This window comes from Castanea sativa, chromosome 1 (assembly GCF_040712315.1).
Source record: "Castanea sativa cultivar Marrone di Chiusa Pesio chromosome 1, ASM4071231v1".
Taxonomy (NCBI): Eukaryota; Viridiplantae; Streptophyta; class Magnoliopsida; order Fagales; family Fagaceae; genus Castanea; species Castanea sativa.
The window spans coordinates 51,754,813-51,826,901 of NC_134013.1; the positions used below are offsets into that span (position 1 = coordinate 51,754,813).

The following is a 72,089-nucleotide window of genomic DNA, read 5'->3' on the forward strand; positions in this document are numbered from 1 at the left end:
AAAATAATAAAATAAAATAAAAAGACCTTAGTCCATGTAAACCAATTAAAACTACATACACACATATATACATAATATAATATTAGTGTTTTTTCAATACAAGGAAATGCAACAGAATATTCTGAGAATTATTATCATCATCGAAACAAAACATCATGAGTTTTAGGGTCTAATATTGGAAGTGTTGGCAAATTTGAGTCAAAACACTTTTTCCTCTTTTTTTTTTTTTTTTTTTTTCAAATGTAATTGAGATTTTAGTTTTTGAGAAGTGCTACATCCACAACATTTTCACAACAAATCATAGGTGGTTAGTTGTTATTGGTTCAAATTTGAACCAAATGCTAATATTACTTTTTTGTCCCAATAATAACAACCAGTAACAATTTGCCACTTAAGATTTGTTGTGAAAATGTTGTGAATATATTGTCGACATAGCATTTCTCTTAGTTTTTAGTGTCTAGTTAGTGTTGAAGAACTACATTGAAGAAACTAGGAAACTGCTCAAGATCATGGGAGTTCTTCTGCCTCAACTTCTAGCTCAACTCCTCAAGATCAATTGAGCTTTGATGAAGCTCAACTCTTGGCTAGACACCTCTCGACCAATTGAGCTGTAGGATTTCTAAGCTAATTTTTTTTTTTAGCCTATGATAACTTGACCCACTTAGGATCCATGCACTAGGGTTTCCAAGGGTATAAAAGCATAGTTTTAGAGTTGTCATCATATGGAGAAAACATACATACTAGGAGAATTTACAACCTTGTGCATCTTGGGTTTCAGTATTGAGCTACTTCCGATTCATTGTTGGAGCGTGTTTTCTCCAAAGACATCTACATAAACATCTTCTACAATTAAGAAAATTGATTGTGAAGTCAGTCACTAATTGGATGCATATTAAAGAAGTTCCATTGGAAGAGTAGTCCAAATGCATAGATTTCCTAAATGCAGAGAGAAAGCTAGATCCAACGATGGCAATGGCAACCAAGAATGGTCAAGATTGAGTTTAGATCAGTAGAACAAAGATCAATCTGTATCAAGAGATTCAATTGTGAAGGTGTTCGTTTGCTTACAAGACTCTAGGGAATTAATGATGGGCTTTGTTGCTAACGGATTTCTCCCGTTTTGGATTTCTTGTGATTTAGAATGTAATTGACCAAGTCCTGTAGGACTATTTGTATCGGTTTTTTCATAGACAAAGATGGCAATCATGGCGAGGTTTCCCATGGAATGATTTAACAATGATGGCACCGTACACCTTCTCATGTCCACTGCATGGTCTGTTATATAGAGGGTTTTTTTGGAACCCATTGATATCTCCCTTATGGAAGCAATCGAGCATTTCTAAAGAACTGCAATCAATGCTTTATAGCTTGTAGGGATAGGCACACTTTTGCTCTTTGCTTTGTCCTTAAGGGTGGCTATTGCATTGGCGTTAAACACAAATCTCCTTGGGTGGAATATGGAATTTTTCAATGGAAACATTTCTCTTAATGGATCTCAAAGATTCGATGAGTCTAATTCTCATGGAGGAAAGATTATAGAGGTCATGTAGTGGTTAAGTCAAGGCAAAACAATTGTTCATTAACCCCAAGTGTGATGGACTCCAAAGTGTTAAGGAACACGCTTATTGTGATTAGATCAACGAGGGTGTGAACAGTGCCAACTTGTTGACACTCCATTTTATAATCCGCATGTAACCTCACATAGCGGGTAAAAGATTAATTTCACTTTGGAAATTGGAATTTTAATTTTTGCCACTACATGCTTAATTTCATTTCATCAAAATGATCTTGATGTTGTAACAATCAAAGTGACTGATCATAAGCCTTAATCAGACCATCAGATTGAAAGTTATCATTAAATCAAGTTTTGATGGCCGAGAAATACTATCAGAAATTGAGTCTGACTATATGTGATTATGAACAATTAATTCCAATTGGTTATAATTATAATCATTTTAATTAATGACCTATCATAATTTGATTAGCTAGGACTGCATCTTATGGTAAGGTTGCATACACTTAATTAATTAGATAATCAAACATTAATTATTCAATAAGTAATTTGTGTAGTTATCTTTTTAATTGGTGTAAATTTTGAACTGATTAATTCTGAAATGGAAGTAATTGGAATCTATTAATGTTAATTGGAAGCTAAGTTGGGGCCTGTTAATGTTAATTATGCTGAAAATATTTTCCAACAAATGACCTCTACTAACCATTTTGTTGATATCTCTCATAATATTTTGAATTATAAGTGAAGTTAATTTTGCCAGAAATTAGACATTTGGGACTTCAATTTGAGTAAAATAATGAGGCAATTCCAATCAGAATTGAGAAAGATATGATTTTTCAAGTTTTAATGGCCGAGATATACTATCACAAATTGAGTCTGACTATATGTGATTATGAACAATTAATTCCAATTGGTTATAATTATAATCATTTTGAAATTAATGACCTGTCATAATTTGATTAGCTAGGACTGCATCTTATGGTAAGGTTGCATACACTTAATTAATTAGATAATCAAACATTAATTATTCAATAAGTAATTTGTGTAATTATCTTTTTAATTAGTGTAAATTTGGAACTGATTAATTCTGAAATAAAAGTAATTGGAGCCTATTAATGTTAATTGGAAACTAATTTGGGGCCTATTAATGTTAATTATGCTGAAAATATTTTCCAACAAATGACCTCTACTCACCGTTTTGTTGATATCTCTCATAATATTTTGAATTTATAAGTGAAGTTAATTTTGCCAGAAACTAGACATTTAGGGCTTCAATTTGAGCAAAAGAATGAGGCAATTCCGATTAGAATTGAGAAAAATATGATTTTTTGAAGTTAGCTCGGAAAATTGTTACAGGAGCTATGGGAAAAACTAAGGTTTTAGATATTTTGCTTGCTCATCACTCCCACTAACCTCCAAATTTAATACAATAGCTTTCTCTAAATACTGAAATAGGGTTTAGGTTCATGATTCTCTTTGATTCCTTTTCAACACTCATTAAATGCCCTTCCATTCATATTTTCTCCACCACTACTATATAAACCCACTTCTCCTCCATTCCAAGGACACGGAAACACCCACTCTTCTCCCTTCTTGAGCTCTAGTGAAGTAGAGTAGTCTTGTCATATTTTGGCCTTCTTGACACTCAAGATATTAATTGAGACTTGCTCTCCCTATCCTAGTTCTTCTTCTCTACTCCACTTTTAGGACCTCTACCAAGAGCCTCCTCCTCCACCGTGGGGACATCCCATTTTGTAACCCACATTTAACCTCAAATGGAAGGTAAAAGAGTAATTTCACCTTGGAAATAAAAATCTTAATTGTTATAACTAGATCCTTAATTTCATTTCATCAAAATGATATTGATGTTGTAACAATCAAATTGACTAGTTATAAGCCTTAATCGGACTATCAGATTGAAAGTTATCATCAAATCAAGGTTTAATAGCTGAGATGCACTATCACAAATTGAGCCTGACTATATGTTATTATGAACAATTGATTCTAATTGGTTATAATTATAATCAATTTGAAATTATTGACGTGTCATAATTTGATTGCCTAGGATTATATCTTATGGTAAGATTGCACACACTTAAACTAACTAGATAATAAAACATTAATTATTCAATGAGTAATTTTTGTAATTATATTTTTAGTTGGTGTAAATTTGGAATTGCTTAATTCTGAAATGGAAGTAACTGGATCCTATTAATGTTAATTGGAAACTAATTTGGGGCATATTAATGTTAATTATGCTTGTGGGGTGTCCGAAGACTAAGGAGGATTGAATATGGAGTATCATACATGACCCCACCCGTGAAAGCGTATCCGATCCGAGGACTTCATTGACCCGAGAAGGGATGGAGAGATGGTAGCGTTTTATGAGAACCCGATTGGAAGGGATAGAATCTGGGGAAAGGGTCAAAACGGTGGGAGGAAGCTTCTTGAAATGGTCAAAATGGTGGGAGGAAGCTTCTTGAAAGGGTATACCTTACCCCTCCACATTAAATGCTCTGCAACAATCTTATTAGCTACATCAATGAGGCAATGACCCTTGAACAGTAGTTTCACAGCTAGCAACCCCTTCTACCACCTTTAGTAGAGCCCTGATGGGACAAATATCTCAAGAAAAGCCCTGAGGCATACAAGTGGAGGGCTAGGATCCAAAGAAAGAGGATATATAAGGGAGAGAAAGCCTCCCAGTGAGGGAAAGTTTTTTTTTTTGGGGGGAAAGAAAGAGAAAAACAAGAAAATGAACAGTGCATTGCCTGGTAGAAACTTGTATTAATCATTTATAAGAACTCCACCTTGGAACTAACCAAGGAGAGCTTTATTCTCAATAACTACATGATTGGTTTTTCTTTGTTTGGGCTCCTCAACCTTAGTCCTGAACTTAACTCATAACTATACTAGAACTGTCTTCCCACCCTCTATGTAATAATCTTCTATTGTTTAGGTTTGGTTTGAAGTACAAGGCATTACTGCTCTAAGTGGGCTTGGGCCATCAAATTTTTAGTTCCTACAATGTTGAAACTATTTTCCAAAAAACAACATTTGCTTACCATTTCATTGATATCTCTCATAATATTTTGAATTTGTGAGTGAGATCAATTTTTCCAAAAACTAGACATCTGGGTGCTTCAATTTGAGCAAATGAATGAGACAATTCTGATCAAAATTGAAAAAGATATGATTTTTTAAAATTAACTCTGAAAACTGTTACAGGAGCTACGGGAAAAACCGAGGTTTTAGATATTTTGTTTGCTCATCACTCTTACCAACCTCCAAATTTAGTGCGCCAACTTTCTCTAAATACTGAAATAAGGTCTAGGTTCATGATTCTCTTTGATCCTTTGTCAACCCTCATTAAATTCTTTCCATTCATATTTGCTCCACCACTACTATATAAACCCCTTTTCCTCCATTCTAGAGACACATAAACATTATTGAGTTCGAAGTAAAGTAATCTTCTCATATCTTGGTATTCCTGAGACTCAAGGTATTGATTGAGACTCACTCTCCCTCTCTTAGTTCTTCTTCTTCTTTACTACATTTTTAGGACCTCCACCAAGGCCCTCCTTCTCCACCGTGTGGATCTTGCATGTAGGTATAATTTCTTTCCCTAATTTTTTTTTTATGTTGCAATGATGAGAATTTAAGATTAAAGCGCCACGTACTGCTGCTAGGTTTTGCTATCACTATTCAGAAACCAACAGAAATTTGCCAAGTGTCATTGAAATAGGGGCATAAAATGCATCAGCATGTGTAAGCAATGACATAAGCAGCCTTGCACGTATAAGCGATGACACAAGCAATCCAACACGTGTAAGTGATAACATAAGCTTACCAATCAGGCTGTGACATGTGTTACCAATCAAACTCCGCCACGTGTCGCTCACCCACCCCCAAACTCCTATAAATAGAAGTCTTCCGAAGGCATTTAAGAGGAGACCAAGACATCTTAGGAAGGACCAGGAAGAGATCTTGAGTTCAGAAATCCACAAGCTCTGCTAGAATCAAGCTCTACAGCTTCCAGGAACTTTAAGAACTTCAACTTCGAATACGAAGAACATTCGAAGAGAAATCATCCAAATCATCTTCCTAGATCTCAAAGGTCACTGGAATCAAGCTCAAAAGCCTCCAGAAACTCCAAGAGATCAAGCCATCTAGAGCACAAGTAGCATCAAAGAAGGTTCAGAAGTACAGAAGCTTTGCTGGAATCAAGCCCTGAAATCTCCATGAACTTCAAGAACTTCAACCTCGAATATGAAAAACATTTGAAGCAAAATCATCCAAATCATATTCCTAGATCTCAAAGTTCACTGGAATCAAGCTCAAAAGCCTCTAGAAACCTCAACAAACCACAAATTAGTGAAGCTTTACAGATTCAAGCCTCTAAAGCCCCGAAGAACTTCTATCACAAACCTTTGAAGACAAAGAACACGAAGAATGTGAAGAACACAGGATCTCTAACAAGCTCATAGTCAGAGATTCATCGTAATTCTGTTTCAAAGATCTTCAATCCATTCTTCAGCCAAATTGAAGTATATTTGGTGTTCAAATCAAAATCACATTACCACAATTCCAACCAAAAAATCTTTTAAGGAGATCGAATCAGAGGATCACTCTTTTATAATCATAGAGAATTGTACCACATATTCATCAATACAAATTCACATTTGTAAAACTATTTTACTTGTTTGACTTATTTCGAACCAAGAAATTTAGACGTCCACATCACCATTCACACACATTCATTAGAATTTATTTTAGGTAAACTACATATTTGTTTCCTAATTTTTAAGCTCCTGTGTCAATTTAATTCTTAACATTTCTAATGTGTCAATTTAATCTTTAACTTTTGAGTTATTGTGTCAAAACGGCCCATACCGTTAAAAAATGTTGACGCAGCTAATTGCAAATTAAAATATTATTTTTTAGAGCACATTGACTTCCATGTAAGTTGCCACCTAGTTTTAGAATGCGTTTGGATCCAACTTATTGTGGTTGCGTTTTGCTTTTTTTTTCTTTTTTTTTTTTTCTACTAGGGGGACAAAACGCGCAGTGCATGTACTGTGCGCGTACTATGTGCACACTGTTCATGTACTTTTTCAGCAATTTTTTTTATTAAAAATGGGTCCCGCAGTACTATTCACACATTTAAAAATTATTTTGCTACAGTATTTTCAGTTTTCAGCAATAAATTCTATCTCTTTGCTCATTAAAAATAAAAATAAAAACTCTCTGGGCTCCTTCAACATAGCTTGCCTCCACCACCAGCGGTGGCAGTCTTCAAACCCGAAGCTCTCTCTCTCTCTCTCTCTAAATTTGGTTCGAACGGCCATGGCCGAACCTCGATGTTTTGTGACAGCCACTGCTATTATCTCTGCTCACCACCACCATCACGACGGTGGTTTCCAAATCCAAACTCAAGCCTTCTTTCGCAACTTCCTTCTCTCTCATTCTAACTCGCCCTCTCTCATTCTAACTCGCTCTCTCTCATCAGTCTACCTCTAAGCCTCCAATTGTCTTCGATTTGGAACCTAAGGAGAAGCTAAAGTGGATGAAGCCCTTTGCATTTGTGGGTATTGTTCATTTGTGCACGCTGTGTAGGTAGGAATGACTTGATTTGGAATTTAAAATTGTTTTTCAAAATGGGTTTATGGGTTTGAATGTTTCAAATCCTTAGTTGATTTGTAAATGGGTATGGATGTGAGTGTGTGTTCTATGTGATTTGAAATTGTTTGTTTGGGAGTAAACGTCTGGGAATTTTTGTATTGGCATAGCTTTGCAGGTGATTTTACTATGATTTGGCTGTGAATTGCCCCAAGTACGGTGTGGGTGTGTTCTGAAACTTGATTGTATTTGATATTGTTTTAGTTAGTGTTTTTTTTCGTTTCTCTAAGTAGAATAGTCTGGTACTCAACAAAAAAGAAAAAAAAAGTTGAACAGCTCGGTTTTGAGCTTATATGGGATTTTCGCTAGAATGAATCTATGTATTTTGTTTTTCTAATTTAAGGAGGTAGAAAAAGGAGTTCTTAAGAGTGCTTTTTTCCAGGAAATACAAATGTTTTAAGGTTTAAGAGGGGAAGAGCTTTATGTTCAGAGTTATGATAGTTCACATGGTGGTTCGAACCAGATTTAGAGAGTTGAGTGAGGTCGAGAAAGAAATAAGAGAGAGCTTTATGTTCAAAGTGTTGGGGTTTATGTCCTAAAACCCAATTTATTGGCATGTATTTAATAATTAAATTGTTTCATTATATGAGACTATCTATAAATGAACTAAGACATTATCATAGTCCATGAGATGCATTGTATGTGATTTATGTGAAAAGTCACAGAAGATATAAATCACAAATTCTTTGTAAACTCAGAAGTTTAGTTCGTAGTCGGTGATGAAATTGGGCGTTTCATCTGCGAAGACTATAACATATCAACTAAGATGATTTGTCTTGATCATGGAAGTGGAGACTTCTAGTTGGTATGTTGATATGTTTTAAGAGTTAAGACATATTGAATTGGACCGCTGTGAGATTTATTATTCTCCTAACTACTGTCAAATGAATAATAAATCTCACGACTTCTATTTACATCAACTCTAAATCCTGAGAGAATAATGGACCTGATTATGAGATGTAGGTTGCTTTGATATATCAGGAGTGAGATCTATTAGTTACGGTCAAAACCTCAGTATGTTGGGCATCCGCATTTAGTGTTGATGGAACATATATTCTCAAGATGGAATTCATAGTCTCTTAATGGAGATACAAAATATTCTCTTGAGATAAGTTCAATGGATTTAGTTATTCAGAGTGTTGGGCCCAACCACTTTAGTAAGGAGTTATTAAAGTATATATTTATAAAATTGGATTTCATAAATATATGACGAATAACATAAATGATTAAACCGGGTACTTTAGGATTAAGATGTAGTAATCTTCAAAGTGGCAGTTTATATTCATGACTTTGGATTACTACGAATATTTTAATGAAGGGGTTGCATGCATAATAAAGTCTTGGGATATAATTTATTAATAAGGCCTAGAGTGCAATTATATTTATATAGTGATATTAAATATAATTAATGGTAACTTTGGGCTTGTCAAGAGTTGACGGAAAAGCCCAAGGCCCATTGGAGCTAGTGTCTTATTGGTCCCTTTTGGTCCCACTCCAAGCCACACACTAAAGCCCAATTGGAAAGGCCTAATAGGCCAGCCCAATTAGATAATCAGTTACTTATAAAGGGAAAAACATACAGAATTTTTATTAGTGAAAATAAGAAACGGTGTGTGAGAGAGTGTGAGACACACTTTCATTATCCCTTTGAAAACTGATTGAGAGACCACACATCTTGGGCGTAAAGTGGAATTGGAGTGAAGATTAAAAGTGTTCCCAAGTGCTTCTAATATTTGTTTTGAATTTCTCCACACCAAGGTACGCTATCTTGTTCTTAAATTCTGAAATTTACATAGTGCATGTTATCTATCATGAATGAAATAGATCCTTGTTTATTGCTTCCGCTATGTGTTTTGTATGAGATACAAAACCAGTTTTTTTTTGCCTTCAATTGGTATCAGAGCTAGGTTTTCATATCATGATTGTATAGCATGTGATTGAATTTTAGAATTTAAGAAAACCGTTATCTTTGTCTTTCAATTTTCTGCATCATTTGGATATAATGAAGAAAATCTTTGCAAGGATATAGTTTTTGAATAAAAAGAATAACTGTCAAGTGGGATGGTAATAGTCTTCTTGTCCCACGGATTGCATTGATTGTCTTTTACCATGTGATTCAATATGGTGGTACAATAGCACGGTAGTTATTGATTGGCAGTTATGCATTTGTCAAAAAACCTTGAATTGTCTTGCACCGTTTGGCTTGGAGTGATTGCTTGGAATTGGTGCATGGCTTTGCATGGCATAAATATCTTGCATGTGTTCTACGGATGGATTCTTGCTTTATATGGCTTGCATGGTTTGAATGTGGGTTGACTATTCAAAATCTTGAAATTGCACACCAAGTTTTCAACCGTGGGCCATAATATAATATATATATATATATATGTAAAGTACATATATAGGTATATTATATTATATATATATAATGTAATAAATATATATTACATATATTAATTTGTATATTATATTATATATAATATAATATGGATTTTTATATGTAATAAGGGTTTTTATTACGTTATATATATTTATATTTGTTAATGCTGGTTTAATGAAATTTATTCCTAATGAGATTAGGATTATATTTTTTCACGTGTCTAGCATTATTATGGTTCTTGATCTGTAAATCTTTGTTGATAAAATCAAAAAGTGTTTTTGATGGCAGAACAATGAAGATGTCAAAAACGGTTACCTGAAAATTATGAAAAAATCAGTTTTGCGAGTCTCGATCGATTGAGAATTCCTTTCGACCGATCAAAGGCACTGAATTTTGAATTTTCACTTATTTTTGACTAAGTGTTAAAACTTTAATAAAAGCAAAGCTATATGATTAATTTCATAGTCCTTAAAAGTTAAGGATATTTATTAATCATTATCTAACTAAAAGACCTACTGAGATCAAAGATGTTAGTTAAATAGAACTCTTAGTCCTAATTGTTTTATGATTAAAAGTCCTTAATTTATTTTAATTAGAGGGTTTTAATGAGATTAAAATTCTAATTAAAAAGTTATATAGTTTCTAATGAGATTAGAATCTTTTATTTAGTAAATTAAGGAGAGAGTTCTATATAACTAATTTTTGATTCATTAGTGTTTAAGGAATCCTAAATAGTTTAGGACTTCTATTTTAGTTAGTGATTCTAATGAGATTAGAGTCTTGAACAAGTGCAAGGTTATTAGCTGTGATGGAATCACAATTATTTAAGAAAAACCCAAATAACGAGTGGGAGTGCTTAAATAACCCTTTTGTTAAGTTTATTGTAATGTGAATAAATACCTTATCTTGACTTCGAGTCTTGCATTCCATGCGGAGGGTATTTACTTCACGGATTACAAGGTTAAACTTCTTTGTAATTAAGCGAATGTTCGTTACACTAAAGTGACGTGACTTAGTAACATCACATCGAATTTAAACAATTAAACACATTTGATGTGTAGGGTTAAATTTGTGATTAGATCACAATGTTTTTAGGACAATCCACTTGTTTTAAAATTTCTAGTGGGAGAGAGATACAAAGGTTGGATCTCACGGCCTCCATTGTTGGTTCATAGTAGTGTGAAATATATACTTTGTCTTTGCTTCGAGCTTAGCATTCCATGCGGAGAGTATTTATTTCATGGTACTACAAGATTGAATTTCTTGGTTTATAGTAGTTTGATCAAACACCTTGTCTTAGCCTCGAGCTTTGCATTCCATGCGGAGGGTGTTTTGTATCATGGCACTACATAATAAGCCTGTTTAAGGGGATGAAATGTGGCTACACATGATTTTAGGCAATGGTGTACACTAGACTAAGTTTGATAGTATCCTCTATGCTGAGTTTTTGCTATTATCACTTAGAGGCCAAAGAAATAGCGGCAAATTATTTTGTTTGGTAAGAGTTACCATGATAGCATTAATAATGAGAGTAATTCTTGCCTGATCGTAGTGGTTGGTATTCACTCTATGGCGAGGAATATTAATTGCGGGATTAGGTTGTCGTTGCACCTAGTATAGTATGTTTTTCGGGTTTTATACTATATGGTTATGGATGCAAAATATAATGTCCATGTAATTATGTTCATAGTCTCGAATTGAAGTTGCCATAAATTTTTGTTCTCTAACTATTTTTTTATTTTATTGAATCACATTAACTAAGATATAATTTTGGACATGGTGCTTAAGGAGCTGAAGTACATATATATGTTTCAATTCAGTATTATCATAATTTCCTATGCATGATGCATTGATGGAAGATGGCTTATGATATGATCATAATCTCCATTGAAATGCTAATATGTTACATTGGCTTTTATCTCAAATGTGCTACAGCATGAGATGCAAGAGTTAGTACTAGACTTAGACTTTGTATTAAGTCTAAATGAGATGTTTGGTATGAAATATCGTGCTACTAGACGATATTTAATATAAATCATATTGAGTGCCAATAAAAGCTTAAGTAGTTTCAATTCTATATCATTTTATGAAAATATTTTCATTTTAAAATGAATTGGAATTCTTGGATGTAGAGATTAAATGTTAATCTCATATGGATATGATCCATAAGTCCATGTTAGAATCATTTGACCAATTCAGATTGTTTTGAAAATAAATTTCTTTTATATTATCTAAATTGATGAGTGAGTTCTACACAACGGAAGACATCCTAAAAGCTAAGGCTAGGATCAATATGATTTAATTCAAATTCTTAGCCTAGACCGAAAGGAAAAGGTGGTAAGAACAGGAATTAAAATACCAAACAGTTGGGCAAGCTATTTGCCCTAGTAGTTGCTAAAAGGAAATTAGACTCAAAAGTATGACCAAAAGGAAAGTGTTTCCATTTTGGTAAAGCTAAGTTTTGTCCGTGATTGTTTTCTAGATAGAGATTTACATGTTTTACTTTTTAAAGAGAAAGTTTTCATCCTTTGGTATTGTATGTTTTTGGCACTTATGTCTAGATCTTATTAATCTAAATGATATTCAAGATTGGTGAAAGATGGACTTTTAGAACCATTATTTGTTAAATTTTCAATCTATGAATTCTATTTAGAGGATAATATGATCTAGGATTCCTTTATTGTAAAGGAATATAATATTAATGACTTCTTTAAGTCGGTGCATACATAAAGGAGGAATAAGACTCTTTTAGAAATAGTAAAGTACATGATAAGTATTTCCATTTCCTTATTTCTTTTGGAGATATACTCTATGTATTACTATACATTTTCTAAAATTGATTTCAAAAGTTTGTTCCTAAGACATTTGTCAAATTGTGGATTAGGTAAAAACCTAGTATATGATACTTCTACTTTTGGGGATGTCCAGCACTTGTGCTAGAAAGGAAGTCTAACAAAATGAAATCAAAAGGTAGAAAAATGTGTGTTTATGTTGGGTATCCAAAAGGAATTTCAAAAGATTGTTTTGGTAGTCATAAAGAAGATAAGATGTTTGTAAAGTACAAATACAAAGTTCTTGATGATGACTATGTGAATAATCTTAAAGCTATACATAGAATCGTTCTAGAAGAAAAATGTCAGAATTTGTTGTAAGACAACTATGAAATACATTTAGAAATGAGATGGTTGTATTAGATACATAACAAGGAATTATTCTAGATATATAGCTAATACACCAATACAATATCGTAGTGGGAGGATTATCAATTATCAAATAAATTCATACTTTTGGAATAAACTTTTGAAGTCATTCCACAAGGATATGAATTTGATCCTCGGTCCTACGTTGAGGCAATAGATGATATAAATATGGATTACTGGATCAAGGTTATGTAAATAGAATTAGATTCTATTTAAAGTCTAGAACTTGTAGAGGAGCCTAATGGCATTAAGCCTATTGTTCTCAAATAGGTCTACAAGAAAAATTGAGATTGATAGATTTGAAGGTGCAAACCTTCAAAGTCAAGACTAATGGTGAAAATATTTATTCAGAACGAAATGGTTCAATTATGAAAAGATTTTTTCACCAATAGTCAAATTTGACTTTATCTAGATTCTCTTATCCATTATATTTCATTTGGATGAAATATGGCAATGGATATCAAGAAAGCTTCTTTTAGTAGCAATTTTGAGGAAGACATCTATATGATGTAACTAGACTTGAACATAGCAAAGAAACGGTAGTATTTAGATTGCAAGTTCCTTAAATTCCATTTAAGGATTAAAGCAAGCATCTAAATCATAAAATATTATCTTTGATCAAGAAATCAAATTGTTTGATTTTGATCAAATATTAAAAGGCCTTATGTGTGTATAGCTATATAGAATAATAAATTTCTTAATGTATGTTGATGACATTCTAATCATTTAGAATGATGTTGATTTATTGTCATCAATGTGTTTTTGGTTGTCTAGTCCTGTTTGATATAAAGTACTTGGGAAAGACTGGTCACATCCTAAGAATTAAACTTCGTTATAATTCAGAAATTAGGATGTTGGGTCTATCTCAAACTGCTTAAATAGATTAGATTCTAACCAAGTATAGCATATAATACTTCAAGAAAGGATTCTTTCCTTTTAAGTTTGATATTCCTTTATATAGGATTGTGGTCCTAAGACATATAAAAGGAAGAGCATATTAAGACGGTCCCTTATATCAAATAGATAGGAAGTCTTTATACTATGCTACATGCTAGGCTAAATATCTATTTTACGGTGAGCATAGTAAGCAAATATCAATTGAATCAAAGATCATTTAATTTAGTGGGAGTAAAGCATATACTCAAATATCTTATGGGAATAAGGTGTTATATGCTTGTCCATAGAAGTGAAGTTTTGATCATTACTGGATGTGCAAATACTGATTTGTAGTTTGATTGTGATTAATGAAGTTGGACTTCAAAACATGTGTTCATCCTTGGTAGTGAAGATACACATTATGAAGTTGAACTTCAAGATATGTGTTCACTCTAGGTGGTGAAGATACACATTAAGTGTAAATGATATCTTCTCATTAGAGAGATATGAGTACATGAGAAATAGTAGTAGTAGAAAAGATAATTTATGCAATAAATTTGGCTGTAACTTGTTTCCAAGCCTTGCCTTAGAGTGATTATGAATTACTCTAAAGGGAAATAAGTGTCAGATATATGATAAATTGTCTTTGAGGGCAAGTGGGAGATTGTTGGGGTTTATGCCCTAAAACCCAATTTATTGGCATGTATTTAATAATTAAATTGTTTAATTATATGAGACTATCTATAAATGAACTAAGACATTATCATAGTCCATGAGATGCATTGTATGTGATTTATGTGAAAAGTCACAGAAGATATAAATCACAAGTTCTTTGTAAACTCGAAGTTTAGTTTGTAGCCTCGGTGATGAAATTGGGCGTTTCATCTCAAAACTATAACATATCAACTAAGATGATTTGTCTTGATCATGGAAGTGGAGACTTCTAGTTGGTATGTTGATATGTTTTAAGAGTTAAGACATATTGAATTGGACCGCTGTGAGATTTATTATTCTCCTAACGACTGTCAAATGAATAATAAATCTCACGACTTCTATTTACATCAACTCTAAATCCTGAGAGAATAATGGACCTGATCATGAGATGTAGGTTGCTTTGATATATCAGGAGTGAGATCTATTAGTTACGGTCAAAACCTCAGTATGTTGGGCATCCGCATTTAGTGTTGATGAAACATATATTCTCAAGATGGAATTCATAGTCTCTTAATGGAGATACAAAATATTCTCTTGAGATAAGTTTAATGGATTTAGTTATTCAGAGTGTTGGGCCCAACCACTTTAGTAAGGAGTTATTAAAGTATATATTTATGAAATTGGATTTCATAAATATATGACGAATAACATAAAGGATTAAACTGGGTACTCAAGGATTAAGATGTAGTAATCTTTAAAGTGGCAGTCTATATTCATGACTTTGGATTACTACGAACATTTTAATTAAGGGGTTGCATGCAAAATAAAGTCTTGGGATATAATTTATTAATAAGGCCTAGAGTGCAATTATATTTATATAGTGGTATTAAATATAATTAATGGTAACTTTGGGCTTGTCAAGAGTTGACGAAAAAGCCTAAGGCCCATTGGAGCTAGTGTCTTATTGGTCCCTTTTGGTCCCACTCCAAGCCACACACTAAAGCCCAATTGGAAAGGCCTAATAGGCCAGCCCAATTAGATAATCAGTTACTTATAAAGGGAAAAACATACAGAATTTTTATTAGTGAAAATAAGAAACGGTGTGTGAGAGAGTGTGAGACACACTTTCATTCTCCATTTGAAAACTGATTGAGAGACCACACATCTTGGGCGTAAAGTGGAATTGGAGTGAAGATTAAAAGTGCTCCCAAGTGCTTCTAATATTTGTTTTGAATTTCTCCACACTAAGGTACGCTATCTTGTTCTTAAATTCTGAAATTTACATAGTGCATGTTATCTATCATGAATGAAATAGATCCTTGTTTGTTACTTCCGCTATGTGTTTTGTATGAGATACAAAACCAGTTTTTTTTTTCCTTCACAAAGACCACCGCCGATGGTGGCAATGGCAAGCAACGTTGAAGGTGCTTACAGAGTTTCAGTCATGCATATCGAGCCAAGAGAGAGAGAGACAACACAAAGAGAGTAAAAGTGAATTACAAAATGTTAATTTTTTTAATTACCATGTGCCAGTTTGTGTGGAAGTCCAGTGCAATAAAAAATAGTAGGGTAAATTACTAAATTAGTCCCTAGTTTTTATGTCATATTTCAATTTAGTTCCTAACTTTTCAATTGTGTCAATTTAGTCCCTAACATTTTCAATGTCGTGTCAATTTAGTCATCACCGTTATCCCTTGGATGGAAAAAGCTGATGTGTCAAATGAAATAATACAAAATTATTTTTCATGCCACATCAACTACCAATTAACCACCACATTAAATTATTAAAAAAAAACCCAAATTAAATTTACACATGTGAGAATGTGAGATCATTATCATCTCACTCAAATCACTAAAATCTGTACACTTTTGAGATCAATATCATCTCACCAAATCTCAATGAGTTTTTTATATGCTCCAGTGGGGTTGCTTAGTGCTTATGATATCTCAAGATGTAGGATGGGCTTTTTTTTGCTTCAGGAAAAGAGCGATGGTGGCGCCAGGTGCCTAAACGGTTTTTTTTTGGATTTGAAGTCAAGGCGAGATCCACTTTCTATTGCAAAACTTTTGATATATAGTGAATTAGTGACCTTAGGAAAATTATTCATGATAATAGAGCTTTTGTTTTGGATTCAGAGTCTCTTTTATATTCCAATCCAGATGCCCGCACAACTTTGATATATACGGTAAATTAATTTCACTAACTGGAATGACAAGCAGGTTTAAGAAATGAAAGCCAAGCATATCTGCAGATTTTAAAGCATTGGTGAGATGGTATTGATCTCACTTGTGTGAAGCAGATCTTGATTTGGTTTTTTTTTTTTAAATAAATAATTTGATGTGGTAGTACGGTTGACGGCTGATATGGCATGAAAAATAATTTTGTATTATTTCATTTGACACAAAGTTTTTCCATCCAAGGGATAACAGCGAGGACTAAATTGACACGGCATTGAAAAGGTGAAGGACCAAATTGACATAATTGAAAGGTTAGGGACCAAATTGAAATATATTATAAAGGATAGGAACTAACATTGTTATTTACCCAAAATAATATTTTAATGTTAGTATTTTCCATCCATCACTTAATGGTAGGGACTATTTTGGCACAATGTCAAAAAGTTCAGGACTAAATTGATAAATTTAAAAGGTTAGGAACCAAATTGATATATAACCTAAAAGTTAGAAACCAAATATATAGTTTACCCATTTATTTTTCAATCGAAATACCATGATTAATAAATTGAATTAGAGTTTATCACATGCACACATATTAAATTCAAACATGTAAATTGATTGATAATATATTGATGATATGATATAAATGTTAGCCACCATAGTCTAAAAGACTGGTTTCACTAGGCAAGGTGGGTGCCTAACACATTCTCATCTTGTAACGTAGCCTCTGAGCTTAGATCAAGGGTTAGTAGATCAAGTACTTATCCATATAATTTTCAATCTGAAGATTGTAACTAGGAAACAAAGTCATGTATTTTATTTTAGATTATATCTATGACCAAAACTGTATAATTTCCTATGATCAATGCACATTCATTTGCAAATCAATAAGATAAGGAATTTTTCAATTTTAGTTTTCTTATTTATTCCAAGACTTAAGTGGTGAGTCCATTGTAAAATCCTTAATCTAAAGGAAAAAGGATAATTAATTGAACTTCCATTTTGAGAGGCAATTACACAACTCCACTTCCATTCACGTGGGTTTGGCGCAATTCCAAAACAGGCCGAGGGCGCAGTCTCTCACACAACTCGAAAGGCAATTCCATTGCAGTTGAAAATTCTAACCTAAATAGATAGAAAAACCGCTGAAGCATTGTCTTTGCAATGCAACCAAGGTTTGAAAGGAAGTATCTGGTTTTGTAAATCTATTTTGGATGGGCTAAGAAACTCAAACATATCATAATTTTCGTGGGCTCCTGAATATTATGCTACCTTGTTGTTACAATTGATTGTAAACTGACCCTTTTCCTTTCTTGCCCAAGGGTAAAAGTTTGTAATTAAGATTTTAGGAGTGATTTCTTTGACGGAGTTGAGATTTATTTGCTCTCAAATAGAATTCTACTCTAACCTAATCTTAAGTGTATATGTATGTGAAACTCATTCTTGGAAATTTGAACATTGGCCCTTGCCTCCCACCCTACAAGCACTTATATTTGCTTATATTTGTGGAGTGACTATCAATTATAAGTGCTTGTAGGGTGACAATTGGAGCATATTTATTGCCTACTTGGGTAAACAACTACCAATCAAAGAGACTGAATTTGTGGGCTTTTAGGTGAGATTGTGTTGGTAAAGATGGCTTGATGTTTTCTTTTGAAACGATACGAATTTCCATGTTTATTTTTGTGGAACAAGCAAGACATGTATTGTTTTCTTATGGCTTTATATTTCTAATTCCTAAAGATAACTAGATTTTATAGGAATTTGAATGTAGTCATATTTGTGGAAGAAGGGACGGAGCCAAAAAAAAAACTTCTTGCAAGGGGCAACCTTTTAGGACCGGGATGAAATTGCATAAAACCCAATTTACCCATGCCTGTATACGTAGTTATGTATGTATTTGCTATTTGCTTTAAAATGTGTGTAATTTTTTCATACTTTGCGAGAGAGAACTAAACTAAAATTGGAGAAAAAAAAATCATAATCTAATTCCCTTTCTTAGATTTTTTTAATATCATAAGTTTTATGTAGATACAATCCTTCATATAAAATTGAATAAGTCATATTATATAGTACTTGAAATATTTAAAAATTTTAGATAAAAAATTGAATTTAAATCAAGTATTTATATGGTATATATAATGTATTTTACTATTTTTAACTTGTTATGATACCTTTTTTGTTTTTTTTAAAATCTTATTTCAAAAAAATAATTTTATTTACCACTCACAATACTAACAAATTTGTGGAATACACTATATAATTAACATATAAAAAAAAATTACTTGACCCACAAGTAACAAAGCAATACACCAAATGAAGAATTATTCGGGAAAAATATCATTATAATCAATCTCTAAACAAACCTTTGATTTTGTTTTTGACTAATATCTTATGTGACTTTGTACTCTTTCCAATCCCAAGAATCAACAAAATACTATAAGATAAGAAAAAAAAAACAATAAATAGAAGAAAACAATATTTGAATACTCAAGAAAATTATATATAAAAAAAAAACTAATCATATTAACATATCTCAAAGTGCTTTGTTGGAACTAAGGTGACAAAACCTAAAACTCTTTAGACAATCATTCATTAGTATATATATACAAATATTTTTATTATTTGATAGTTACAATGAAGATGAGGGATTTGAATCTTAAATGTCTCCAATAAAAACATCATGAGGTGTTAACCAGTTGAGTTGTAAGGTTCTTGGTTCTATTTATCTTATTAATGACATTATAAAATTGAATAAACTTATTTTACAATAAATAAATATAATTTTAAGAACCCCAAGATAAAATTGCCTAACTTTTCATAGTCACAAACATAATTAAAATCTCAAGTTCTTATACTTGAAAATTTAAATTATATATAAAACATATTCTTATGGTTCTTCTAGTGAATGGTATCTTTTTTATTCTTTTATTAGGATAGAATAGTATCATATTAGTGTAATAGTTTGTATTTTTTTTAATAGAGTTTCAATTTATGGCGTTCGCTTTTGATTATTATGCTTATTGTCATGAGAATAAGACACCAATTGGTTTTTTAGTGTAGGTGGAAGTTGAACAGTAGATCTCTTATTTAACCATTAGAGATTTAACCAATTGAGTGAACTAAAACCAAAAAAAAAAAAAAGAAGAAGTCAGCACTCTTGTTGAGAATAAAAAGAATTTGGTAATTTGGTAAGATTTTCAGAATAGAGATTAAAATCAAAAGGATGTGGTGTGAAACCTAAGTTTTACCTATTTAATCTCAACGTGCTACATCATCATATTACATATTAAAGAATAGACACAACCACACTCAATAAATTTTAATACCCATTTGAAAATCTAACTTAAATTGTGAGTTTATTAAGATGTAATTGTGTGCGGTAGGATTTATTGAGTTTTAAGTAAAAAGCTAAGTGAAAGTGATTATTTCATTGAATTTGGACTCGACAGAATATTATTTCATTATATTATATTATGAAAGTGATTGAAAATATCTAAATCGAAATAAATCTTATATATCAATCTGTGGGTACCATTTTTGGATTGGCACTTAACTTATGGAGTTTTATGCTACCCTCCTCAGAGTCCCACATCGAAAGTAACTCCCCCCACTTGCTGCCTTATAAGCCTGAGCTGAAGGGAGTAGTATACCATCAGTTTAATAACCAAGTGCTTCTTGATCTTCATTGTTGATGAAGTGAAGAACTTTGTAGCCAACATTCTTCTTCCTCAAAGTTGGTGAGTGAGTCATGTACTGGGAGTCGTGCATCATTGGTTAGTCACGTACTGGGATCCGTGCATCAAAGGGTGGCGTTCATATGTTGAAGAGTTCAGAGGATCTAAAGCGGTAGAAGGTTTCTACTGTAAGTTCATCTATGGGGATTGTAGAGTCTAGGGACAAAGGTTTTGTATAAGATCTGAAACTTCTCTTTTCTATAGTGAATTGCTTTTTGGGAAGGTTTCCCCCCAGGTTTTTTTTATTGTGAAACTAGTTTGTTTCATCGGTTTTCCTAGGTCATCATATCTTGTCTTATTTACTTTTCTGTTGTATATGATTTTGACATGATATTGATGTTTGTTTGTTTTAATAAGGTTTATTCATAATAAATCTAATTAACAACTTGAGTTTAAAAACTTGTTAAATCTATCAACCGGGGTCTAAATTTCCCAACAAGTGGTATCAGAGTGGGTACAATTTGATTGGATTAATTTCTTGACTATGATCCTTGACCCTCGTTGTCATGGATCGTGGGACAATCTCTTTTGATTCATCTTTTATTTGATGGCACTAATTATGCGTACTAGAAAGTTTGTATGAAAGTTTTTTTTGCAGGCTCTAGGTGAACAAGTATGGCAAGCTGTTGAAGTTGGCTAGATTAAGCTAAAGGAAGCACTGGTGGATTGGGATGAAGCAACAATCATAGCGGTAAATTTCAATAATAGGGCCTTGAATGCTTTGTTTTGTGGGGTGACCAATGAGAGATTCAAGAAAATATCATCCACGGAAGTTGCCAAGGAAGCATGGACCATTCTTGAGACCACTTATGAAGGTACCAAGGCAGTAAAGACTGTGAAACTCCAAAGACTCACTAGTAGTTTTGAAGAAATAAGGATGAAGGAGGATGAGACCTTTGATGAGTTCTATGCTAAACTCAAGGATATTGTGAATTCTGTCTTCAACCTTATAGAATCTATAATAGAATCCAAAATTGTTAGAAAATCTTTAGGTCCTTACCTAAATGATTCCATGCCAAAATCTTTGTCATTGAAGAAGTGAAGGATATTGATCAAATTCCTTTGACTGAGCTTGTAGGGAACCTTCAAACCTATGAGATGGGATTAGGTTTAACGGGAACAGGCGGAAAGAGTAGAAACTTAGCTCTTGAAGGTATAGAGGAAGAGAGCGATGACTCTAAAGATGAAGATGAGGAAGATGATTTAACCTTCATAACTTATAAGATTATCAAACTTCTTCAATTTAAGAAAAAGGATAAAGACAAACATCCTAGAAAATCCAAATCCTCTAGGATTGGTAAGAGTTTGAAACCCCTTATCCAGTGCCATGAGTGCAAAGGTTTTGGTCATATGAGGATAAAGTGCCCAAATTATCTTATAAGTGAAAAGACCAAGAATTCAAAAGATAAAGGGTTGGTTGCTACCTAGAGTGATACTGAGGATGACACTTCTGTTGAGTATATGGATGAATGTGGTCACTTTATAGCTTTTGCTGCCACAACCGATAAGGTGATTGTTAAGAGTACTAATGACAGTGAGGATTCTTCTGTTGATGAAGTACCCAAGAAGATGACCCTTTAAGAAGCCTATGATAAGTTATGCACAGAATTTATAAAATATGAAAAGACTTCTCATTATTTTAGAAAATAGCTTAATGAGATAAAAACTGAAAAAGCTGAATTGTTAGTCAAATTAGATGAGACTACAAAGTTAGTTGAGACTCTTATTATGGAGAACACCTCATTAGAAGAGAATGTCAAGAATCTCGAGGTTGAGCTTAGTTAAGCTAGAACTTAAATAAAAGGATGTCTAATGCAAAGCTTGATGAGATATTGAGTGCTCAAAAGCCTAGTTCTGATATAATTGGCTTGTATACATAGTTATGTAGGACTCTCTTTGCTTGATTTCTTATCTTCTTTGGAATCATGCTTTCATGCATTTGCATCTTTCTCTCATGCTTTGATGTTGTTTATCTGTTTTTATTTGGTTGTTTAGTTTTTATTTTGTTTTGTTTTCAAAATAAAAAAGAAAATTAGAAAAATACAAAAATAGTGTGTGTTTGTGTGTACTTGTGTACCTTGAATGGCCATTGAAATAAAGTTATCTAAACTTTGTATCTCTTGTAATTTAGATGAGCATCACTATGCACAACTAAGCAAGTGAGCTTTGTAGCTCTTATTTGTGATGAGTAAGATTAAGTTCTCTTGTACTTAATACTCGTATCACTCTTTTTGACGGGAAGGACTAAAAAGTCTTAAGAGAAAGACATAAATAACCATCTCACCACTGTTGCCTGCCAATCATGAAATGACATCTATGTGCTTCAGCTCGTGTTTGTGATGAGTAAGATTAAGTAATCTTTTATATTTAACACTCATATTGCTCTTTTTGACGGGAATGACTAAAAAGTCCTAAAAGAAAGACATAAATAACCATCTCACCACTGTTGCCCGCCAATCATGAAATGATATCTGTATGCTTCGGCATAGCAAAAGTGCAATGTCAAAAGTTTAACATAATTAGGTATTTCTTTTCTCTCTCTTATATGCTCATGCATGATATGCTTAAAAGAAAATATGCAAAGAAAAATGAAAGCAAAAAGAAATAAATATGCTTAAAAATATGATTGCAAGTGTGTATTCTAGGAGGTGTGAGAGTTATAGAATGTATCTCAAAGGTGATAGTCTCCATCAAGCAGTTATAATTGTGTGTGAGTTAAATTGATTTGCTCAGATGTTAAATCGTCATAACATGTAGACGCTCATGCAATCTTGCAATGTTTTTTGCACACAACACGTAATATTCTTTGCTACTTTTGATACATGTGCGGGTACAATGTGATTTGGGCATCACAAGGTTTACATGTGTAAATGTATGTTCACTAAACTGTCGTGACTTGTTTTTAAAATATAAAATTAGTTAGACTTGTTTAGTGTGTGTGTGTGTGTGTGTGTGTGTGTGTGTGTGTTTGGATCTATATGTTTAACATTTTTTTTAAGAGATGATTTTAAGAGCTTAAAATGTTGTTTGGATATTTGGTTGTGTAGCATGCTTGATTGCATTCATATATATGTTTTTCTCTTCTTGAAAAACTGTTTTTAAGCAATTTCGATAGATGCTGGACACCTCTCGACAGCTAGGCTATCTATCGAGCTCTTCAACTTCTTTTTATCGCAATCTCGATAGCTTCTCGACAATTCTTGATCCATCGAGAAACTTTCTATCTGGCTGATAGATCCTCGATAGCTTCTCGATCCATCGAGGTTGGCTCAATAGCATCTCGATAGCTTTCTATCCATCAAGATCCTTTTGCATGCATTGTTTTTCACATGTTTTGCATCTTTCTTTTATCTTGTCATCCATAGCATATTGTTTCATTACATTCATGCATTTTTATGGATTCCTTTTGCCCCCTTGATTATCCTTGATCATTTTTATGTTTTTCGGGTGAAACTTTCTAGCTTCTTGTACCCTTTGTCAATCATGACAAAAAAAGGAGAAGTTGTTGAGAAATTGTGGTTTCTTTTTAAAGATTTTACAAGTTAGGGGGAGAAATACATGCATTTGTAAGGGGGAGATGTGTTTTATCTTGTTAAGGGGAGTGCTTACTTCCTTCTTCTTGTACACCAATCTTGTGACCATGTTTACAAACATTGTGCTTATCTTTGATATATATATATATATATATATATACGATGTATGTTCTTCTCACCTACCTCTACATGTATTGTTTCTTTTTTTCTATCTTTATACACATGTTTCTTATTATTTGTATGCAATCTCCCCCTTTATTTCTGTTTCACGCTAAGATGCCTTGATGAGTCTTCCTTGCCATGAACTCTTTTCTTGCAAAGTTTTTTAAGAGTTTGTGTTAGGACAGATTTTATTGTATTCAACAAGTGAGTATGAGCTAAGTGATTTATGACTTCTCTCATATGTTCATTTGTTTGTTGTGGTTTTGTCAAGGATTGCCAAAGGAGAAGATTGTTAGGACATATGTGTCATGTTAGGAACATATGTCATCATGTATTGGTTAATCTTTTGACAAAACGCACTTTACATATAATTGGGTAGATTTAGAATGTGTTTAATGTTTCAAGGAACAAGGTTTCAAGTTCAAGTGTTAAATCATGCAAGTCTATCCAAGAAACAAGTGATGAAGTGCTGGATTTTAGATCTCAACAGCTAGTATCTATTGAGATTTAAAAAGCTGTTCTAGCCCAAAACTCGACAGCTGTTTGACAGATAGGGTATCTATCGAGAATTACGAAAATCAGTTTTTCAGATCTGATTTTTGGCCCATGCTTATGTATTTGTATAGGGTTTCTTTTCTCACAACCCTAGACATATATAAGGCTTATTTTAAAGGCCGCCACATAAGAAAAATACAAGGAGAACACATTTTTGTAAAGGTAACCGATGCCTTATTCTCTCAAAAAGAAGCTACTGCGTATTTTCGCCTTAGGGTTTTGTAATCAAGTGCTTCTTGATCTTCATTGTTGATGAAGTGAAGAACTTTGCAACCAACATTCTTCTTTCTCAAAGTTGGTGAGTCACGTACTGAGATCCATGCATCAAAGAGTGGCGTTCATATGTTGAAGAGTTCAGAGGTTCTGAAGTGGTAGAAGGTTCTACTGTAAGTTCATCTATATGGATTGTTGAGCTAAGGACAAATGTTTTGTATTATATCTGAAACTTCTCTTTACTATAGTAAATTGCTTTTTGGGAAGGTTTCCCCCCAGGTTTTTTACTGCGAAACTAGTTTGTTTCATCGATTTTCCTAGGTCATCATATCTTATCTTATTTACTTTTCCGCTGCATATGATTTTGACATGATATTGATGTTTATTTGTTTTAACAAGGTTTATTCATAATAAACCTAATTAACAACTTAGGTTTAAAAACTTGTTAAATCTTTCAACCAGGGTCTAAATTTCCCAACAAAAATATTATAAGATAAGAAAAACAACAATAAATAGAAGAAACAGTATTTGAGTACTCAAGAAATATGTGTGTGTGTGTTAACCGAGCATGTTAAAAAACATATTTTGAAGTGTATTTTTGGAACTGAGTTGAGAAAACCTAAAATTCTTTAGACAATAGTTGGGCTTGTAATAACTTAGATTTTGTAATTTAAGTATTGTAATTGTAGGCTTTGTATTCTTGTTAGCTGTTACTATTATAAATAAAGTATCCTTAATTTCACAAAAAAATTATGTTAAGTTAGATTGTACCGAACCCATTCCTCTTTGTGCAAAATGAATTTTTTTGCCTCGAGTAGTGTTTAATTACTTCAAGCAACATAAACTTGGTTCGAACTCAAACAATACATCCTCAAGCTGTGTCACATATCTGGAACTGGTTGATTGTATTGGACATTCCAAGCTTATCTTCCTCTGGAAGAGTTTTCAGACTTGATAGATAGTATGCTCTTGTCCATACTGGATCCTACGCTTCTCTCCAAAGGATAGCCGATAGAAGGCTATTCTTTTTTGTTTTTGCATGAATGCATCTCTGGGTTTTCTTCACATGATGGCAACAATGGTTGTCAAATTATCAAAGGTGGTTGACGGTAGTGGCGGAGCTATGTACAAGGGTGGGGGCCATGGCCCCTAAATTTTTAAATTTCTCTTTATATATATATATATATATATATATATATATATATATATATATTTATAATTATTTTATTGTTTTCAAAATTTAGCCTACAAAAATAAATGTTGGTTCCCCAAATATTTGAATCATTTGAATTAATTTAATGATACTCTTAAAAAAAGTAATTGGTCTAATAGTTATAGAGAAATACTTTATTACTTGCAATTTTATTTTTTATTGTAAAATATGCTCCTATATCTGTTAAATATTTAATAAAGTTTGGCACTAAACATGTTTGGATTTATCTTTTCAAACCCGTTATGTGGCTATTAACAAGTTATTGACTCCTTAAAAAAATCTTGACACTAAAACTACACATGAAATGTTTCTTTAGTTGTCACATATGGATTAGAGCAAAATAACATCAAATATGTTTGGAGTCTAACTTATTCCTCCTAGTTTTGGATCATTCATGTTATGCTTTTTAAAATTTCATTTGTTCAACTGTAATATTTTTTAACTGCTTTATTTTAAAATTTAATAATTTGTATTGAAAATGAAACTTTTTAAGAATTTCACTATGAAAATGGTAAAAATGAATTTTATTTTATGAAAGATTGTCATTAAACATAATTTTGATTGAAAATCCTAAACTTTTTTTTTTTTTTTTTTTTGGGTGTGTATATATATAACTTATCAAATAAAAAACTGTCTATATAATAAAAAGGTGTATGTGTATATATATATGTGTGTGTGTGTGTGAAAGTTGTCTTGATAAATATATTAGTGCTGCAACTTAGCTCTATACAATAATTCCTGAATCCACCTCTAGCTGGGTGAAAATAAGCCATGAGTATGAGTTTGAACCATGGAAAAGAAACCGATTCAAGCCATAATAAATCATGATTGTATATGTGCAATTATTTAATAAAAATGATTTCTCACGTTAGTAAAATTGTCACCTCAAAATAAAACTAATGAAAGAAGAAAGAGGGAAACAATGGATTTTAATGCGACTTTGTTTTTTAAATACTATCATAGATTTGGCTATGAAATGCCACGTATAAACTCAAAATGGTGGTGTAAATTCAAAAAACATTTGGGGCGAAAATGGGCTTTTGCCCATTTCGTGCAAAAAAAATTAGCGTGTTGCCCCCTTTCCAAACTAATTAGGAAAATGCCACTCTTTTGAAACTTGATTTTCTCAAAATCAAGTTTTAAAAAAAAAAATTTATATATATATATATATATATATATATATATTCTGGAGCCTGATAGTAGCATTTTTAAGGAGCTTATAGTGACATTTTAAGGACTTATGGTGGCGTTTTGGAACTCGAGCTCCATGAACTTGAGTTCCATGCAAGTTTTTATTTATTTATATTTATTATTATTTTTTTTACCTATAACTCGAGTTCATTGAGCTCGAGTTTCAAAACGCCACTATAGGCTCTTTAAAACGTTATTATAGGCTTCTTAAGATGATACTACAGGGCTTAACTTGATTTTGAGAAATCGAGTTTCAAAAGAGGAGCATTTTCCTAATTAATTTGAAAAAGGGGTAACACGCTAATTTTTTTTGCACAAAATGGGCAAAAACCCATTTTTGCCAAACTTTTGGAGCATTCATCAGGAAAGAAAAACTGTGTGGAGCCATGTATAAGCTAAGGTTCTATGCAAAAGTTTATATGTAGAAGTTGGTCCATATTCTCATCTCAACAGCTATAGTCATTCCAATAGACCACAATAAATAACAAGAGGAGAGTGTAGAAAAATTATAATCTCGAACGAATTCAGTACAGGAACCGTTTGTCCTTAGCTTTACATTGGAAACATAGAGATAGACTTTACACTGTCATAAACGCCACCTCTAGTCCTTTTATTTCATAAATCTCCACACATCCAATTAATTTGGACAATAATAATAAGGAAAAACACTGGATCAATAATAATAAGAAAAACTATAAAAAGACTATTATACTAGGGGCAGTGTTTGTTTTACACAGTAGTATGTTTTATACGGATTTAGATCTCTAGATTTCTTAGGGTACTCCATTAAATGGACTTCCTTAAATTTTAACCATTCTTTAATAATTCAATGGTTTAGATTTTGCCATACACGTCAGTATTCTATCAACAATAAACATTATTATATTATTTTAAGAGTATTATTAATAGAATGCTAACATGACAAAATCTAGACTCTTAAATCATAAAATAATAATTAGAATTTAAAGAAATTTATTGGTAGAATACTCTAGAAAATCTAGAAAATTCGAAATCCGTTTTATACACAAGAACATTGTAAAACAAGTTTTTTTTTGGCCTTATATAAGTATTCCTATTCTGCATTAAGAACCTCCCAAAGGTCCACATCAAGGGATAAGTCACCCCAATATTTCAGGACATCCTCATCTAGAGTGTCCCCCACAACTTTTGCCTCTAGCACTATTTCCTCCGCCGAAAAGGTTTCTTTGGGCACTTGATTCAACGTGCCACATTGCGTACATGTGGCTCTCTCATCAAGTTCCCCGCAATTTGTCAAGCTTTCCCACCAGTTAATCCTACTCTCCGATTGCATTGATGTTTGAGATATGTCTCTGATATCTTCCTTTTTCTGAAAGCTTCCTACAATTGCAGGTTTCCCACTTAACCAAGTTAAGTTTTTGGCTAAGGTCCTAGGTTGTGGCTTTATTACGTTCACTTTCACCATATCAAGCGATAAGTCACCCCAATAATTCAGGACATCCTCATCTAGAGTGTCCCCCACAACTTTTGCCTCTAGTACTATTTCCTCCACCGAAAAGGTTTCTTTGGGCACTTCATTCAACGTGCCACATTGCGTACATGTGGCTCTCTCATCAAGTACCCCACAATTTGACAAGCTTTCCCACCAGTTAATCCTACTCTCCGATTGCATTGATGTTTGAGATATTTCTCTGATATCTTCCTTTTTTTGAAAGCTTCCTAAAATTGCAGGTTTCCCGTTTAAGCAAATTAAGTTTTTGGATAAGGTCCTAGGTTGTGGCTTTATTACGTTCACTTTCACCATATCTCGGGGCTTTTCTTTCAGCTTAGTAATGTGTGAACTTCCCTTTTTGAGGAGGTGTGTATTCCAATAGTTTTTCACATCATTAGCTGTTCTTCCGGGAAGTCTACCTGCAATAAGTGACCATCTAAAAAAAAAAAAAGAGTTAAAAAAAAAGGATCAAATAATTATTGATTAACTTGTAATCTGTTTATAAAGAAGACCATGTTATCATGTATAAACAATAAGGAAAACAATAAGTGACAAATGACTTTAGGTTTTTAGCGAGGGAGGAACTGTATTTAAACACTTCCCTAGAATCTTGCCATGTCATATTTTCATTAAATAGTACAATAGATTATTCTCTATACTATTTTATTTTTGAGTAATGTTACAAGTACAAATTATTTTACAACATTTATAAAAAATGTTGATATGACCAATCTTTTATTAGTTTTCATCTTAGCCCACCTTTTATATAACTTTTTCATTTACCAATAATTTCTCACCATATTAGCAGTTTGTAAAACTTTTTATAAAATAATTTATATTTCTAGCATTATTCTTTATTTTTTTAAGAATCATATTCTTCAATTAGTGTGAGCACACAGAGGAGATGAGAAACAAGAGCAAATGTCTCTTAATAATCCCATTTTTCTATATGAACCATTTAACTGGAATATATAGCTCCAAAAAAAAAAAAAACCATCAAAATGAGTCTTGATTTTTTATTTTTTTATTTTATGCCTATTGACATCCAGTGGCAGATTTCCCAAGATCTACATCAACCAAACAATATGCATGAGTCTTTCCAAGTGCACTAAACTCCTTTTTCATTGCTCGTGGTTATGATTAATTGGAGAAGGTAATCTGTTAGGTTCTAAGACTTTAGGAACTAAATGTATTAGAACTTCATTTTGCATATGTTGACAAAGCATGATTAAAATAATGAGTCTAGCTTTAGGCTTTCTCAAAGCGTGTTTAAGTGTAAGTTTGAATCTAGTGTTTTGCAGTACTTTATAGTGTAAATCTGTAAGACTCGATCAATCGAAAATTAGGCTCGATCGATTGAGAATTGTGGATCAGCAAATTCTGTAGAAAGTTCAAACGTAGCCCAAGCCCATATGACGTGTAGGGTTAAGCGTTTCACTTCAAGTATAAAAGGAAAAACCCTAGCCATGTTTTAGAAGTCTTTGAATAGCTTTATGTTTTCTCTAGTGTGAGATTTGAGAGGTGTTTTCCTTAAAACACAAGAAAAGCTTTATCAAGATCAAAATTTCCAATCAAGATTTGGTGTTGATTCAGTTGCTGCACAAAGATCCTTCAAAGTACAAAAGCTTTGAGTGGAGTTTCAAAGTCACAAGTAGGAGAACTTGTGTTTGGTGCAGATTCAAGGAAAGAAGTAGTCCTAGGACTCGGAGCTGTCACGTGGTTATGGTAGTAAGTTTTCTACATGAGGTAAAATTAGGATATTAGTGGTCTAAGTCCTATTGTACAAACTTCAATTCTTTCATAGTGGATCTGTTTTTACCTTGAAGATAGTTAAGTTAAATCCTCCCTAGGTTTTTTACCAGTTTGGTTTTATTGGGATATCAGATCTTTATGTTCTTTACTTTCTGCATTATATTTGTTTTATTCACAATTGTTTAACCTAGACTTGAATAACAAACTTGTTAATCAACTTGGCTTAATATTAGGTTAAACACATTGTGTTAAGGGGTCTAAAACTTAACAAGTGGTATCAGAGCAGGTTAGCTCTTGTGTTAGATGTTAGGTTCTAAGACTTTTAGAACTAATGTATTAGAACTTCAATTTGTATATGTTAGCAAACCATGATCAAAACATTTAGTCTAGGTTTAGACTTACTCAAAGGTTGGTTTTATGTAAGGTTTGAATCAAGTAATTGTAGGAATTTAATGGTCAAATTTTGCAAGGCTCGATCAATTGAATCTCGCAGAACAAGAGAATTCTGCAATATTATCAAACCAACCTAAGCCCATATGATGTGTAGGGTCAAGTGTTTTACTTCAAGTATAGAAGGAAAAACCCTAGCTATGTTTTAGAGGTCTTTGATGAGTTGTGTATTGAATCTTTTGTGAGATCTAGAGGTGTTTACCTTCACACACACACTTTGAACTATCAAGATCGAGATTCACATCAAGAACTTGATGGTTGTTTCAGTTGCTGCATAAAGAACTTTAAAAAATATCTTAAACCTTTGTGGGGAGTCTCAAAGTCACAATTTGGTGAACTTATGGTTGTTGCAGATCAAGAAAAGAAGTAGTCAGTCGACTTGGAGCTGTCATGTGGTCGTGGTAGTAAGTTTTCTATACGAGGTAACAATAGGATATTAGTGGTCTAAGTCTTATTATACAAACTTCAATTCTTTCATAGTGGATCTATTTTTACCTTGAAAATAGCTAGGTTAAATCCTCCCCAGGTTTTTTATCAATTAGGTTTTCCTAGGTCATCAGATTTTTGTGTTATTTACTTTCCGCTTTATTTTTGTTCTACACATATTTGTTTAACCTAGACTTAATTAACAAACTTGTTAATCAACTTGGCTTAATATTAGGTTAAACATATTGTGTTAAGGGGTCTAAAACTTAATAAGTAGTGTCAGAGCAGGTTAGCTTTTGTGTTAGATCTCTTGATCTACGAGTTGATCATTGACCCCTGTTGTCATGAAACATAATCACTCTCTGGTGATCCCTTCACACTTTGATGGAAATAATTTTGCCTATTGGAAGGTTAGAATGAAAGCCTTCTTGAAATCTATAGATGAGAGAGTGTGGAACTCTGTTGAATATGGATGGGAGAAACCGACTACTCTTGTTAGCAAGTGGTCTACATCCTAAAAAGAAGTAGCTACTTTCAATAGCAAAGCCATGAATGCTATTTTTAATGCTATTTCTATGGAAGAGTTTAAGAGAATCTCAAACGTTGAGATTGCTCATACTGCTTGGAAAACTCTCCAAACTGTGCATGAAGGTGCAAATGTAGTTAAAATTAACAAGTTGTAGCAGTTAACAACTAGATTTGAAAGCATTAGGATGTCTGAAGATGAAAGTTTTACTCTCCTCACTAGTAGGAGCTCTCTCTCTCTTTTTGCTACGAGGTTCTCCCTCCTTTAGGTTTCCAAAGGGTCTGTGTTTTCTTTTTTTCCTTTTCTTCACTTTGGCATCATGGCAGATGAGGTTACGAATATATTGAAGAATATTCGACTGACTACAAAGGAAGAAGAGATTATTGATATTCTACATGAAGGGCGAAGGGAAGGATTGGAGAGTTGTGCGCTTAGCCTGATAGGGAAGTTCCTTACCTGCCGCTCCTTTAATAAGAAGGCAGCACTGAGTACTCTGAGAAAGGCGTGGGGATTAGAGGATGGTGTTCAGATTGTCAAAATGGGATCGAATTTATTTCAATTCAAGTTCAATACTGATTTTGAGATGAATCGTGTGCTGAAGGGTGGGCCGTGGTCCTTTGACAACCAAGTGTTAATGCTGCTTCAATGGCAAGTGGGGATGACGGCAGGGAATGTAAAGTTTGATTCGGTCTCTTTCTGGGTGCAGATATGGGGGGCACCTTTTGATTTAGTATCGCCTATGATCGCTGAAGCAGTGGGAAGCTAACTGGGTATGGTGGTTGAAGTTGAGAAAAAACAAAGATCTGAAAGTCTGAGTTACTTCATGAGGGTTAAAGTTGCCCTCCCTATCACAAAGCCAATCTGGAAGGGTGCATTCTTGGCTGGTTCTGATGGCCAACGTCATTGGGTTAGTTTTAAACATGAGAGACTTCCATTATTCTGCCATCATCGCGGCTTAATGGGACATGACTTAAAACACTGTGCGTCGTATTTTGCACAAACGAAGAATGGGGTGGAGGTGGTTTGCCAATATGGGGACTAGATGAAGGCCATGGGTAGTAGGAATCGTTCTTCTTTTCATCGAGGGAATAACAGGGAGGAGTATTCAAAGGAAGACAGGGAGGGAGAGGTGTGGTTTGGTCAGTTTGGTATGAAGGCAGTGTCGAGGGACGGCAAAGCTTCAGCCACCAACCTTAAGGAACAAGATGGGTTACGTGTGGAAGGAAACAATAGAAATTCAGGCACAGTTTTGGAAGGGGATTGCGCTGAATCTGAAATCAAAGGGATTGAGGGTACAGATAAGGAAGGTATGGGTGGTGGCATATCTGTTTCAAAGGCTTCTATTCCAATTTTAAATGTGGAAGCAAGTGTGGATGTGGAGGATCCCATATACGTGCTAGGAGCAGATTTAGGTGATGGGCCTCACAGCCCAAAAACAACACCTAGGTGGACAAGATTATCACGAATGGAGTTTAGGCCTGTGGAGTTAATTAAGGAAGGGGCCAGATCTGTGTTGGGCAAGAGGACGAAAGGAACGGAGAAGTGTAGCCTGGATTCAGATGAACAAAACGTAATATTGAAGAGGGGGAAAACCAGTATTGCTCTTGATCAAAATGAAATGGTGGGGGTGCCTGTGCATCCTCGCTGAGCACAATGAGGCTCCTAAGTTGGAACTGCCAAATGCTTAGGAACTCTTGGACAGTTTGAAGCCTTCATAAGCTAGTGAGGGATCAAGTTCCCATAGTCTGTTTCTTAATGGAGACACAGCTGGATAAAGATAGTTTTGACAAACATGGTAGAGAGTTACCTTTTCCGAATTAATTCATTGTGAAGAAGCCTTATTCTGGGGGTGGTATAGCTTTACTTTGGAAAGCTGATGTTCAATTGGATGTTATTAACTTCATGGAGAACCATATCTTGGCAAAGGTAGTGGAAGAAGACAGGTTTGTTTTGGTTTTTAATGGGTTTCTATGGATGGCCAGAAGCAAGTGAAAAGAAGAAGTCTTGGGCGCTTTTATCACACATATCCTCCTTTGTGAATGGACCATGGTGTTGTATCAAGGATTTTAATGCAATTCTCCATTCGTCTGAGAAGCAAAGCTCACACCCTCCTTCGTATAAACAAATGGAGGAATTCCAGGCTGCTTTGGAGTCGTGTAAGTTAGTTGAGTTGGGATTTAGGGGTTACAAGTTTACATGGGACAACAAACACCCGAGTGCAGCAAATACTAGAGAGAAGTTAAACCGTGCAGTTGCCAACCAAGAGTGGAAAGAAAAATTCTTTGCAAGTACTCTCACACACAGGTTCAGCCATGCATCAAACCATGCACCATTACTGCTTCAGACCAAGTCAGATCGGGATTTTAGAGGTAGAGGTACTCGTGGTTTCAGGTTTGAAGAATATTGGCTGTTATGGGAAGATTGCGAAGGTGTGGTCATGGATTCTTAGGCTGTGCCGAATGGAGATCCAACTGGTTTACAAAATACAATAGATAAAATTAGAAGGTGTGGGGCTAATTTGTTGGCATGTGGCTCATCCAAAACAACACCCAATACAGAAGAAGAAATTAAGTGCCTATCTAGCATGGTTGAGAGACTTAATGCAAGTGAACTTACAGAGGATAGCAGAAAGGAAATCCTGGCAGCAAGCAAACAATTGGATGATCTTCTTCTCAAACAGGAAATTTTTGGGCACAACGTTCACAGGTATCTTAGTTAAGGCATGGTGATAGGAACACCAAGTTTTTTCATTCTACAGCTTCTCAAAGGTGTAAAAGGAATTTCATCCAAGGTCTTAAAGACCAAGATAGGCATTGGGTGGAGGCCATTGGGGAGGTGGCTACTAATTATTTTGAGAATATTTTTCGCTCAGGTACATGTGACCGGATGGAAGAATGCCTAGACACAGTCCCCCCAAAGAATGACTTCAGATTTGATAGAAGTGTTATCCAAGCCATACAGTGTGGAGGAAGTTAAAATAGCTTTGTTCCAAATGGGACCAACAAAGGCTCCTAGACTCGACGGTATGAACCCTTTGTTTTATTAGAAGTTTTGGCATATTGTGGGTGGGGATGTTAGTACTGCTGTGTTGGATTTTTTGAATTTTGGTAACATGATCCCTAAAATTAACTATACTCACATTGTTCTCATACCAAAAGTTAAGTTTCTTGAGAAGATGTCAGACTTTAGACCTATTAGCTTATGTAATGTTATTTATAAAACAATATCTAAGGTGTTGGCTAATAGGCTGAAGTTAATTTTACCTCAGTTGATTTCTCCCACACAAAGTGCTTTTGTGCCAGGGCGCCTTATTACAGAGAATGTATTGATAGCTTATGAAACTTTACATGCCATGCACTGGAGAAAAAATGGGAAAAAAGGAGCTTTAGCTTTGAAGCTTGATATCAGTAAAGCGCATGACCAGGTAGAATGACCCTTCTTGAGAGGCATGATGGTTAGACTGGGTTTTCCTGAAGCATGAATCAATAAGGTGATGAGTTGTGTTACTACTCCTTCATTTTCTGTTCGGATTAATGGTAAAGCATATGGCAATATTACTCCTTTTAGGGGATTCCGTCAAGGGGACCCTTTATCACTTTATCTCTTTCTCTTGTGTGCAGAAGGTTTCACTTCCTTGCTTTCCAAAGATGAAATTGATGGGAGGCTTCATAGTGTCAAAATTTGTAGAAGGGCGCCTAGTATCTCAAATCTGCTTTTTGCAAATGACTCTTTAATTTTCTGCCAAGAAAATCAGGAGGAAGTGCAGGTGATTTCTGATACTTTACAGTTATATGCAGAAGCTTCTGGACAATGCATCAATTTTGATAAGTCGTCAATCTATTTTTGTAGCAACACATCAGATGGGCAAAGGTAGTGGATCAAACAAACTCTGGGGGTGAGAGAGGTGGATAGATTTGACTCTTATCTGGGTTTGCCGACTTTGGTTGGTAGAGCTAAGTACCATAATTTTTCTTTTCTTAAGGAAAGGGTTTGATTACAAGGATGGAAGGGGAGACTATTGTCTAGAGCGGGAAAAGAAGTGCTTATTAAAGCAGTGGCCCAATCAATCCCAACGTATACTATGGCAGTTTTGTTGCTACCAGTGAAGCTTTGTAATGAGCTTGATGCCTTGTGTGCAAAATTTTGGTGGGAACAGAATGGTGAGGAAAGGAAAATTCATTGAAAGAGTTGGAGTTTTCTAACACAGCCTAAGAAGGATGGTGGTATAGGATTCCGAGATATTAGAAGTTTTATTTGGCCATGTTGGCGAAGCAAGGATCGCGAATGCTACAAGATCAAAGTTCACTTCTATCCCGGTGTTTCAAGTCTAAGTACTACCCATGGCGTAGTTTCTTAGAGGCGTCTGATTGCCCAAATAGCTCCTATGTTTGGAAGAGTATGCTGGCAGCCCAGGGGATTTTGAAGAAGGGCTGTTATTGGAGGGTGGGAACAAGGTCTTCTATTCAGGTTTTGGAGGACAAGTGGATACCGAATCATCCAACAAATAAGGTACTTTTTAAACCTAAACTTAATGAGTGGGAATGGAGGGTATCGAACTTAATTGATTGGAGGATGAACCAATGGGAAAGAGAACGGATTAATATGGTTTTTCATCAGGTTGATGCTGAGGCAATTATAAAATTCCCCTGAGTAAGAGGCAAGTTCAAGAGAAAATGGTGTGGCTTCACTATCGCAATGGAAGATAGACTGTGAAATCAGGATACCATGTTGCTAAAACGTTGGAAAGAAAGTCCATTGGACGGGTGCAGTGTTCTAAGCAGAGGGTAGACCATCGGGTGTGGAAGAAACTTTAGAACCTCCATGTCCCTAGTAAAATTAAAGTATTTGGTTGGAGGGCATACCTTGATATTTTGCCATCGAAGTTGAATTTATTTCATCTGCAAATTCTAGGGGAGGACAAATGTGGCTTGTGTTAATGTTTCCCTGAAAGTGTGATTCATGCACTTTGGGAATGCACTGCAGTATAAGATTTCTGGCATGGGTCCATTGCTCGTATCCAAAAATGTGGGGGTGTAAGGGATGATTTTATGAAGCTTTTTCAATGTATGGCGACTAAACTATTTGAAGAGGAGCTTGAACTTTTCTTAGTACAATGCTGGCATATTTGGCACCAACGGAATTTGCTACTTCATGGGGGGAATACAGGAACCTAGGCAACTAAATAAGAGGGCAATGGATTACGTGCAGGAGTATAGAGAGGCTCAAGTGTCCTTGGCAGCAACTATGGCCTCAACTGGGATTTTGCAGAATTGGGAGCCTCCGTTAGGTTTACTCTATAAGCTGAATTTCGACGCGGCAATTTTTGCAAGCAAGAAGGCATTAGGTGTGAGGGTGGTGACCCATAATGCAATAGGGGAGGTGATGGAAACATTATCAGCGAAGGGGGATGCAGTGGAAGGTAGTGAGGAAGTGGAAGTTCTAGCTTTGCGAAAAGCTTTGGAGTTCGCTGTTGATGCTGGTTTTTCAGACCTCATTATGGAGGGTGATAATGTGACAGTCATGCAGACGGTTTCCTCCTCAAGTCCAAATTTGTCTAGGCTGGGCGTGATCTATGAGGACATTCACTGCTTGGTCTCTTGTCTTCGATACGCGTCCTCTAATTGTGTTCGTCGTAGTGCTAATTCTGCAACACATTCTTTGGCATGTTATGCTAGTCTGCTAGTAGATGAAGTTGTGTGGTTGGAAGAGTCGCCACCACCAGCCCGGGAGGCTTTGTGCTTGGATTCTAGTTTTATTAATTGAATGAAGTTTGGCTAGTTTTCCTTTAAACAAAAAAAAAAGATGAAAGTTTTGATGAATTCTATGCTAAACTTAATGATATGGTTAATTCTACATTTAATTTGGGTGGAATTTATGATCAACCTAAGATTGTTAGGAAGATTCTTAAATCCTTAACTGAGGACTTTAGACCCAAGGTAACTGCCATTAGTGAAAGCAAGGATGTGGACTCTATCCCTGTTGATGAACTTGTAGGATCTCTTTAGTCCTATGAGTTGGACCTACCCAAAACCAACAAATCCAAATCAATGGCTCTTAAGTCAGTTGATGATGTTGATGATATTGGATTTGATGATGAACTCTCTTTTACAGAGATTGCATACCGTGTCAAGAACTTTAGAAATTTTCTTAGGAATAACAATAGAAGGGCAAGAGGTAAAAATAATGTTGAACCTAAGAAGTTTAAGAAAACCGAACCAACTAAATTCAATAATTCTGAAAAATTAAAAGAAAAAGTTGGTCAATCTTCTGGTAATTCACTAGGTCAACAATGTTTTGGTTGTCAAGGGTATGGTCATATGAAATTTGAATGTCCAACATTCTTGAAATCATATGGTAAAGTTATAGCTGGAACCCTTAGTGATGATGAAGTTTCTAATCACGAGACTGGAAGTGATGAAGATGGAAACTGCTTGAAAGCAATCTGCTTGAAGAGAACCCTTCTGATGGAGAACTTTCTGACAGTGCTGACTTACAAGAAGCTTATAAAAAGTTGTGCAAGGTTGCTGCAAAAGGATGCGATGAGTGTTGATTTAGGGCTAAAGAAGATAGCCACTCTGGAAAAAGAAAAGAAAACTTGTTGCTAAATTTGCTTGATGCTAATGAATTGAATAATAAGGTGAAGACTAAAAATTGTATGTTGCTTGATAAGATTAAGAATCTTGAACTAGAATTATCTGTTGCTAGAGAACAAACAAATAGGTCTACTAGTTCTAAACTTGATCACATGCTGAGTATTCAAAAGTCTCCCTTAGATAAATCAGGCTTAGGTTTTGTTGATAGCATCTCTATGTATGAAACTCATTACACAAATTTTGTTCCTTCTTCTGAACCATTTAAATTAGAAACTGTTAAGTCAAAAGAAGAAGTTTCTGCTCCTAGGAAGATTTGGGTAGATCTTAAAGAGTCTAAACCTAAGAATCCTAATTTACCTAAGGGTAAGAAGCATGATAGACCTTTGTGGGTTTGTCATTTTTGTGGAAAAGCTTGGCATACTCGCCCAAACTGTTTCAAGTTGCAAGCTGTTAAGCAAGCAAATAAGCAAAAAAGTACTTGTGCCTCAAGCACAAGATCCTATGGTACTTATTGGTGAATTGGTAAAGGGTTTAAACCTTTATTCCAATGCTTGAGTTGCTCATCATTCTAATCAGAATAATAACTCCAAAGCCAAAGTTACATCTAAAAAGTTTTGGATGCAAAAGGCTCAATCTAATTGAGTCTTTTTGACATGGTCCTTGTGCTTCTTTTCAAAATCCTTTGTGACCACTTTCTTGATTCTTGTTTTCTTTTGTTCCTAGGATTTACATTACATTACATTCATGCATTTCATATTAGGTTGTTTTTGTTTTTGTTTTTTTAAATAAAAAATAAAAGGAGGAAAGTGGAAGAATGTGTTTTGTACTACATATCATGGATATGTACTTGAGGTTGGCCATTTTAGCTTTGCATAACATGCCTATGTACCTAGGTTAGCTTGGATGAGCTTATTTTTCTGCACTTTGCTAGTATTAGCTATGTAGTGCATGTTGTGTGTGAGTTGTTTAAAGTTTTTGATTACATGATCTTGATTTTAAAGTCACATGTCTTTGATTGTAAGGACTAAAAAATCCTAAGAGAAAGACATAAATAACCATTTCACCACTGTTTACTAGCCAATCATGAGCACCTTAATACATCTAAAAAGTGTTTATGCTCGAGAAAGTGTAGCACTTGCACATAAAAAATCATAAGGTGTTGCCTTTAAAAGAAAAGAAAAAGTTGAAAAAAAAATACGCTTAAAAGAAAAATAAAACAAAATATGATAAGGCAAAAAAAAAAATGCATGGTTGCAAGCTTGTTTTCCAAGAGATGTGAGAGTTATATGATGTAACTCTTTAGGTGATAATCACTTTCAAATTTATATGATGAATAATGTAAAAATTGTGATTGATTATTATTTACGTATCACCTTACATGTATCTCATGCTATTACTAGTTGCACACACTTCACAAGTTATTCTTTCCTAAACTTAGTACATGAAATTGTGTGTGAATTTGCTTTGACCATCCAAGATTATATATTCTATGTGTTTGATACAAAATATGTTCAATAGTTGAAAATTGGGGGTAAAAAGGATTGAAAACCTTGTTTTTGAAGTTCTGGGTTGAAAACAAATGTTTTTGAAAAACTTTTAATCTCATATTCATGCATTTCATTCATGAAATCAATTGGTTTGAGCGTTTTCTACATAAAACTTTTGTTGTTTATCAAAATTTCAGTTTATCAAAATTTTAGTTTTTCCAGAATTTTGATCAATCGAATGTATTTCTCGATCGATCTAAAATCCCTTGAGTTTTTAAGCTTGGTTTTGCCTGGTTCGGTTGCTCCTCGATTGGTGCTCGATCAGTCGAAACTTTTTTTTGATTGATCGAATACTAATTTCGACCAATCGAAAATTTTAAAGTTTTTAAAGCTTACCTTCTGTCTAGCTTGATTGGTACACGATCGGTGCTCGACCGATCGAGTTTTGAAAGAAAAGAACAAAAAGGTTTTTTCCCTCACGTGTTCATCTCTATTCAAAAAGTTTTTCTACCTTTTTCTCCTTTCTCTTTCTCAATCGATCCAATCCAAGCACCCTTGTAGTTTTCTTCCTCAAATTTTTCAATGGTTTTTGTCCTCAAGCATTGGTAAGACCTAAATACCCTCTCCTTTTCATTTTAATTACATTTTACATGCATTTTTTATGCATTTTCTCATTATTTTCGAACAAAGAGATTTTTGGGTTGTTTTTATTCTTTTTTGATCAATGGGTCTTTGTTCCTGGTTCATATACATATGATTCTCATGCATTAATTTGATCAATTTTGTGTTTTGAGAAAATTTTGAAATTCTAAGGCTTGAAACTTTGAGAAATTGGGGTTTTTGTTCAATTGGGCTAAAATTGATGAAATTGACTTGTGAAATTGATGAATTATATCATTATATGATGTTTCCTAACTAGTGTAGTGATTAATTGATCAATTTGTTATGGTTTTGAAATATGGTTTTATTAGGTTTTAAGTACTTAGGAACTAATGTATTAGAACTCTAATGTGTATTATTGGCAAACCATGATCAAAACAGGTGTTTAGTCTTGTTTTAGACTTGCTCAAAGTATGTTATTCATGTAAAGTTGGAATCGAGTTAACTGTAGAAGTTATTGTGTAAATCTGCCTGGCTCAATCGATCGAGAATTAGACTCGACCAATCGAAAGTCGTGCAGATTGTTTTTTCTGTAGAATTTCCAACTCAGCCCTAAGCCCATATGACGTGTAGGTTTTATGTTTTGCCATAGGTATAAAAAGCAAACCCTAGTCACGTTTTTGAGGTTGCTCATATTGCTGTTTGTGTGAATCTCTTGTGAGATCTAAGAGGTGCTTGCCTTCACACAAGCTTAGGATTATCAAGAAGGAGATTGATTCAAGAGCTTGATGATCATTCAGTTGCTGCCATAAGAGCTTAAAGATACACAAGCGGGAGTGCTTGTACTTTCTAGAGAATCCAAGAAAGAAGGAGTTTATGATCTCGGAGCATGCACGTGGTCGTGTCAATAAGTTTTCTACTGATAGGTAGCAATAGGATGTTAGTAGTTTAAGTCGCTATTGTACAAACTTCGATTCTTTTATAGTGGATTCAGTTTTACCTTGAAAATAGCTAGGTTCAATCCTCCCTAGGTTTCTTACCGGTTTGGTTTTCTTGGATCATCATATCATTGTGTTCTTTATATTTTCACTACTTTACATGATATGATTGTTTTGTGTTAACCTAGATCTGCTTAATTTACCTAAGTTAATAACTTGGCTAAATAACTAGGTCAATCCTATTGTGTTTTAAGGGGTCTAAAAACTGTACAAGTGGTATCAGAGCGGATAGCTCTTGTGTGAACATCTTTTGATCTCTGAGCTGATACTTGACCCCAGTTATCATGGAACACGGACACTCTCTTGTTATTCCTCCTCACTTTGATGGGAATAATTATGCTTATTGAAAAGTCAGGATGAAAGCATTCCTAAAATCCGTTGATGAGAGAGTCTGGAACTCCGTTGAATACGGATGGGAGAAGCCCACTACTCCTGTGAGTGAGTGGCAAACTTCTCAGAAAGAAGCAGCCGCCTTCAATAGCAAAGCTATGAATGCTATCTTTAATGCTGTTTCTATGGAGGAATTTAAGAGAATCTCTAATGTTGAGATTGCTCACACTGCTTAGAATATCCTCCAGATTATGCATGAAAGCACAAAGGCAATTAAGATCAATAAGTTACAACAATTAACAACTAGATTTGAAAGCATTAGGATGTCTGATGAAGAATCTTTTGATGAATTCTATGCTAAACTTAATGACATTGTTAATTCTGCATACAACTTGGGTGAAATCTATGATCAACCTAAAATTGTTAGGAAAATTCTTAGATCTTTAACTGAAAATTTTACACCCAAAGTGATTGCCATCACTGAAAGCAAGGATGTGGACTCCATCCCTATTGATAAACTTGTAGGATCTCTTTAGTCCTATGAGTTGGACCTACCCAAAACTAGCAAATCCAAATCAATGGTGCTTAAGTCTATTGATGACGTTGATGTTGGTGGATTTGATGATGATCTCTCTACTACAGAGATTGCTTACCTTGCCAAGAACTTTAGGAATTTTCTTAGAAATAGCAACAAAATGGCAAGAGATAAAAACACTGATGAACCTAGAAACTTTAGGAAGAATGATCCCACTAAGGTTAACAAAATTGACAAACCTAGAGAAAAAGTAGGCCAATCTTCTAATAATTCTATAGGTCCTCGATGTTTTGGATGTCAAGGGTATGGTCACATGAAATCTGAATGTCTAACATTCTTGAGGTCTAAGGGTAAGGCTATGGCTATAACCTTTAGTGATGATGAAGTTTCTGATGATGAGTATGGTTGTGACGAGGATGAAAACTTCATTGCTTTCACTGCTACTGCTGTAGTCAATGAAAGTGTGACTGTTGAAGAGAACCCTTCTGATGGGGAACTCTTTAAGGATGCAGATCTTCAAGAAGCCTACAATAAACTTTGCAAAGTTGCTGCAAAGGATACCATGAGTGTTGAATTAGGCTTAAAGAAAATTGCATCTCTTGAACTTCATAAGAAAAATTTGCTTGTGAATTTGTTTGATGCTATTAAACTTTTGAATAATGTCAAGACTGAGAACATGCTTTTGCTTGATAAAGTTAAATCTTTGAAACATGAACAATCTGTTGCTGGAGAACAAACTAATAGGTACTAGTTCCAAACTTGATCAGATGTTGAGTGTTCAAAAGTCTCCTTCCGACAAAACTAGTTTAGGTTTTGTAGAAAGTATCAATGTGTCTACACCAAATTCCACAATTTTTGTTCCTTCATCTTCTTCTGAACCCCTTGTGAGTGAGGTTGTCAAACCCATAGAAGTTTCACCTCCCAAGAAGATTAGGGTTGATCTGAAAGAGTCTAAACCTAAGAAGTCTACCCTTTCTAAGAACAAGTCACATGATAAGCCTGCATGGGTTTGTCATTTTTGTGGAAAGTCTAGGCACATTCGTCCAAACTGTTACAAGTTACAAGCTGCTAAGAGAGCAAACAAACCAAAAGTACATGTGCCTCAAGCACAAGATTCTATGGTACTCATTGGTGAATTGGTAAAAGCTCTAAACCTTTATTCCAATGCTGGAGTTGGAAATCATTCCCATTTGAATAAGAACTCAAATGCTCGAGGTGCATATAAAAAGTTTTGGATGCAAAAGGCTCAATCTAATTGAGTCTTTCTGACATGGTCCTTGTCCTTCGTTGCTCTACTCATTGTGACCATATTTTTTTCTTCGTCTCTAAGATTTGCATTGCATTACATTCATGCATTTCATTCTAGGTTTTTTTTTTTTAAAGGGGAAGAAAATTGTGTTTTGCATATATTTTCTTGGTTTGGAAAATAAGGTTGGTCAATTTATTTTCACACAACATGTCTATTTACCTTGTTTAGCTTGGATGAGCTTATTTCTTGCACTTTACTAATTAAAATTTTGTAGTGCATGTTGTGTGGGAAGATGTTTGTAGTTTTTGATTACTTTGTCTTGATCTTGAAGTCACATGTCTTTGACTGTCGGACTTGAACCTTTTGAGAAATGCATAAATAACCATCTCACCACTGTTCACTAGCCAATCATGAACACCTTAGTGCATATCGTAAGATTTTGTGCTCGAGAAAGTGTAGAACATGCACAACAAGAACATAAGGTGTAGTCTCGGTTTATATGCTTAAAATTGGTGTGTACATTATTGGATTTAATGCTAAATCAAATAAATAAAATTGGTCTGTACATTATCCCGACTTTTTTAATAAGTTTATGAACAATTAAAATTTGTGTGTACAATATGAGGCAAAATCAAGAAACTTACATGCTTGCAAGCTTATGATCTAGGAGATGTGGGAGTTATATGATGTAACTCTTTAGGTGATAGTCTCTTTCAAATTCTTTGTGATGAATTTTGTAGACTTTGTGGTTGATTTCTATTCACATATCACCTTACATGTATCTCAAGCTTTTTGCTAGTTGCACACACTACACAAGTTATTTTTTGCTAAACTTTGTACATGTTTATTTTGTGTGTTTTTGGTCTAACCAACCAAGTTTGAAAATGCCTTGAGTTTTATGCAAAATAGATTTGATGCTTGAGAATTCAAGGAGAATGTTTGAAAATCTTAATTTTGGGAAATCTGAGTTCAAAACATGTGTTTTTGAAAAGCATTTCATCTCATACTCATGCATTTTATTCATAAAATTCAATGCTTTGAAGAGTTTCTGCATCAAATTGCTCTTTTTTTTCAAAAACTGATTTTTCCAGAATTTCAACCGGTCGAACCTATTTTTTGATCGATCGAAATTGCGATTAAAAATTTTGGTCAGCCTCTGTCTATTTCGATCGGTGCTCGATTGGTGTTGGATCAATCAAAGCATTTTCAACCAATCAAATATGTTTTTCGATCGATTGAAAATCGTGTAGAGAATTTTTTAAAAAGACTGATTTTCACGTGTTCAACTCACTTTTCAAAAGTTTTTCAACTTTTTCTCTCTCCATACGATTCAATCTAGGCTCTAATCAAGATTTTTTTCATTTTCCTCTTATCTTTTTGCAAGGTTTTCCTCTCCCAAGGCCGGTAAGACCTTTTTACCCTTTCTTTTGCATTTTATTTTCATGTTTCATGCATAAATTCATACATTGAAGGGTGTTTTTCGGACCTATGCATATTTTGGGGTTTTTGATGATTCAAGCCATATTTTATGAAATTGATCAATGGGTTTTTGTCATACAATGGCATAATCATGATCTATGGTGTTTAATTTGATCAAATTGGTGTTTGTGAAGAATTGAAAATTCTAGGGCTTGTATTTATCCGAATTGGGGATTTTGTTCAAATTGAGTTTGATTGATAAAATTGGCTTGTTGGTTTGATGCATTTGATCATTATAAACTATGATCTAACTTGTGTGATGATCAATTGGTTAATTTAGTAAAACTTCTACAAGTGGTTTTTCAAAATTTTGGAGTTTTTGTTATAAAATCTTTGCTCAAGCCAATTTTGTGATTCTAAACTTAAAAATTGAACTTATTATCACTGCATTAGAGCATGCATCATGACATTTATCTGTTCATGCATCATATAGATTTTTTTATATTTTTTGTTGTGCCAACTTGCAGTTTGCCCCTATGTTTTGTTTTGTTCTTTCTCATGTGTCTCTGTTCTTATTCTAGCACCATGCCTAGGAAGACTAGAGTCAATGGGTCATCCTCTTCTTCTGCCCCTTCCTTTGAGAGCGAAAGATTCTTGAGTACGAAGCACCAAGAGGCCTTTGAGACACTTAACCTTAACAGAAAAATTTGGGCTAAGCGTAAGGTTTTGTTAGATGAGCTTGATCCTGCCATTAGGGCTAACTTTGAGCGTCGGGGTTGGTTGCCTTTGTTAGATATTTCTCACCCCCCTCCAGCCATCTTGATTAGAGAGTTCTATTCTAACCTCTCTATTCATGTCTTTGAATCCAACACTATCCTTAGGAGTTCAATTCGTGGTGTTGAGTACACCATTACCCCTTCGGTAGTGGCTGATGCTCTTGGGGTGCCTCTTGTTCAGCATCCTGTTTACTTGTATGATGTGTCTCCTTCCTTAGACGACATCATGTCATACATCACTAGTACTTCTATCCGATGGGGTTCTGATCCTCAGATCAATTCTGCTGAGCTCACTGAGTCTACCTATCTTATCTTTAGGATAGCGTGTCATTCCTTGTGGCCTATTTCTCATCTGCACACCATTCATTTGGTGCATGTGCATTTTTGTATGCTCTTGTTACGGATGCTCCTATTAGTTTTCCTCATCTATTTCTTCATTCTTTGAACGAAGTTTATAGGAGTTCCTCTACTGCTCATGTTCTTTTTCATCCTATTTTCATTCATAGGATTTTTTTGTTTTTAGGATTAGATGACTTCCCCGCTTCTGAGCCCGTACACATTATTGCTCCCATAGGTGCCACTTTTCTTAGGCAGAGGGCTGCTCAGATGAGAGAGCGCTCTAAACGTCCTCGAGTTAAGCCTTCTAGTACCGTACCCCTTCTTCTTCTACAGGTTTTACTTCTGGTGAGGATTTTGTTGATCCTGTAGTTGCTGCTACTACTGTTGTTCCTCCACCATCTACTTTGAATGTCTTTGACATTTGTCGTACATTAGAGACTGTCATGACCGTTCAGGAGGCTCATGGTCAAATTTTGGTAGACATGCTTGATGAGCTCCGTGCTTTGCGAGCAGATTTGGCGCATCTTAGACGTTCGACTTTGCCACCTCCTTTTGATGATGGATTTTGATTGTCCTTTGGCATTCCGTCACAAAAAGGGGGAGTACAGTTGAGTACCTTTGAGTACATTTTTTGTAGTTAGGGGGACAGTTTGTTTTTATAAGCCTGTGGAGATTAGATTGTATCTAGGTGTTTCACTTTGTATTTACATTTTTGGCTCTTGATGAATTCATGTTAGGGGGAGATACATTTATTTTTATATATGTTTCTTGTTTCACTCCTTATTGACTTATGTTTATGAGTTATTCATTGATATTTGTCTATATTTTGTGTTTTGTGAAATCAAGATTTTTATTGTATTTACTTGTATTTTTCACACATACGTTTATGCGTTTTGTTTAGGGTTTCAGGAAATATACAGGTTGATTCAATTGAGCTGCTGTCTACACTTGCAACTAATGGATAGTAGTTAGGATTGGATTTGTTATAATGGATTTTTGTAAAGGGCGTTTCTTTGTAATCTTTGAGCTTTTAGTTGTGTTTTGTCACGAATTGTCAAATGGAGAGTTTGTTAGGTTCTAAGTACTTAGTAACTAATGTATTAAAATTCTAATGTGTATTATTGGGAAACCATGATCAAAACAGGTGTTTAGTCTTGTTTTAGACTTGCTCAAAGTATGTCATTCATGTAAAGTTGGAATCGAGGTAACTGCAGAAGTTACTGTGTAAATTTGTCTGACTCGATTGATCGAGAATTAGACTCGATTGTTTGAAAGTCGTGTAGATTGTTTTTTTTGCAGAATTTCCAACTCAGCCCTAAGCCCATATGACGTGTAGGGTTTTATGTTTTGCCCTAGGTATAAAAGGCAAATCCTAGTCACGTTTTTTAGGTTGCTTATGTTGCTATTTGTGTAAATCTCTTGTGAGATCTAAGAGGTGCTTGCCTTCACACAAGTTTAGGATTATTAAGAACGAGATTGCTTCAAGAGCTTGATGATCATTCAGTTTCTGCCATAACAGCTTAAAGATACACAAGCGGGAGTGCTTGTACTTGCTGGAGAATCCAAGAAAGAAGGAGTCCGTGGTCTCAGAGCTTGCACGTGGTCATGTCAGTAAGTTTTCTACCGGTGGGTAGCAATACGATATTAGTGGTCTAAGTCGCTATTGTACAAATTTCGATTATTTCATAGTGGATTCAGTTTACCTTGAGGATAGCTAGGTTAAATCCTCCCCAGGTTTTTACCGGTTTGGTTTTCTTGGGTCATCATATCATTGTGTTCTTTATATTTTCGCTTCTTTGCATGTCGCTTCTTTGCATGATATGATTGTTTTGTGTTAACCTAGATCTGCTTAATTTACTTAAGCTAATAACTTGGCTAAATAACTAGGTTAATCATATTGTGTTTTAAGGGGTCTAAAAATTGTACAGGTTTTTTTCAAAAATTGGGGTTTTTGGGTTAAAACTCTTTGTACAATCAATTGTGGATAAATGTTGAAAAATTGAACAAGTTTTTTTCTGCCTTAGAGCATGCATCATATGTGCATTCATTACATGCATCATATAGATTGTTATTTGTTATATTTTGTGCTTTAACCCTTTATGATGCAGTCTGCCATTGATTTTGTGTTTTTTGTCTTGTTTTTCCTTCTTATTCTTAGAGTTATGGTTAGGAAAACTAGAGCTAAGAAAAACTCTACCCCCTCTTCCTCTTCTGACTTTAAGGACACTAGGTTTCAGTCTAAATCAAATCAAGAAACCTATGAGAAGTTGAATATCTTTAGGTCAGTTTGGGCTAAGAGGAAAGTTATCCTAGATGAGGTTAATCCTGAGATACGTAGGAATTTTGAGAGTCGAGGTTGGTTACCTCTTCTAAATGTTGAGCATCCTCCTTCGGTTGCTTTGATTAGAGAGTTTTATTCAAACCTCTCTATTCACTCCGATGATTCCAACATTTACTATGTGAAGACTTGGATAAGGGGTAAAGAGTTTGTCATTACCCATGAGGTAGTGGCTTCTGCTCTTGGTGTACCTTTGGTATAGCAGCCTGTGTATCCTTACACGGAGTTTCCTCCTCTTGATAACATTATGTCTCTTCTTATTGGTACTATCATTAGTTGGGGTACTAATCCTAGGATTACCACACATGAGCTTTCAATTACATGTTCTTTAGGATTTCTTGTCATAGCATCTGGCCTATTTCTCACATACATACCACTCCCATTGAGAGATGTGCGTTTTTGTACACTCTCATCACTAATGCTCCTATCAGTTTTCCTACTCTTTTCATAGGAGTCGTGCAAAATCTCATGGTTTGTTTTTCCCTATTTTTATCCATAGGATTCTTTTGGATTTAGGTTTAGAGGTATTTCCCTCTTCTGAGCTTGTTCATATCATCGCTCCCATAGGTGCCACATTTCTAAGGCAAAGGGCTGCTTAGTTAAAGACTAGCTCTAAACGCCCTCGAGTCGAGTCGTCTACAGGTGCTGCATCTAGAGACCCTCCAACTGGCGATCCTCTAGCTGAGGAATTTGTTGATCCCACTGCTACCATGGATCCTCCACCGTCTACATCATCGTCTTCTTTTATGCATACTATGCTAGAGATGTGTCTCACCATTCAGGCGGTGCATGGTTAGCTTTTATTGGATTTGCTTAATGAGGTTATAGCCTTAGAGATGATTCTTCACCAGCTCCACCCTCTGATCAGTCTTGATTGCCCTTTGGCAATATGTCACAAAAAGGGGGAGTATATAGATAGGGGGAGATCTGATTCTTATATGAGATGATATATATTTTTGGATGTAGATTGTATTTAGGGGCATATGATGTGGTTGCATATGTTAGGGGGAGACATATTTTTGTGTTTTTATGTTTTTATATTTATGTTCTTGTTTCACAAACTATGCTACTTTGGTTATAATTTATATTATGAGGTTATTCGTGGTATTTTTCTTTTATTTTAGTTTTTGTGAAATCAAGAAATTTATTTTGGTTTACTTGTAATTTCCCCACATGCATTTATGGTTTGTTCAGTGTTTTAGGAATTTACAAGTTAATTCATTCGAAACTACTGTCCACTTTTGCAACCGATATATATGAGTTAGGTTAAATTGTATATTGGGCTTTATTGTGTAATTGGGTTGTTTTACTTTGAGCATTTTATTTTGTGATGTGTGTTTTGTCATAGATTTCCAAAGGGGGAGATTGTTAGGTTCTAAGATTTTAGAAACTAATGTATTAGAATTTAAATTTGTATATGTTAGCAAACCATGATCAAAACATTTAGTCTAGGTTTAGACTTGCTCAAAGGTTGGTTTTATGTAAGGTTTGAATCGAGTAATTGCAGGAATTTAATGGTCAAATTCTGCAAGGCTCGATTGATCGAAAATTAGACTTGATCAATCGAATCTCGCAGAACAAGAGAATTCTGCAATATTATCAAACCAGCCCAAGCCCATATGATGTGTAGGGTTAAGTGTTTTACTTCAAGTATAAAAGGAAAAGCCCTAGCTACGTTTTAGAGGTCTTTAATGAGTTGTGTGTTGAATCTTTTGTAAGATCTAGAGGTGTTTACCTTCATACACACACTTTGAACTATCAAGATCAAGATTCACATCAAGAACTTGATTGTTGTTTTAGTTGTTGCATAAAGATCTTTAAAGAAGATCTTAAACCTTTGAGTGGAGTCTCAAAATCACAAGTAGGTGAACTTGTGGTTGATACAAATCAATGAAAGAAGTCGTCTATGGACTTGGAGTTGTCACGTGATCGTGGTGGTAAGTTTTCTACACAAGATAGCAATAGGATGTTAGTGGTCTAAGTATTATTGTACAAATTTCAATTCTTTCATAGTAGATCTGTTTTTACCTTGAGGATAGCTAAGTTAAATCTTCTCCAAGTTTTTTACCGGTTAAGTTTTCCTGGGTCATCAGATCTTTGTATTCTTTACTTTCCACTTTATTTTTGTTCTACACATATTTGTTTAACCTAGACTTAATTAACAAACTCTGTTGAATATGGATGAGAGAAACCAACTACTCTTGTTAGCGAGTGGTCTACTTCCCAAAAGAAGCAGTTGCTTTCAATAGCAAAGTCACGAATGCTATTTTTAATGCTGTTTCTATGGAAGAGTTTAAGAGAATCTCAAATGTTGAGATTGCTCATACTACTTGGAAAACTCTCCAAACTGTGCATGAAGGTGCAAATGCAGTTAAAATTAACAAGTTGCAGCAATTAACAACTAGATTTGAAAGTATTAGGATGTCTGAAGATGAAAGTTTTGATGAATTCTATGCTAAACTTAATGAGATTATTAATTCTACATTTAATTTGGGTGAAATTTATGATCAACCTAAGATTGTTAGTATGATTCTTAGATCCTTAATTGAGGACTTTAGACCCAAAGTAACTTCCGTTACGGAAAGCAAGGATGTGGACTCCATCCCAGTTGATGAACTTGTAGGATCTCTACAATCCTATGAGTTAGACTTGCCCAAAACTAACAAATCCAAATCAATGGCTTTTAAGTCAGTTGATGATGTTGATGATAATAGATTTGATGATGATCTCTCTTCTACAGAGATTGCCTATCTTGCCAAGAACTTAGAAATTTTCTTAGGAATAACAATAGAAGGGCATGAAGTAAAAACAATGTTGAACCCTAAAACTCTAAGAAAAATGAACCAACTAAAACCAATAATTCTGAACAATGAAAAGAAAAATTTGGTCAATCTTATAGTAATTCTCTAGGTCAACAATGTTTTGGTTGTCAAGGGTATGGTCATGTGAAATCAGAATGCCCAACATTCTTAAGAACAAAGGGTAAAGCTATGGTTGTAACCCTTAGTGATAGTGAAGTTTCTGATCACGAGTCTGGAAATGATGAAGATGGCCACTTCTTTGCTTTCACAACTACTATTGTAGTTAATGAAAGTGATTTGGTTGAAGAAAACCCTTCTGATGGAGAACTCTCTAAGAGTGTTGACTTGCAAGAAGCTTATAACAAGCTATGCAAGGTTGCTGTAAAGGATGGAATAAGTGTGGATTTAGGGTTAAAGAAGGTAGCAATTCTTGAACAAGAAAAGAAAAACTTGTTATTGAATTTGTTTGATGCTAATGAACTGGTAAATAAGGTGAAGGCTGAAAATATCAAGTTGGTTGAAAAAATTAAGAACCTAGAACTAGAATTGTCTGTGGCTAAAGAACAGTCAAATAGGTTTGCTAGTTTTAAACTTGATCACATGTTGAATATTCAGAAGTCTCCCTTAGACAAATCAGGTTTAGGTTTTGTTTATAGCATCTCTAACTTTGAAACTCGTTCCACAAAATTTGTTCATTCTTTTGAACCATCTAAGATAGAAGTTGTTAAGCCAAAAGAAGTTTCTGCTCCTAAGAAGATCAGGGTAGATCTTAAAAATTCTAAGCCTAAGAATCCTAACTTACCTAAGGGTAAGAAGCATGATAGACCTTTGTGAGTTTGTCATTTTTGTGGAAAAGTTGGGCATATTCACCCAAACTGTTTCAAATTGCAAGCTGTCAAGCAAGCAACTAAGCAAAAAGTATTTGTGCCTCAAGCACAAGATCCTATTATACTTATTGGTGAATTGGTAAAGGCTTTAAAACTTTATTTCAATGCTGAAGTTGCTTATCATTCTAATCTAAATAATAACTCCAAAGCCAAAGTTGCATCTAAGAAGTTTTGGATGGAAAAAGCTAAATCTAATTGAGTCTTTCTGACATGGTCCTTGCGCTTCATCTCAAAATCATTTGTGACCATTTTTTTGTTTTCTTGTTTTCTTTTGTTTCTAGGATTTGCATTGCATTATATTCATGCATTTCATATTAGGTTGTTCCTGCTTTCATTATATATAAATAAAAAATAAAATAAAATAAAAAGGAAAAGAGGAAAGTAGAAGGATGTGTTTTGTATTAAACATCATGGATATGTATTTGAGGTTGGCCTATTATCTTTGCATAACATGCCTGTGTACCTTATTTAGCTTAGATAAGCTTATTTTTTTGCACTTTGCTAGTTTTAGCTATGTAGTGCATGCTTTGTGTGAGTTGTTTATAGTTTTTGATCACATGCTCTTGATTTTAAAGACACATGCTTTTGTAAGGACTAAAAAATCCTAAGTGAAAGACATAAATAACCATCTCACCACTGTCTACTAGTCAATCATGAACACTTTAGTGCATCTAAAAAGTTTTTGTGCTCGAGAAAGTATAGCACTTCCATATAAAAAATCATAAGGTGTTGCCTTTAAAAAAATGGAAAAAGAAAATATGCAAATAATAATAATAATAATAATAATATATATGACAAGGCAAAATTACAAATAAAAAAAAATTGCATGATTGCAAGCTTGTTTTCTAGGAGATGTGAGAGTTATACGATGTAACTCTTTATGTGATAGTCACTTTCAAATTTATGTGATGAATAATGTAGAAATTGTGATTGATTACTATCTACATATCACCTCACGTGTATCTCATGCTGTAACTAGTTACACAAATTTCACAAGTTATTCTTTGCTAAACTTAGTACATGAAATTGTGTGTGAATTTGGTTTGGCCTTCCAAGATTATATATTCTATGATTTTGATACAAAATATGTTCAAATGTTGAAGATTTTGGTGTAAAGAGTTTGAAAAATCTTGTTTTGAAATTCTGGGTTGAAAAGTCATGTTTTTGAAAAGCTTCTAAACTCATTCTCATGCATTTCATTCATGAAATCACTTAGGTTGTGTTGTTTCTGCATAATCTTCTACCGCTTTTTCAAAAAATTCAACTTTCCAGAGTTTCAATCGATTGACTATGTTTTTCGACCGATTGAAAACTTAAGATTTTCTAAAGGGACCTTTCTGCTTGGCTCGATCGGTACCCGATTGGTACTCGATCGATCGAATTCCAAAAGCGAAGAAAAATAAAAAGCTTTTGTCTCACGTGTTCTTTATATGTGCAAAACTTTTTCTTCTCTTGTTGTCCCTTTCTCTCTTGATCGATCCAATCCAAGTTTTTTTTTGTCATTTTCCTCCTCAAATCTTCAAGGGTTTTTGTCCTCAAGTGTAGGTAAGACCTAAATACCCTTCCTTTTTCAATTTATTCACATTTTTCATGAGATTTTTCAAAAATGTCGAACAAAGAGGTTTTTGAAATTGTGGATTTTTGGGTTGTTTTTGTTCAAAGTTAATCATTGGCTTTTTGTTTTTAGATGATATGTACATGTTTCTCATGCATTAATTTGATTAATATTGTGTTTTGAGAAGAATTGGAAATTCTAGGGCTCGAAATTTTCCAAAATTGGGGTTTTTGTTCAATTGGACTTGATTGGTTAAAATTGACTTGTGATTTTGGTTAATTAGTACATTATAGCATGTTTTCTCACTAATATAATGTTTAATTGATCAATTTGTTGTGGTTTTGAAAAGTGGGTTTTTCAAAATTTGGGGTTTTTTTTTAAAACTCTTTTGTTCAAGTCAGTTAGTGTTAATTTTGGTAAAATTGAACAAGTTTTTGTGCATTAGAGCATTCATCATATGTGCATTCATTACATGCATCATATATTTTGTCAATTTCTTGATATTTTTTTGTGCTCTAACCCTTTATAATGCAATCTGCCCTTGGTTTTTGTGTTGTGTTTTGTTTTTGTTTTTATTTTTCCTTCCTATTCTTAGAATCATGGTTAGGAAAACTAGAGCAAAGATAAATGGCACTAGGTTTTAGTCTAATTCTTGTTAGGATGCCTATGAAAAGGTAAACATTTTTAGGTCTATTTGGGCTAAGAGAAAAGTTATACTAGATGAGGCTAATCTTGAAATTCGTAGGAACTTTGAGAGTCGACGATGTCTACCTCTTCTGGATGTTGAACATCCTCCTCTTACTGCATTGATTAGAGAGTTTTACTCAAAGCTCTCTATTCACACCAATGACTCCAATATTTACTTTGTGAAGACTTGGATAAGGGTGAAGATTTTATCATTACTCCTGAGGTAATGGCTTCAGCTTTCAATGCACCTTTGGTATAGTAGCCTATGTATCTTTACACAAAGTTTCCTCCCATTGATGACATCATGTCACTTCTCACCGGTACTACCATTAGTTGGGGTACTGATCATTGGATTAATACTTATGAGCTTACTGAGCTCAATTATTTGTTCTCTAGGATTTATTGTCATTATCTATCCTATCTCTCATATCCATACTATTCCTATTGAGAGATGTGTGCTTTTGTATGCTCTCATCACTAATGCTCCTAGGAGTTTTCCTACTCTTTTTATTCATTCTCTTGTAGAGGTCTATAGGAGTAGTGCTAAATCTCATGGTTTGTTCTTTCCTATTTTCATTCATAGGATTCTCCTTGATTTAGGTTTAGAGGACTTTCCTGCTTCTGGGCCTGTCCGTATCATAGCTCCCATAGGTGCCAACTTTCTTAGGCAAAGAGCAGCTTAGTTAAAAGCTAGTTCTAAAGGTCCTCCTTCTGGTTATCCTCCAGCTAAGGAGTATGTGGATCCCACTACTACTGTGGATCCTGAGCCACTCACATCTACCGCTTCTACTAGATCTATGTTGGAGACCGTGCTTACAGTCCAGTCTGCACATGGACAGCTGCTTTTAGACTTGATTCATGAAGTTGCTGCCTTACGAGCCGATCATGCTGCTTCTAGAGATGCCTCTTCACCCCTAGATCAGCCATGATTGCCCTTTGGCAATACGTCACAAAAAGGGGGAGTGCATAGAGATAGGTGGAGTGTGATAGATGAGATATGAGATAGGGGGAGTAGTTTTTTTTATGAGATAGGGGAGTATTTTAGTTTTTGGATGTAGTTTTCTTTATGAGATGTATATTTTTTTTCTTCTTTTTTCACAAACTTTGATACACTGTTTATGGTTTATTCATTATATGATGGTTTATTCATTATAATATGTTTTATTTTATGTTTTGTGAAAGCAAGAATTCTATTTTGGTTTAGTTGTATTTTCCACACATGAGTTTATGGTTTGTTTAGTGTTTCAGGAATTTACAAGTTGATTCTTTTGAAGCTACTGTCTACACTTGCAACTGATAGGTAGTAGTTAGTTTGAATTGTATAGGTTGGGCAATATTGTGTATTTGGGCTTTTTACACTTTGAGCAATTTATTTTTTTATGAATTGTGTTTTGTTACGGATTACCAAAGGGGGAGATTGTTAGGTTCTAAGACTTTAGGAACTAAATGTATTAGAATGTCATTTTATATATGTTGGAAAACCATGATCAAAACAATGAGTCTAGATTTAGGCTTGCTCAAAGTGTGTTTAAGTGTAAGTTTAAATCGAGTGTTTTGCATGAATTTATAGTGTAAAACTACAAGGCTCGATCAATCGAAAATTAGGCTCGATCGATTGAGAATCGTGGATCAGTAAATTTTGCAGAAAGTTCAAACGCAGCCCAAGCCCATATGGCATGTAGGGTTAAGTGTTTTACTTTAAGTATAAAAGGAAAAACCCTAGCCACGTGTTAGGACATATGTGATTCATGTTAGGAACATATGTCATCATGTATTGGCTAATCATTTGACAAAACGCACTTTACTTGTAATTTGGTAGATTTAGGATATGTTTAATGCTTCAAGGAATAAGGTTTCAAGTTCAAGTGTTAAAGCCATGCAAGTATGTCTAAGAATCAAGTAATGAAGTGCTGGTTTTTAAAACTCGACAGCTAGTATTTATCGAGATTTAGAAAGCTGTCTAAGCCCGAATCTCGACAGTTGCTCGATAGATAAGGTATCTATTGAGAATTATGAAAATCAGATTTTCAATTCTGATTTCATTCCAATCCGTGAGTATATGTTTGGGCTTTCTTTTTTTACAACCCTAAACATATATAAGGATTATTTTAAAAGCCGTCACAAAGAGCACAATTGCACAAGTGTTGAGCAAAGTGTTGTTCATGCTAATTGTGACCATAAACCTAGTTTACCCTAGTTCTTCCTTCTCTTGACAAAGTTGCTGTGTTTGTACACCGTAGGGTTTTGTGACCAAGCAACTTCGTGATCTTCATCGTGTGATGAACTGAAGAACTTTGCAGCCAACATCCTTCTCAAGTTGGTGATCAAGTCACATACTGGGATCCGCGCATCTATTGATTAGTCACGTACTGGGAGCCGTGCATTAAAAGGAGAGATTGTACTACAGAACAAGTGCAATTGGGTATTGGGGTAAGGGTTCAACTGTAGATTGGTATAAGGTATTGGGATTCCTTTACTTGTAACTGCTTGTTGTGATAAAAGTGAATTCTCGGGAGTGATGGCCTTAAAATCACACGATGAGGTTTTTGCCTTGGAGGTTTTCCCCATTCGGAAACAAATCACTTTGTCAAATTTATTTTTCGCTGCATTTTATTTTAGTTGGTGATTTGTTTGTGTTGCCACGTAGATTGCATATTAATTTGATTAATTAATAAACTTGGCTAATTAATCAATTAATCCATCACAAGGGGTTAATACAGTTTTGGCCTATCACCACATTTTATAAGTCTCTAAATAGCTTTGTGTTTTCTCTAGTGTGAGATTTGAGAGGTGTTTACCTTAAAACACAAGAAAAGCTTTACCAAGATCAAGATTTCCAATCAAGATTTGGTGTTGATTCTGTTGCTGCACAAAGATCCTTCAAAGTACAAAACCTTTGAGTGGAGTCTCAAAGTCACAAGTAAGAGAACTTGTGTTTGGTGCAGATTCAAGGAAAGAAGTAGTTCGTGGACTCGGAGCTGTCACGTGGTTATGGTAGTAAGTTTTCTACACGAGGTAGTATTAGGATGTTAGTAGTCTAAGTCCTATTGTACAAATTTCAATTCTTTCATAGTGAATCTGTTTTTACCTTGAGGATAGCTAGGTTAAATCCTTCTTAAGTTTTTTACCAGTTTGGTTTTCCTGAGACATTAGATCTTTGTGTTCTTTACTTTCCACATTATATTTGTTTTGTTCACAATTGTTTAACCTAAACTTGAATAACAAACTTGTTAATCAACTTGGCTTAATATCAAGTTAAACATATTGTGTTAAGGGGTCTAAAACTTAACATAATTTGTTCATTGTGTGAACATCAATGTGTATCAACCCGCATTCAAAAAATTGTAGGAAGTGATGTTGAAACGATGAGAGTTGTAACGATATCTAAAATGTGTTTTTGACTTGACTATTCTGTCCTAATGTTTTAGGACATGAGGATTAGGAAGGAAACCAGATTGTTCGAGGCCATTAAGGGAGGCATCTTTCTTATATTAACCGTTTTAGCTATATAATGATAAATGTCAAGGAGCTCATAGGACTATTAATTAAAAAAAAAAATTTCATGTATGGCGAGAGAAATTTATTTATTTATTTCATAGCAAGGGAATTCGTCAAGATCAAATGGCAAAATAACATGACTCCCTACGGTAGTTTTGTTGTTCTTTGGCCTATTTTGTTATTGTTTGAGTTTAACTTTTGTTGTTATTTGGACTATTTTATACTTCAAGGGGACAAGTTTAATTTTCTAAGGCTCAAATTCTAAATCAACCTTAAATAAATAAATAAATATATATTCCCTAAACCATAGGAGGTCCACGGCCCCCTTGGACGAATACTTGGCTCTGTCCCCCATCTCTAAGATAAGAAAAAACATTACCGTTAAATGTAACAGACATCATCACCAACTAGAGAAATCCAAAATTTAAATCCCCCTCTTCTAGTGTAACTTTTTTTTTAAAGCATCACCATTAATAATTATAGTTGTTGTCCGCATGGTTATGATGACATCTTTTCACTTCCTTCTCCTCCAACAAAAAGATCTAAAGAAAACTTTAAAGACAGAGAGAGCTTGGAATTACTTGTCCTAGTTTTCACCCAAATTTTAAATTAATTAATCTTTGGTTCTTTAATGGTTTTTGTATCTTCAGTAAGCTGCAGTAGTCTTAACTAATGACATTCTGTGTTTGAAGTTATTATTATTTGCTCGCGGGACTTGCCTGTTACCTAGCAGCTTATGGAGCCTGAGCATGAGATCAACTTCGTCTGCAGCGAATTTTCCTCTCTTAATATTTGGCTTCAGGTAGTTCAACCACCTCAGTCTGCAGCTTTTCCTACATCTATTTAAGCCTGCAAAATGCATGAAACATACTAAAAAAATAAGAAGCTTCGCAACAACTCTAATGTCGCATATTGTGAGTTGCTGCTTTTATCATTTTTACATAGACCACCGCAATAAACCACATCAAGATGGTAACAAAAATTGTGTTCACGGACTTTCTCACGAACTAGAAAAAGAAAAAAAAAAGACAGAAGAGACATAAACAAAAAGAACTTGGTTTACCAAAGAAAAAAGAGAAATCAATCTCACTCACTCTATATTCTAGAATAATACCTGCACTGACAGGAACCAGGTACCATTTTCCTTCACCGTACTTCTCAATGCATTGCTTAAGTCGAATATCTTCCTCCCCAGTCCATGCACCTTTTCTCACAGTAAAAGAGCCATCCATGTTTAACGTTTCCTCCCAAATGGAGGTATAAAAGGCACGTTGTAAAGTGGCACTCTTCTTTTAGTAAAAAGCGAAGAAATTAAGTTCACGTGGGTTACACTTTTCTTTTTCTGGTATGCGCTACACTTTTCTTTTTCTGGTATGCGCTTTACTCTGGTCAGTTATGTATTCCTTTATATCACAGTTAGCAGAGCTCCTATATTTAAAAATCTATTGAGGTTGACGTGCGTCCCCGATATTCACAACTTTCATATGTGTTCCAGGCTTCGCCACGAGTTGTGGTGCCACATGCGATGGGGGTTTGAAACTCACGTTAAACATTAGATAATTTTATTGCTGAAAATTGAAAACTGAAAACACTGTAACAAAATAATTTTAAAATGTGTGAATGGTACTGCGGGATCCATTTTTAATGAAAAAGTTACTAAAAAATGAAATTTGTGAGTCCATGAACAGTGCACGAATGCACTGTTCACAGAAGATTGGGTCAACACTTGCGGCTGGAGGAAAAAAAAAAAAAAAACTGAAAACGCAGACGCAGGAATAAGTGCAATCCAAACGCCCTCATAATTTCAATTTATTGCGTCAGTTCCTAATGTTTAGTTTTAATTTCTTATCTATATCTTCTTAATTTAAGGTTACTATTAAGTCTGTACCTCAACTATTAAAACTTGTTATTTATGGTGTACTCTCAAATATGGAATTCGTGTAATTTATACTCTTAAAGCTTGCTGTAAGCCTGAAATTGTTATTTTAACTTCTTTTTGTTAAGCACATATTATAATTAGTTCTTGTTTGTTAATCTATCAACTTTTTTTTATTTTTTTTTGAGAAGATCTATCAACTTAATATTTAAAGTCTTGTTATTTATAGGACAAAATTTAGTTACAAAATTGATTGCAGTATAAGGCTGATGAAGCAGTATATCGTCGGTTCCTCTAGGATTCGTCCAGATGGTTCCCGGCAGTACTCTGATAACCTTGAGGGAGCAAGAACTTATTTGAGTGGTCACCGGTGTGGTGCCTGCCACAATGCCTCCGATGGCAAAGTCAGTACGAAAGAAGGCAATAGTTGAAATATCAAGAATAAAATTAGTTCAAGTTGTGATGTTGTCTCCGTACCTTGTTTTGGTGTTGTGAGGGCTTTATATACCCTTGGGGATTATACTCGTTGGGGTATTAATGATTCTTCTAATAACGTCTTTAGGGGAGTAATGGGCGTTAATGCCTTTCCATTGGTTCGTCCAGCTGGTCTTGTAACGGTTGAGGCTTTATTGGCAACATTTAATGACATTAACTCTTCCTCTGATGACGCCGATAACTGGTCAGGTTCGTCCGTAAGACCACCTCGTCTATGTTTAACTTCGTCAGTCCCATCAAAGGCTACAACCTTATTCAATATTTTTTTTATTGGATGTGAATTTTTAACAAATTCACCATTAGATTACATTTTCTTCTTATATCTTTCATATTTGTAAAATTTCTAAAAAATTAAAGATCATTAGTTATGTCAACGATAAATTGTTAAAATTGCAAGTTTTTATAGTTTAAAATTATGCATAAAATATAATCTTATAAATCATATAGTAAATAATATCCAATTGATATAAAATTTGACAGGTATATTAAAAGTATAAAGAACATGTAATTCAACGGTTAAAATTTCAAAATATGTAGTAATATAATTGATATTGAGTAAGGCTATAGCCTTAAACTATAACCAATTTTGTAGTTAAATTTTATTCTTTTATATATATATATATATATATATATATATATATATATATATATATATATATATAAATTTCAATAGTTAAGAGATATATGGGATTTGAACGGTGAATGCCTAGGTTAAAAATGCCAAAAAAACAAATCAATTTTGTTGCCATTTAGGGTGTTACTGTAGACACGGAATAACACATCCAGCCTCTTCAACATGTGAAATTATTGGTAAGATTTTATGTCACTATTAACATACGGCATTGGAAAATGACTAGCATTATCTAACAGTCAAATCCTTCCAGACATAAAACTGATAGACGTCTACAAGAAAACTTAGACAACCAAGGACCATCGGCTGCCTATATTGCCAGTTGCAACCACAACCATGTACTGCAGAGGACTGCGGTGACTTTGTTGTGGAGATTCGAGACCATATGTTCATGATACTCTCTCTCTCTCTCTCTCTCTCGCTCTCTCTCTCTCATAAGAAAAAAATATAATTCAACCATGTAAATTTTTATTTTAAAAAAAAAACATCGCACCCGATACACAAAAATCCTAATTTTGTAAGGTTTTGAAAGTTAGCCATATCACAAATTTTGTTTGGACATGCATATTCTTGAACACCAACTCGACACTTATTGTTTTTGGTAAAAAAAACACATTTCATCCCAATATGATCTAATATTTATTTTTCAAAATTTATATCCAATTAAAAATACTAAATAGTATAATACTGTCTAAACTTTCGTGTGTGTGTGTGTATTACCTATTTCATCAGCTGTGATTCCCATTCTAAAAGAGTGAAAAAGAAGAGGAAGATGTGATTCTATATTGCTTTCTCTTATAAGACAAAATTTGAAATAAATCACTTGTTATTTTTCACTTATAAATCACTTGAATTCAGGGGTAGTATTTGTATAGATGATAAAACATCACAAAAAGAAATAACTATATTCAAATTGATGAGGAATCTTTTGACCAACTCCATAGCTACTCTTTTGAAATGCACTACCCTTCCCAAATGAGCTGGTATTCCAAAAAAATACCCACCTATCAGAAAGCAGAAGACTAGAAACAATTGGCACAGGCATATATCATGACCAAAAGCTAACGAGTAAGACTGAGCATATCAAACTCGTGTTATGACGCCAGCGTCACCTGAGGCTCTCCTATAACTCCCATCTCCTACAAATTAGTTAAGGGATAACTTCTCACTCCATATGGAACAACTATGGGATAGTTCCCAACTCCTACACGTTAGCTAAGGGATAACCCCATGTCCCTACAATTTAGCTACGGTGATCATCCGCAAACCTCTATATAAACACCATGACATTCCAATTTCGAGGTACACAAAAAAATATTATTTATAAACTCCTCTCTAAAAAGTTTATTACTAGTTTCTGACTTGACCTTTGGAGGGTCATAGGCTGGCATCACATCGGTGCTCTTTGAAGGTGTTTTTATTTTTTTGCAAGTTCATTACTTTTCACCTTGTTGTAGAAGACTACAAACTTGGGTAATAGACCTACTGATTTGAACATCATCAAAAATAAATAAATAAAATAAAAAAGGAGAGAGGACAAAACATAACATAAAAATTTATGTTTGGTGACATTGGTCCGTTAGAATACAGACATGTCTATAGTGATATATGGCCCATTAGAGCATTCTCATCAAAGGTGTTAAAAATGCTAAATGCTATTTTATAGCATTTTTAACACCTTTAGCATTTTTAACACCTCGAATCATAAAAAGATACCTATAATACTAAATGCTGAATTTTTTAGCATTCAGCTACGTAGCTAGATTGTAAGCAAAAAAAATATTCTTTTTATTCACACCAACGTCTCTTTTTTCTCACTTCTCTCTTCTCTTTCCTCTCTCACTTCTCTCTTCTCTCTCCCGTGCCTTTGTTTGTTCTTGGTGGTTTGGCGATGGTTGTGGTCCGGTGATTGTAATCCACCGATGGTTGTGGTCCTGCAATTGTGGTCCGCCAATGGTTGTGGTCCAATGATTGTAGTCCGTCATGGGTTGTGGTCCGATGGTCATGGGTCGTGGGTTTGATGGTCGTGGTTTTGATTTTGGGTTGTGGGTTATGGTCCGATGGTTGTGGGTCGTGATCTGATGGTCCAATGGAAGTGGGTCGCGGTCCGATGGAAGTGGGTCACGGTCCAATGGTCGGCGATTGTGGTCCAATGGTCATCAGTTGTGGGTTTGACGGTCCAATGGTTGTGGTTTTGGTTCTTGGGTCACGATGCAGTTTTTTTAATGGTCTTGATTTTTTTTTCTTTTTCTTTTTTCTGTTGTTGTTTGTGGTTGCGGGTGGATCTGGCTGGTTGCGGCAATGGTGGAGTTTTTTTTTTTTTTTTTTTTCTTGTTGTGGTTTATGGTTGCGGGTGGATCTAGCTAGTGGTGGCGATGGTGGAGGGTTTTTTTTTTTTTTTGTTAGTTGTGGCATGGGTGGTAGGTTTGTGGTGGTTGTGGTATGGGTAGTGGGTTTTTGGTGGGTGGTTGGGTGGTGGGTTCGGTGACTGTTGGTATGGTGGTGGCTAGTGGTGCTGAAAATAGTTGGGTTAAGAAAGAGAGAGACAGAGGAGAGAGAGACAGGGAGATAGAGGAAGAATTAAACATGAATAAAAATATAATAAAAAAAGAATATTTAAATGAAGTGTTAGAAAAATAGAAATTTTGATGTAAGGTATATTGTAAAATGATGTGTTATATATTATAAAGTTGGTTTTTTAGATGTTAAATGCTAAAATTTTTAAGAACTTTTATAAGAATGCTCTTAGAAATTAGCAGTCCCATTTCATACTTTAGGAAAAAAAATCTCATTTTTTTTTTGGATGAACTAAAAAAAAAAAAAACTCATTTTAGCAAAAGTTAAAGGATACTGACACATAATAGTTTAATGTCTAACCGACTAAAGTATCATTTTTTTATGAACTAAAAAAAAAAATCTCATTTTAGTAAAAGTTAAAGGATACTGACACATAATAGTCTAATGTCTAACCGACTAAAGTGTATATATAAATACAACACAAAAGTTAAAAAATTAAAATACTTTTATGGGTTATTATTTAAATCAATCACCGATATCACTTTATCATCTAGTATACACAACTTATCACTTTGACAATTATAAGAGTATTATTCAATAATTCTTGCAACGTTCGAACAAATTTAATATTATGTTTTTTTTTCAAATATAAAATGTGATAATTATAATAGTTGTTAATGTAAATTTATTATTATGATTATATATAGAATTATATATTTTTCTTTTTATAAACAAAATTGATTTACTAATATTCTAAAAGAAGGTTTAGAATCTTATATAGATTTTGCTTATATAGATTTAAAATGAAATCCACTCCCAACAGATTTTGGCAAATAGAGAGGCAAAGAGATGAGAGAGAAGTAAAGACTTGAGAGACTAAGCTCTCGTTTGGGAGGAGGGAATGGAATGAAATGAAAATGAATAAAAAAAATCATTTTAGAATATTCTTCCATTCTCTTCTTTGGAAGTTTTAATGGAGGGAATGAAAAGTTCATTTTCTTATTTTGGAGTTTAAGTGGGAGAGAATAGAATGAATAGGAGTGAACACTTCTTCTTTTCTATATCTCTTAAAATCTCAAATTTCATTCCCCAACCCCCCTCCTGAAATTGATAGGAATTGGAAGGAATGGAATTAGATTTAATAAATTTTTTACTAAAACTCCCAAAACATCCATATATATTCAACATTTTAAAAAAAAAAGGAGTTTAATAGTAATATTATCATAAAATGATTACATTCCTTACCTTCTATATTATTCTTTAAAAAAATTACTTACATTCCATTCATTTTCATTTCTTTATTTTAAAACATCCATACAAAGTTACTTAATTCCACTCCACTCCATTCCTTTCTTTTTCTATTCTTTTCCATTGCTAAAATATATAGCATTCCATTCCATTCCCTTATAGACTACCAAATGAAGCCTAAGAGAAAGTGTGTGAGGAGAGAGAGAAAATTAATTAAAAAGTAAGAACTGCTACAATAACTTCTAAATTTAAGATATTACTGTAATTAGGTTGTAAAAATGTTTAAGAATACCAACTCAGGTGTTGGTTGGATTTTGGTGTTTGTGGGTGTAAAGTGACATATTTAGAGTTTGAGTCTTAATTTAGTAAGGATGTAATGTAAAGTTTATATTTTACACCATTCAATAAGAGATTGACATATCAGTTTTTTTACTTAAAATTCAATAAATCCTACCGCACATAATAACATCTCAATAAATTTACAATTAAGTTGAATTTTCAAATGGGTGTTAGAATTGATTGAGTGAGGTTGTGCCTATTCTTTAATATGTAATATAATAATGTGGCATGTTAGGACTGGAGGTGTAAAACTTGGGTTTTACACTACATTCTTATTGAATTTAATCTTTTAGAGTTTTACTCACCCCAATACTAATGCACTTATACTACTATTTATTTAAGTACTAGTGCAAAGGTGTATTATTCTAGTGCTGGGTACACTTAGTTAGGGTAAAAATAAGGAGGATAAAAAAGAAAAGAGAGAAAATGGTTTTTTAGGTTATTTAATTGGGTTGGAAAATTGGAGAGATCTTGGTGGGGGGCTTAGGTATTTTCTTCCTAGACTCACCAAATTCTTGTCTTCCTAATTTGGAGTAATTGTAGGAAAGAAAAAGAAAAGGAGATGAGTAGATGAGAACTTACCAAATCTGCCTCCAATGTGTCTATGTGCTTGATTAACATTGTTCTTCATCTTTTTTTCAATGTGTGTTTTATTAAATGAAGCAATGAATTTTTTTTTTTTTTTTGGTTCCAACGTGTTTTCTTTCTTTTAATCAAATAGTGAGATTAAAAATAAAAAAAAAACCAAATGGTGGCTGGCTTTCACCTTTAATTGTCGTTAAAAAAACAGTGGCTTTCACATTACATAGTAAAATAAAAGAAATTATTTCTTATTTTATGTACTAAGAGCTTGAGAAAAAATTTATATAAACTACATTTTTTATTTTCTCATTTTTCTTCTCAATTAAACAAATGAGTTTTTTATTCTTCCACTTTTTCACTCTCCAACCAAACAATATGAGAGAAATCTAATTAAAATCTCTTATATTCCTCTACTTTTTTTATTCTATTCCCATTTTTTATCCTCTTAGCCACTTTCCATCCCTCCAACCAAATGAACCTTAAGAGATCTGCCTTAGAATATTATAAGTTCATAATTTATTTTATTTATAAATTATGATATGATTTCATATTCTTCTATAATTTACTTTTTTATACTATTAAATTGATTAGTTTTTGGGAAAAATTACACTTTACCACCTTAAACTATGCACCAGATTACACTTTGCACCCTAAACTATTACACTTATCACACTTTGCACCCCGGTATTACTTTTGCTGTTATGTTTAACGGAATCTTGCTGTTTTAATTAATTTTGAAGAAGGGCATTTCAGTCTTTTAAGTTTGTTCCACCTAAGTAAGAAGCATGTGCTTGTCACATGCAGCAAGATTCCGTTAAACATAATAGCAAAAGTAACACCGGGGTGCAAAATGTGATAAGTGTAATAGTTTAGGGTGCAAAGTGTAATTTGTTGCATAGTTTAGAATGGTAAAGTGTAATTTCTCCTAGTTTTTGTGTTGAGGTTTTTCACTAAATAATTTGGATATTAGATAATTTACACTAATGATGTGTTTTGTATTTGATATTTTCTAAATTTTATTTCATATGATAAAATTATTTATTTATTGGTTATAATTTACCTTATTTTCATATTTTTATAATTATAAAATATATTAATCAATTAATTAATGTATGGTTCAACTAATGAATCATTGGTTGAACCAATAAACCAATGAACCAGTTCTTTAGTCGGGTTAACCTCATGTTCGAGTTTGATAACTATGAATGGGAGTACAACATACCAAAAAACTCAACAAAGATCAATTTAGGTTGTAAAATTTCAGGAAAATTACATATATATATATATATATATAATTTCTAATTTATATATAATAAAGACAAACCATATGCTAAGGTGGAGTTTTGTTGAGTCCAACCCATGATAGAAGAAGATTATAGAATTCCTCATTTGTTTTGGAATCTCACATCAGCTAGAAGAATAAGGAAGTGTACTAACTATGTTAAAAGTGGTAATCCCACATTGAAAAGAGAATTAAGGAGATGTGGAGTCCAACCCATGATAGAAGAAGGTTATAGAATTCTCAATGTGGGACTACCACTTCTATTTTTGGAGCACAGATTGACTGTGTGGTAGACAGATAATAAGACAGGTTGATTCTATGTCAAAACCTAATACTTTTTCTCACACAATTAATTTGTAGAGGTGAGATGCTTAATCAACCTTAAGTACCCTTAATTTGATAAAAAAAACTAATTTGAAATTGGTAGAATTAGTTTAAAATGCAAATATAGATTGATGGATAAGTATAGTCTTAAGAGATTTGTATTAAGCTCCTCAGCTTGCTCCGAGATAATGATTACAATTTGTTTTCAATGTTGTTGAAGTGAATCTCCTTCTCTAGGGCTCCCTTTGCCTTATATAGTCATTTAAGTTATATCTTGACCCTACATCTAGAGGGCTAATGTTCAAATTCCTTGATACTTGTCCTATCAAGACGAGTAATTCTTAGATACTTCCTGAGCACGAAAAATGGTACTTCCTCCTCTTTCATTTATGGTGGGGTCTGCTCATTAAATTCATGATGGAGTCCACCATAAATATGAAAAAAAAAAACATCATTTTACTATACTTCGAAACTACCTAAGAATTTTCTCATCAAGACTATACTAGAATGTTTATATGTTATAATATGAGCTGTACTGGCACCCATCAGAGTCATTTTTTTAAAAAAAAATACGACCAACTAGGTAAATTCAAAATATTAACTACAGATGTGATAGATACTTAAACTGTTTCCTCCCTTCTTAGCTTGGTGACAAACTTTCCCGCTTAACCTCAGCCTACTTGTTCCCGGCTCCCAAGAATATGCTGTGTTTCTCAGGTCCTCGGGCAGTGTAATCTTCCTATACCTGCAAAAGGTTGCTCATAGCTACCCAAAAATTTACTGCTAGTATCTTCTGAGGTCTGCACTCATAACAATGTCCTTGTCCCACCTATTCACGTTCTCGGATCCTCGTCCTCCCACCATCTGAATCTTTAATTTCGCTTCACAAGTGGATATCGCCTAAAAAGACCTCACTAGCTAATAAGCGATCAATCACAATCGATGCTAACTTTATTACAACTTGTGTGGGCACAAATCATGTTATAGTAAATGAAACTGTCGAATTGCTATTCAAAAACAGACAAATATTTAAATAATAATAACTTGCACAGTTGTACTGTTTCAATCTTCACCGCAAGTTTCTCAATATAAAAATCTTCACCACAAGAATTGGACCGTACGTAAACGGTCCAGAAGTTGCACCAAAAGTCCAAAGCCTTTCAATTCTCATTGTCAATGATTTGCTGTATACAGCACTTTAGTCTTTAGTGGACCACAAAAATAATATGAACAAACTAACTTGTGTTCAAAATTATAGATCACACATTTTTAGCCTTTTTGCACCGTTGAAACACTTTTAGATTTCAAAAAATCTCTTTCACAAAAAAACAAAAAAAAAAAACAAAATTTAAAAAAACTACCGATGGTTATCTCTTTTATATATATATATATATATATATACTCACAGTTATCATTTTTTCTCCAAAAAAAAAAAAATGTTATAATCACAAACTATTTTACAAATTTTTTAATTTCTAATGCGGTTGATGATTATTGGTAAATAAAAAAGTGATATCAGTAGTGAACTTAGATGAAAACCAGTAAGAATTTACCACATTAAGAATTCGTAAAAATATTATAAAATAATACGTACAAGTAGCATTACTCTTTTTCTCCATTACTCAAACCAATCACACGAAATAATTGTAACTAATTTGTGGTCCTTGTAGGGACATTATTTAACAAAAGAAATAAATCGACTAATTAATATTGATTGATTCAATTCAACTACATGCTAGTTATACGTATATTGCCCTTATAAAAATGTGACAGGCCAAGAAGGTATTGACCTATTGTGATGAATTAATTGATTAATTAGCTAAGTTTATTAATTAATCAAATTAACATGCAATGTACGTGGCAGCAAAAACAAATCATCAACTAAAATAAAATGTAGCGGAAAATAAATTTGACAATGTGATTTGTTTTCGAATTGGGAAAACCTCCTAGGCAAAAACCCCACCGGGTGATTTAAGGTCACCACTTTCGAGAATCCACTATTATCATAACAAACGGTTACTAGTAAAGGAATCTCAGTACCTTATACCAATCTATAGTTGAACCCTTACTCCAATACTCAATTGGATTTATTCTGTAGTGACAATCTCTCCTTTTAATACATGGCTCTCAGTACGTGACTAACCAATAGATGCGTGGATCCCAGTACACGACTTGATCACCAACTTGAGAAGGATGTTGGCTACAAAGTTCTTCAATTCATCACACAATGAAGATCACAAAATTACTTAGTCACAAAATCCTACGGTGTACAAACACAACAGCTTCTTCAAGAAGAACTAGGGCAAATTAGGTTTCCGATCACAATTTGCATGAACAACACTTTGCTTCACATTTGTGCAATTGTGCTCTCTGTGATGGTCCTTAAAATAATCCTTATATATGTTTAGGATTATGAGAAAAGAAAGCCAAAACACATACTCACAGATTGGAATGAAATCATACCTGAAATTTTGATTTTCATAATTCTCAATAGATACCCTATCTTTCGAGCAGCTATCGAGCTTCGGGCTTAGAAGGTTTTTTAAATCTTAATAGATACTAGCTGTTAAGCTTTAAGAACCAGTACTTCATCACTTGATTCTTCGATAAGTTTGCATGGCTTTAACACTTGAACTTGAAACCTTATTTCTTGAAACATTAAACACATCTTAAATCTACCCAATTACAAGTAAAGTGTATTTTGTCAAAGGATTAGCCAATACATGATGACATATGTTCCTAACATGAATCACATATGTCCTAACAATCTCCCTATTTGGCAATCTGTGACAAAACCACAACAAACAAATGAACATATGAGAGAAGTCATAAATCACTTAACTCATACTCACTTGTTGAACACAATAAATCTATCCTAACACAAACTCTTGAAAAACTTTGCAAGAAGAGAGTTCATGGCAAGGAAGACTTTGACAACCTGTATTTATGAAACACTTTAAACAAAACACATCAAAGCATATTAGTGTGAAACAGAAATAAAAGATTGCATACAATATATAAGAAGCATGTGCATAAAGAGATAAAAGAAACAACACATGAAGAGATATATGAAAGAACTGTAATAACAATCTCATCATATATATATCAACAATGAATACAAGGTTTGCTATCACAAAGTAGTCACAAGACCTAAGGTACATGAACTAAGTAAGATAAAGAAAAGAAAATATATATATATATAAGTCCTCACTACATCCCTCAAAGTATAGACACCCCCCTAACAAAAATCACCTATGTACTAACTCTCCCCCTAAATACATGACAACTCTCATATCCAAAACTACTCCCCCTTTTTGTCACAAATGACAAAGGGCACGTAACTCAAGCAGTCATCTCATCATCGTTGGAGGAGCTAGCACCATCATCCTCATCACCACCATCAGAATGACCATCATCGTCCTCATCCTTAAAAGCCTCTGGAGAAGGAGTAGAAGACTCAATGAAGCCACTAAGGCAAGCCTATTGTCGTGCAATACAACCGACACGGGTGTTCACCTGACACAACTCATCGCTGAGAGTGTCAAGGTGAGCATCCATGCGTTGAAGCTGCGCCATGATCGCATTAAGAGTAACATTACCTTTAGAAGAAGAAGGAGCGGATGTGGATAGAGCTGAAGGAGCAGATGTGGATGGAGCTGAAGAAGCTAGAGGTGTTGCCATCTTAGTCCGTGGTCGCTTCAGTCGAAGTTGGGCCTCACTCCGTCTGATAGTTGCCGCATCAATGGCACACATGACAGAGAAATGATCGAAAACGAGAAAGGAGACAAAAAAATGGCAAAGAATCCTCGTGATAGCTGAAGGAAAGATGAGCTTATCACGGGTCGTCGTATCCCTATATACATCTATGAGGGAGAGGATGAAGTGAGAAAGGAAGTCTATAGAGATATGCTCTAGGAGGGATAGTAAAAATCGAGCACGAGGCTCTATGATAGAGTTATAGTGAGACAAATGATGTAAAAAAAAAAGTCGTCACCATATTAAGAAACCTCGGACCTTTAGCAAAGGCCGAGCAACGGGTTTTCTGACTATCACTCCAAGAAGAAGGAGCCTCACAGAACATAGTCATAAGCTCGTCATTAGACACAGTCTTAAGATGCTCACAACCAGGGTAGTTGGGATGCAACATCCTCGGGACATGAAGCACTTCAGATACAATATCTGAAGCGACCGTAATGCACGTACCTTGAACGCGAGTAGAAAAATGAGATACTAAATAATTGAATCCGTGCATATTAGAGTAAAACTCTTGTATGATCACAGAGGGACAAGTGACAAGGACGCCACACAATGACTCCCAACCTCTACTATGAATGACAGTGGGTAGGTCAGTATTGGAGAAGTCTAATAGAATGACTTGGCGTTCCGAATGAATGCTTCGTCAAGAAAATTTCTCTAAGAAGTCCTTATGGGCTTTCTCATCATGGAACCGAAGATGAGAAGGAGTAGGATCAGATGAAGATGCCCTAGAATGAAGAGGGTTCCGAGACTGAGTGGATTTCAACTTGGGAGCCATGATACAGACTGAAAGAAGGAGAGAGAGAGAGAGAGAGAGAGAGAGAGAGAGAGAGAGAGACAAGCAGAAAAGCACCAAAACAATTCAATATATAGATATAAAGAAATTAAGGTACGAATGCATGAACATGTGATATGCAAACTTAAAAGCATCATGGGCTCAGCCCAATCCAAACCTACCAGCACACAAGTTTGCAACAAAGTAAAAACATATCTAAAATGCATGAAACATTGTTATAATGCAAATGTGATGTAATGCATGATCATTTAGGATCAAATAAGCAAAACCCATCCCAAAAATTTTGCAAATACCTCTTTAATTTTGAAAAACCCCAAAATTTTCAACAAACCCCAAAAGTTAGGTCACAAAAGATGAAATGCATGAAGAAATGATGAGAAGGAGTCTTACTAGAGAGAAGAAATGATCTTGAGACCGAAGAACACTTGGGGAAGAGGTTTAG

At 34.2% G+C, this 72,089-nt stretch overlaps 1 protein-coding gene across 1 annotated transcript; it reads right to left on the minus strand.

The window, feature by feature from the left end:
* Positions 1-28,156: 28,156 nt before the first annotated feature.
* On the minus strand, positions 28,157-59,164 carry LOC142622664 (transcription factor MYB1-like). The gene is made up of 4 exons (XM_075796185.1): positions 58,916-59,164; positions 58,521-58,650; positions 28,827-28,991; positions 28,157-28,490 (listed from the first exon to the last, which is right to left on the minus strand). The coding sequence occupies exons 1-4, from the start codon at positions 59,031-59,033 to the stop codon at positions 28,157-28,159; spliced, it is 747 nt and encodes a 248-aa protein (XP_075652300.1). The 5' UTR covers positions 59,034-59,164.
* Positions 59,165-72,089: the final 12,925 nt, after the last annotated feature.

Coding starts and splice junctions, on each gene's coding strand:
- LOC142622664 (XM_075796185.1), bottom strand. CDS start 59,033: ATGGATGGCTCTTTTACTGTGAGAAAAGGTGCATGGACTGGGGAGGAA. Junction 58,651..58,915: donor CCTGGTTCCTGTCAGTGCAG/GTATTATTCTAG, acceptor TGCATTTTGCAG/GCTTAAATAGATGTAGGAAA. Junction 28,992..58,520: donor CATAAGCTGCTAGGTAACAG/GCAAGTCCCGCG, acceptor TTTTTTTTTTAG/ATGGTCACTTATTGCAGGTA.